A 72,089-nucleotide genomic window follows, 5' to 3' on the forward strand; every position below is an offset into this window, starting at 1 on the left:
TGCACCTGTCACTCTTGAGTGACAGAAAGTCAGTGGAATTGTAGGGCGGAGGTTTTCAAAGGAGTCTCTGGAGATTCCAGCGAAAGCAGTATGTGTGTGCATTTCTCCATACTAGCTCAATGTCGCTCTCTAGTGTCCGACCAACGCCATTACAATAAAGGCAGATTCCATGAACTCCCCTATCTTCAGGTTTTATTTAATAAACAGCTGGCTTCAATCCATTCATAATACTAATAATAAGAAAGTCGTTCCTTTCATCAGGACGCAAGCTGCTTTAAATGTGGGTGACAAAGAACAAAACAACGTGAAAGATTATATTTTGAAACAATCAAAACAATAAATAAACTAATAAATAAGAAAAGATCATGTTCCAAAGTCCAGGCCCAGTAAGTGGGTCTTCAGGCAGCTCTAAAAAACGTCTGAGGGACGGAGATTCCGGGAGGGGGAGTAGGGTCTGAGGAGCTGTGAGAGGAGCGGGGGCTAGAGGGACTGGGGAGGAGGAGGAGGAGGAGGAGGAGGAGGAGGAGGAGGAGGAGGAGGAGGAGGGGGAGCAGGAGGAGGAGGAGGAGGAGGAGGGGGAGCAGGAGCAGGAGGAGGAAGAGGAGGAGGAGGAGGTGCTACAGGACCTTAATGGGAGCCGGTGGAATACAACATGTTGTATTCAACGTGTTGAAGTATTAGTTGTATGTAATACGTGGTAGTTCAAGTAGTAGTTGTGTATGGTAGTTGAGGTAGAACTTGAATGTAATACGTGGTAGTTGAGGTAGTAGTTGTATGTAACACGTGGTAGTTGTACTTGTATGTTTAATAATGCTGAGGAATCTAATGCTGGCTCTTGGTTGAGGCCCCTGGTTAGAGCCAGCTCTGTGCTCAGCGCTCTGTGTCAGAGTCTCTTCCCCCTCAGCAGCTGCAGCAGGTTCCTGCTGTAACAGCTCAGTGTCTACGCAGTGTGACTGAGGGAGGTTTTTGTACGGCTCTCAATCACTGTGTGAACACATTGGGATTATGGTAACTCTGACAGTGATAAACTGCTGCATCTTCACGCTGGGCGCCAGTGATGGTCAGAGAGAAGTCAGTGCTTCTTCCACTGCCACTAAACCGAGCTGGTGTTGGGGATACAAGGGTACTTATATAGCGTATGATGAGCTTGGGGGCTTCTCCAGGTTTCTGTTGGTACCAGAATAAATAGGTATTGCTGTACACCGCTGGGTTTGTTTTACAGGTCAGAGTGACTGTGGATCCTGGATTAAAGGACACTACTGGTGTCTGAGTCACAGTCACCTGACTGCTGGTTCCTGTAGAAAACAAACAAACCAAACATTGAGTTATCCAATAGAAAACACAAGCAAACAGAGAAGGGTGGTCCACATTTAGACTGAGTGGAATGAACCAACCTGTTAAGGATCCACAGACCACTGTCCAGAAAAGGAGGGTGAGGTGATTCATGGTTGCCACGGTTTCTGGGGTGTTGAGTGACAGCTCAGAGTCCTGCAGTGTTGAACTCAGAGGACTTTAAACCCTCTCAGAACCACAGTTTCAGCTGAGCATGCAAAGCTTCCTCTGTATGGAAATGACCTGTTTCCACTCATCAGACGGGGGTGAGAGTGACTGCAGACGTTCTGGGAGGACCGCTGTATCTCTTCTACATTCACACTATTGGAATACAAATTCAGATTTACCGGAAACTATTGGAATTTATAACGTATAACATTTTATCTGGTTGAAGCCAATCCTGGTTTGTATGAAATCCTTTAACTTTCCATTTGTTTGAAAGAAATTGTCGTTACATTATTACCTGAACCCAGAATAATAGATGAAAACATATTGTTCTGTACATAATGAATGCATGAATATAACATTGGCTTGAAGGTTTTTTATGAAGTCAAATTAATAGACATGTTTTAAAACAATAAACCTTTTGTAAAAGAGCCTTTAAAAATGTTATGACAATAAATGAATGATGAATGTATTTCATCAAATTACTATACATTCATAAAATTACTATATATTAATTATAATATTTCCAATGAATCAAATATTGACTAATTCATCCATTTTAGTGAAAAGCCAGCGTTTGTGTGTCAGTGAGATGAGTCTTAGTGTGCAGGAGGTTTTTGTACAGCCTCTTAATGAGTTTGTATCACTGTGGTGGACTTTTGGTGGAGGCACCAAACTCATCGTTGACTGTAAGTACAAGGACACTTTTCTTTGCCTGGAATATTTAACTTTCTCTAAATATAATTAAGGGTGATAATCTTATGTTTTGGAATTTTCTATATTTTTAATTTCTTGTCGTTTTTTTAAAGATAAGCTGAGGACAAAGTGTAAATATATTGTGGTACAGAGTTCTGACTTTTAAAATACACTGCATACGTTAGATATGTTCTACAATATAATGTATTCCATGAAAGACCTCATTATTGCTGTGGCATTATTCATTTATTGAATTGGCAAATCAGTCACATTTAAGTTTGAAGAAATTCACACTTGTCGATTAATGTTAACCCAATAAAATGCTAAATTTTGAAGTTCAATCATTTTAAATATAAACAAGTTGTTACCGTTTTAATGAAGAGATTTTAAACACAATGGTTTCCTTTCTCTTTAATGTCACCAACTGCTGGTGAACAGGAAGCTGTCCCTTCCCTCTGTGCTCCTATGAGGCTGATGTTAACTGAGCCTGTTGTCCACTCCTCTCTCTCTCTCTTCCAGTGGGAGTGGTGCAGCCCACGCTGAGCGTCCTCCCTCCCTCCAGAGTGGAGCTGGAGCAGGGCAGTGCTACACTAGTGTGTGCGGCCAGTGGGGGCTTCCCCTCAGACTGGAAGCTTGGCTGGAAGGTGGGGGGCAGCAGCAGGTCTGGGGGGGTGTCAGATAGCCTGGGGGTCCTGGGGAAAGATGGCCACTACAGCTGGAGCAGCACCTTGACCCTCCCTGCAGACCAGTGGAGGAAGGCGGGCTCAGTGAGCTGTGAGGCCAGTAAGAATGGCCAGACGCAGCCTGTCACTCAAACCCTGAATCCTGGAGAGTGTTCAGAGTAGAGAGGCTCCAGCATGGAAGAACTGGAGGATACAGATCTCCTCTGACACGTCTGCTTTATGTCTCTCTGTCTGAGGTGACTCTGCAGCTTTTGATGATTTACATTAATGTAACTCGTGTTTGATTCATTGACATTATGCTCTCTGGTTTTTACCCCTTGCTTTCTCACATGTTGAATCAAATAAAAATGCAAAAAATACAATATTTCTTGTTATATTTTCCAATCATGTCAAATCTGTTTCTCTTTCTACCAATGAGCATATCAAACATATGTAATCTTAATTAGACAAGTTTCATCACCATTGTGAATGAAGGCTTAAAGCTATGGCGTGTATCTCTGAATGAGCAAAGTGTTGGTTGTGTGGATGTTGTTGTAAAGTGTGTTCAGTGTATTCAGTGGACCAGTGTCAGTCATAGAGCCACTGCTTCTGAAATGACCCATGTGTGTCAGACTGACTTTATGTCACTTCATATAATAGTAGTTCAGAGAGATGTCCAGGTTTCTGCAGATACAAACTCAGACACATGTAAAATTACGGCTCGAAAAACATTCAGTATCCCTCACCAAGACATAAGAACCCTATAATGCTGAGTGGGGGAAACAGTAACATATTCATAATGTCAGAGTCAAAGACCAAACCGACATGGCTAAAATATGTGTTTCTTTAAACGTATTCTGTGAGCAGTGAACCATAGCTATTCAAATGATGTCCAGTTTTAGCAGATGTGCACCTGTGTCTCTCGAGTGACAGAAAGTCAGTGGAAATGTAGGGCTGAAACTTTCAGAAGAGTCTCTGGAGATTCCAGGGAAAGCAGTATGTGTGCATGTCTCCATACCAGCTCAATGACGCCCTCTAGTGTCAAACCAACGCTATACAATAAGGACTGATTACATGAACTAAATTATGTCCAGGTTTTATGAAATATATAGCAGACTATATTCTATTCATAATAATACAAATAAAGTCGTTCCTTTCATCAGGACCCAAGCTGCTTTAAGTGTTGTGGACACAGAACAAGAAAATATGAAATATTATATTTTCAAACAATAAATAAATGAATCAATAAGAAAAGATCATGTTCCAAAGTCCAGGCCCAGTAAGTGGGTCTTCAGGCAGCTTGTGAAAACGCAGATGGATCCAGCGTTGAGGATCTCCCGGGGAGCGAGTTCCACAGAGTGGGGGCAGCCACCCTAAAGGCTCTGTCCATAGCTGAAGTCCCTAACCCGGGGTGGGGGGGTGGGGGGGGGTAAAGCAGTCCGTGGTCTGAGGGACGGAGATTCTGGGAGGGGGAGTAGGGTCTGAGGAGCAGTGAGAGGAGCGGGGGCTAGAGGGACTGAGGGGTGAGGAGGAGGAGGAAGAGGAAGAGGAAGAGGAAGAGGAGGAGGAGGAGGAGGAGGAGGGGGAGGGGGAGGAGGAGGAGGTGCTACAGGACCTTAATGGGACCCGGTGGAGGTGGATGAGGGGGGGGGGGATTGGTACACTGGAGCCGATCCAGGGCTCTGAGGGGACCCCCCAGTGAGGGACGGCCCCAGTCTGGACATGTTTCTGAGGGGGTCCAATGCCTATCTGTTGATGGACTCCATGTGGGGAACCAGTGATAGGGATGAGTCTGGGACCCCCCAGGTTGGGGACTGGAGAGAAGGGGCAGACGGAGCAGCCGTCCATGGAAGGACCAGATCCCCGACCTTCTGGGGCCTGGGGGGCCCCAACCAGGACTCTGTCTTCTTACTGCTGAGTTGGAGGAGGTTGGCAGACATGCAGAGTGGGGTGGGGGGGGGGGGGGGGGGGGGTCATGTAATATGTTGAAGTTGAGGTTGTAGTTGCATTCAATATGTTGACGTTTGAGTTGCAAAGTATTGCAGTTGAGGTAGTAGTTGCATGTATGATATTGTAGTTGAGGTAGTAGTTGTGTTACTTGGTAGTTGGGGTAGTCGTTGTATCTAATATATGGTAGTTGAGGTAGTAGTTGTGTGTTTAATAATGCTGAGGAATCTAATGCTGGCTCTTGGTTGAGGCCCCTGGTTAGAGCCAGCTCTGTGCTCAGCGCTCTGTGTCAGAGTCTCTTCCCCCTCAGCAGCTGCAGCAGGTTCCTGCTGTAACAGCTCAGTGTCTACGCAGTGTGACTGAGGGAGGTTTTTGTACGGCTCTCAATCACTGTGTGAACACACTGACACTGTTTAGTTCGTGGTAACTCTGACAGTGATAAACTGCTGCATCTTCACCCTGGGCGCAGTTGATGGTCAGAGAGAAGTCAGTGCTGCTTCCACTGCCACTAAACCGAGCTGGTGTTGGTGATACAAGTTGTCCTATATATTTTAGGATGAGCTTGGGGGCTTCTCCAGGTTTCTGTTGGTACCAGTGTAGACGATTGCCACCGTAAACCGCTGGGTTTGTTTTACAGGTCAGAGTGACTGTGGTTCCTGGATTAAAGGACACTACTGGTGTCTGAGTCACAGTCACCTGACTGCTGGTTCCTGTAGAAAACAAACGGACCAAACATTGAGTTATCCAATAGAAAACACAAGCAAACAGAGAAGGGTGGTCCACATCTTGACTGAGTGGAATGAACCAACCTGTTAAGGATCCACAGACCACTGTCCAGAAAAGGAGGGTGAGGTGATTCATGGTTGCCACGGTTTCTAGGGTGTTGAGTGACAGCTCTGAGTCCAGCAGTGTTGAACTCAGAGAACTTTAAACCCTCTCAGAACCTCAGTTTCAGCCGAGCATGCAAAGCTTCCTCAATATGGAAATGGCCTGTTTCCACTCATCAGACGGGGGTGAGAGTGACTGCAGACGTTCTGGGAGGACCGCTGTATCTCTTCTACATACACACCATTGGAATACAAATTCAGATTTAATGGAAACTATTGGAATTTAAAATGCATAACATTTTATCTGTTTGAAGCCAATCCTGGTTTGTATGAAATCCTTTAACTTTCTATTTGTTTGAAATAAATTGTCGTTTCATTATTACCTGAACCCAGAATAATAGATAAAAACATATTGTTCTGTACATAATAAATGCATGAATATAACATTGGCTTGAAGGTTTTTTATGAAGTCAAATTAATAGATATGTTTTAAAACAATAAACCTTTTGTAAAAGAGCCTTTAAAAATGTTATGACAATAAATGAATAAATGAATGATGAATGTATTTCATTAAATTACTATACATTCATAAAATTACTATATATTAATTATAATATTTCCAATGAATCAAATATTGACTAATTCATCCATTTTAGTGAAAAACCAGTGTTTGTGTGTCAGTGAGATGAGTCTTTAGTGTGCGGGAGGTTTTTGTACAGCCTCTTAATGAGTTTGTATCACTGTGGTACACTTTTGGTGGAGGCACCAAACTCATCGTTGACTGTAAGTACAAGGACACTTTTCTTTGCCTGGCATATTTAACTTTCTCTAAATATAATTAAGGGTGATAATCTTATGTTTTGGAATTTTCTCTATTTTTCATTTCTTGTCGTTTTTTTAAAGATAAGCTGAGGACAAAGTGTAAATATATTGTGGTACAGAGTTCTGACTTTTAAAATACACTGCATACGTTAGATATGTTCTACAATATGATGTATTTCATGAAAGACCTCATTATTGCTGTGGCATTATTCATTTATTGAATTGGCAAATCAGTCATATTTAAGTTTGAAGAAATTCACACTTGTCGATTAATGTTAACCCAATAAAATGCTAAATTTTGAAGTTCAATCATTTTAAATATAAACATGTTGTTACCGTTTTAATGAAGAGATTTTAAACACAATGGTTTCCTTCCTCTATAATGTCACCAACTGCTGGTGAACAGGAAGCTGTCCCTTCCCTCTGTGCTCCTATGAGGCTGATGTTAACTGAGCCTGTTGTCCACTCCTCTCTCTCTCTTCCAGTGGGAGTGGTGCAGCCCACGCTGAGGGTCCTCCCTCCCTCCAGAGTGGAGCTGGAGCAGGGCAGTGCTACACTAGTGTGTGTGGCCAGTGGGGGCTTCCCCTCAGACTGGAAGCTTGGCTGGAAGGTGGGGGGCAGCAGCAGGTCTGGGGGGGTGTCAGATAGCATGGGGGTCCAGGGGAAAGATGGCCACTACAGCTGGAGCAGCGCCTTGACCCTCCCTGCAGACCAGTGGAGGAAGGCGGGCTCAGTGAGCTGTGAGGCCAGTAAGAATGGCCAGACGCAGCCTCTCACTCAAACCCTGAATCCTGGAGAGTGTTCAGAGTAGAGAGGCTCCAGCATGGAGGTACTCGAGGATACAGATCTCCTCTGACACGTCTGCTCTATGTCTCTCTGTCTCAGGTGGCCCCGCAGCTTTTGATGATTTACATTAATATAACATGTCTGATTCATTAACGTTATGCCTTCAGATTTTTACCCGTTGCTTGTGTTGGTCACATGTTGAACATTGAATAAAGATATAAAGAATAAATTCTTCCTTGTCATCATTTACTATCGTTTATCTTCTGTATTTTCGAATTAATGTGGCTTCTAATGAGCATATAAAACCTCTGCCATCTTCATCAAACAAATTTCCCCACGGGGGGAGGCTATGATGTATATCTCTGAATGAGCAAAGTGTTGGTTGTGTGGATTTCCTTGTAAAGTGTGTACAGTGTATTCAGTGGAGCAGTGTCAGTCATAGAGCCACTGCTGCTGAAATTACCCACGTGTCAGACTGACTTTCTGTCACTTCATATAATAGTAGTTCAGAGAGATGTCCAGGTTTCTGCAGACACGATCTCAGAAAGATAGAAAATTACGCCTCAAAATAAATGCGGTATCCCTCACCAAGACATAGGAACCCTAGCATGCTGAGTGGGGGGAACAGTAACATATTCATAAATGTCTGTTTATGAGTCAAAGACCAAACCGACAAACGCTAAAATATGTGTTTCTTTAAACGTATTCTGTGAGCAGTGAGCTGTGGCTATTCAAATGATGTCCAGTTTATTTCAGCAGATGTGCACCTGTGTCTCTTTAGAGACAGAAAGTCAGGGTAAATGTAGTGCTGAGACTTTCAGAAGAGTCTCTGGAGATTCCACTGAAAGCGGTGTGTGTGCATGTCTCCATACCTGCCCAATGGCGCCATCTAGTGTCCAACCAACGCCATTGCAATAAAGACAGATTCAGATTCAGATTCTGTACTTTATTGCCCTACAACTCTGTACATGTGCTCAGATTTCTTTTTGTGAGCTCATGATAGTACATAACAAAGACCCACACACAATACCCTTAGATACAACATATAGGCAGATAAAAGAAAATGGGACATCCCCTCACATAAGACATATAGCTCTCTTACACCTGGCTGACAGGCCAGGGTAAGTGCTGTATGTTTGATTAAAGTGGCAGGTGCTTATAGGTGCAAGTGATGTGCAAATTGGCATGGATCAAGTCATGTGCAAATCTGCATAAGGTCCAATAAATAAGTACATAGTTAAGTAAACTCCCAGTATATAAAAACAGAGTAGTAATCTGTGCGTATTATACTATACAGGGCCACTGGGTGAGTCTGCATTCCTGATGTACTGGTGTAGGGATGGAGAGTTGTTAAGAGGTGTAATGGTTCTGCAGTATGTGCTGTTGAGGAAGAGGGAGGTTTCAGTGTGGACGGCCCTCAACCTCCTACCTGATGGGAGGGGATGGAAGAGGGAGTTAGCAGGTTGGACAGTACCTCTGCTGGACAGTAGAGTTGCCGTACCAGACTGTGACTGAGAACGTAAGGACGCTCTCAAAGGTGGCTCGGTAGAACTGCTGCATCCCCTTACAGGCCACCCCAAACTTGTTTCGTTGGCGGAGGAAAAAGAGCCTCTGGTGGGCTTTTTTAATAATAGCAGTTATGTTATCTTCCCATTTCAGAGAGGAGGAGATTATTGTGCCCAGAAATTTGAAGCTGTCTACCCGTTCCACCACCGCCGCATTGATGGACAGAGGTGGGGTCTACTTCCTCTTCCTTCGGAAGTCCACCACCAGCTCCTTCCTTTTTGCAGTATTTAGCTCTAGGTTGTGGTGGGAACAGCATTCAGTTAGGGAAAGGACCTCATTTCTGTAGGCACTGTCCTCATCCCCTGAAATCAGCCCTATCAAGGTTGTATCATCAGCAGATGGAAGCATTTTCACTGAGTCACTGTGTGATATGCACTCATTATGTACAGAGAATATAACAGAGGTGATGATACACACTCCTGGGGGGCACCAGTGCTAGTGTGTTTGGCCTGTGACAACTTGTTATTGATTTTGACAAGTTGTGTTATTTGCTGTACAGGAAATCTAAAATCAAGGGACATAAGGAGTTCTGGACACCCATGTTTTGGAGTTTATAGAAAAGTTTGCTGGGTAAAATCGTGTCTAAAGCAGAGCTGTAGTCTATAAAAAGTACCTTTGTGTAGTTGCTTGGGGACTCAAGATGTTGTAGAATAGAGTGGATACCAAGTGACACGGCATTCCTCAACAGACCTATTTGTCCGATATGCAAACTGAAAGGGGCCTAGACTAACAGCTTTGGACAGATGATCACATATGATTTTGACAGATGTAAGAGCTACCGGTCTATAATCATTTAAACCAGTGATGTTGGGCTTCTTGGGCACAGGAATAATAACAGCTGACTTAAAACATGTGGGGACTCTGCATTCCCTCAGAGACCAGGTAAAAATGTCTGTGAGTACTGGGGTCAGTTCATCAGCACAACGTTTGATGGTAGTGGAGGATACGAGGTCAGGGCCTGCAGCTTTCCTGCAATTCAACTTTTTTAGTAGTCGCCTAACCTCATCCTCCTGTATGACAAAAGGTGGTGCTAGGGTTTTGATGCCTGTTGGTTGTAGAAGGGCATCATCCTGATCTTTATCAAAGCGGCAATAAAATTCATTTAGACTGTCAGGCAGCCTAGGGTCGTCACTGACTACTAGCGCAGTGCTAGAGTAGTTCATGGAAACTCTGATTCCATGAACTCCACTCTGTTCACCTCTTTAACAATCATTAAAATATTCCCTTGACCTTATGACCCTTGGTTCATAGATAAATCACATCAACCCACTTTTAAATCTCCTTATTGAATGTGAGCTCTCTGACTGGACAGCATTTATTATTGTTGTACGTATGGTTTGGTAACCCCGGTCAGAGTCTGGTGACCTGTTGGGTATGCTAACCCGGTTTATTATTTATATATGAGTTCGTGTCTTGTGGGGGGAGTTGGCTTCGGCTGGGTATCCATCCCCCCCCCCCCCCTCCCTCTCTCTCTGGTGTTGGGGGGGGTGGAGTGTGTGTGGTCGATGGCTGGTTGAAGCAGCCTCACCTGGCCTGAGTCAGGCTGATTGGACTCTGGGGCTGAGTCAGGCTCACACCTGTGGAGAATCAGTAATCAAAGCACACAGGGTAAACCAGCCGTCCCACACACACACACACGCGCGCACGCGCACACGCACGCACACACACACGCCCACACACACCACAGTGGTAACTAAATCAATTTTCAACCGTTTATCTTCGTTCAAACTATTTAACAAATCTTCACACTTGTATCTTCCCTAATATCGAAACGGAGAGTCACAGTTTTAGTTTCATACCACTTCGTTTTCACCTGTTTTCATTGCCCATTCTGATACACCTACTTCTTAGGACATAAGAAGACACATACATACACACATGCACACCCTAGTTATTAATTCCCGCTTTGCACCTCCATGCCATGCAATACAAAATACAGTTCATATTGGATTCTGAGCATTTGACAATGTAGTGTCATTCATTTATTTCATATATATTTGTGTACCAAGCATGATTTACAAGGAAAGGACATATTTTAATTGCTTAACTGTATTCATCTGTATTCATATCCACATAAACTCATACTACAACATTTTAATGCAAACCAGTGTCGGGGAGCCTCTGTCCATCCTGGCCGTACCACCTGGTCAGGAGGGAGGGAGGAACGGACAGAGGGTCCCCCCACACCTCTTGGTATGACAGCCGCCCAAGGCCGCAAACCAAGCCTACGTCTGACTGCAGGACGACGGGCATCAAGCTACACTGCTGCCATGGTCTCTCCTGACTCCGGTGAACCTCACCACCACCACCACCACCAGCTACCAGATAGTTGCCTTGTTTTGTATTTCTCATTTGCTTGAGGGGAACATATTTAATTTAGCATTACTGTTTGGTGCCCCTTCACTGCTTAGACACAGGATCTTTATAACCAGCTCTGCATTACGAGGTGCCGAGGTGCATGTGGGTCACCTGCTTGCCGCTATACAGATACGCCAACACAAGACACTTGTTCACCAGAGTCAGGAAGAAATGATCCCCTGCTGTTTGGTGTGCTGTCCCAGGTACCACCCTCCCCATCGGACTGATCAGACACACCTGCAGCCCCTCAGCAATCACGTGGATTGCTATAAAGCTGCAGGGATGAAAGCAGACGCGGCCAGTAAGAAAAGTAAAAGGCACGGGGGACGCTAACAGCCCAGTGGGGACTAGTGCTCACCGGCGGCCGGGAAAAGGGGATGCAATGCGGATAGAGGAAAAACACTCACTCCTTGCTTTCATGGTAGATGTGGTGTGGGCAGCAAGAAACATAACCAAAAGGTCTGACGCTATTACAATTGCGGTGGAGGCGGCCGAAAGGTTTCTTGAGGAGGTAGAAATGGGCCCAGAGGAGTTGCATACATTCATGAGGCAGAAGCTTGAGGTGCAGGAGAGAGGGAGGGAGAGAGAAGGGAGGGAGAGAGAAGGGAGGGGCAAAGGCAGGAGTGAGGGAAATGGTAAAGGAGGGGAAATGGACATGACTGAATATGAGGACACTTAATCTATTGATGTTTTATTTAATGCAATGGAACGCAAGGAGCCTAATCGCAAATGGCCAAGAGTTTAAAGGCACCCAGTGCAACTTTCGAGGCTTAAAAATAAACATTCAATTTCTAGTCTTTTTTACACGCAGTAAGTTTCAATAACTCCATACCATTACATACCGACATTTAAGCAGCAAAGATGAGACGTCGTTGTGTGGTGAGAACTGATACAAAATCGATAACAACAACAATGCCGCCATTTTCTTTATTTTTTGTAACCTACAATAAATAAAGCAGGCTTCCAGTCAATGGAAAAATGGCTTCTCCCCACCGGCGATTGTTGTTGTTTACGATTTTCTATCAGTTCTCACCACACAACGACATCTCATCTTTGCTCCTTGAATGTCGATATGTAATGGTATGGAGTTATTGAAACTTACTACGTGTAAAAAAGACTAGAAATTGAATGTTTATTTTTCATTGAATGTTTACATAAAGTTGCACTGGGTGCCTTTTTAAAAGATTTGTGGATGTTTTTAATGGAGAGTATAAACCAGCTTTACTGTGTGTTCAGGAAACTTGGCTCAAACCTTGTTTGGACTTTGTCGTGCCAGGGTATGAAAGTATTAGACAGGACCGAAGTGGGAAAGCAGGAGGAGGGTGTGCAACGTTTGTAAGGTTTGATGTGAAGTACCAGAGGGGGCAAATTAAGTCTTCTCTAGAGTGTGTGGTGGTAAAGGTGTGGGAAAATAATAAGTGGGTAAATATACAGGGTGTCCGCGGAGGTCTTAAAAGTCTTAAAAAGTCTTAAATTCATTTTTCTAAATTTAAGGCCTTAAAAAGTCTTAAATTCGTCTAAAATGTCATATGCTGGTCTTAAATGTATAACTCGGAGGTCTTAAATTTGTCGGGGCAGGGTAATTACATTTTTATTTTTCTCGCGGGACTTTTCGGGAAGGAGATGTACGAGGGGCTACTTTCTTGCTAGCTGCATATATAAACGGATGTCTGCGCGCTTGCTAGCTAGTCTGCAACAATGGGTAAATGCAAATTCAACGTCAGTTGGCTGGAAGACGTCCGTTTCCGAGGTTGGCTATAGCGTCCGTTGCCAACCCAGAACAGGCCAGATGCATTCCGTGCAAAAGTAGCCTACATTCAAGCTCGGCACCATGGGGATTAAGGCTGTCGTCAGCCATATGCAGAGCCAAAAACATAAAACCTCTGCCAGGAACCACACACAGACCCCAGCCATTTCTACGTTTTGCATCTCTGCCCCGGCGCCACCGCCGCAGACGGTCCGCGCTGCTAGCACTGACCTGAGGGTAGCATTTGGTGCGACACCAACACTGAAAGCGGAGGTGTTGTGGATTCTAAACACAGTGGTCAAGCACCAGTCCTACAACTCGAATGAGGGGATAGGAGATCTCTTCGGTTTGATGTTCCCTGACTCTCAAATCGCGAGCACCTTTACTGCTGGAAGGGACAAAACGGCGTATATAACTCGCTTCGGACCAGCGCCTTTCATCCGAAACGAGCGAATCTGCAGCGTCAACAAGGCTGATTTTGTTTTGATATTTGAGACGTTGAACCACGCCACTAAAAGCAAGCAACTTGACGTGCACGTCCGATATTGGGTCGGAGATCGAGTGCATTCCCGGTACTTGGGCTCGCAATTCATGGGGCCCCACATATATATGGGGGTAAAAGGGATGATGATACATAATATTTTGTAGACAATATGCAGAATCTTTTCACTTACGAATTAACACGGTTGGCTATTTTTGCCAGCACGCCACCCTAGCCATATTATGGGCAACCGTGTTCCCCTTGGCTGTGATTTGAACTTTTAATTCCTCGTAGGAGTTCATAATAATACATTGCTCGCCTTTGATGAAATACAACGCTCTTGCGCGATTTATTTTGCATAAGGGTGATTCAAATGACGCGAGAAACGCCCCTTTTATGTGAACGCGCATTGAACCTAAAGCGGAAAACCTGGTTCAACTAATTGAATCTAAAGTGAGCGTCGTGGTACCATTTAACTGTGATTGCGAGTTGCGGCTCTGTCGAGCCAGGTTTTCCCAAGAAAGCCTGGGTATGTTCAACGAGGTTCGTGGTATACCCCCCAGGTCTTACTGAAGGCATTTATTTAATGGTGAAAATATTATTAATAAGTGGCGTAAATATCGACAGTGCAACCGGTGCAGCTGCCCGGGGGCCCAGACGCTGTCACCCCCCTCTCAACAACTTACAACTTGGGTGCACCATAAATACGTGCTGGTGCACCCAAATTAAAAATGTAGGCGCACCAGTGCACCCAAGGAAAAAGTTAGTCCGGAGCCCTGGAGTATCACTTTATGTTCAATAAACAGACAGAAAGTTAAATTGAATGAGTCTCATTGAGTGACACACATGCTATGCTTGGGTTGTAATACAGCGGGATCACCCCCGCCATCGCGAGTTTAAGGTCTTAAATTTCATTCAAGGTGGTATTAAAAAGGTCTTAAAAAGTCTTAAATTTGACTTGCTGAAACCTGCAGATACCCTGATATAGTTAACTTTTATAATCCCTGCTTGCCAGTCGACATAATCGATTTGGAGGAGATTATGGAACAGATAGGGGCACCGATTATTTGGCTAGGTGACTTTAATGCACATAATCCTTTGTGGGGAATGTTATGACTATGGTCATTTCTTGTGTTCGTTCTGCTGTGTGTTTGTGTGCCCTGTGCTTTTTTCTCTTTCTCCTGACATGCATAAACGAGTGTGCCAGGACGCGGAGATGATTGGTGGACGAGTTTCGAGCCCTGGCCTGTGGTTGGCTGCAGCCGGGAACCAACCACTACAAAGGAGCCAAGATGGCGGCCGTCTGAGGGCAGCCGGTTTTTCCCTCGTCCTCTTCCGCTTCCAACCGGCCACATTGTCGTTCTGTCTTGTGGGACATTACCTGATAGTTGAAAGTTAACGTGTGTGATCGTAAGGGTGGACTGCCAGTTTTGTTTACGGTGTTTTCTCTTGTTTTACTTAGATAGGGAGGTAAGATTTGTAGTTTGTTTTCTTAAAGCTAGTTTCTTACTTTCTAGATAGGTTTGTGTTATTTGTTATTTTGGCCTTGGTCCGCCCTGAAGTTTATCTTGTATATCTATAGATTTATTTTCCTTGCATAAATAAATCTTTCCTTCACACCACTGATGATTTGGGTTGTGGCTACTTGGGAGTTGAGGAAGACAAGGGCTCATTCATGTTAGGCCCTAGGCACCCCTAGACTGGGGCGTAACATGAATTGGGGGCTCGTCCATCTTCTTGTCGCGCCTCGTTTCCGGGAATTTTCGGTGAGTGTTTTTTCTGGTTAGTAGTTTTTTATTGGTGTGTGGGGGAATCGTGAATCATGGAGTTTTCATTAGATGAGTTTGTGGTCAGTCCGTCTTTTGCTAAACTTGAGAAATGCAGAAAAGCAGATCTTTTGATTGTGGCAAATTGTTATAATGTGCAGGTGCAATACAGTGCCAGGAAAGCAGAGCTCAAACAGTTGATATGTGCAGAGTTGGTGGAGCAGGGCGTCCTACCCAAAGCGGCTGATGCTGCTGCAGGTGACACGGCGAGTGACGCACCGATGGCAGAGGTGAAAGTGGCGGAAGCTGCGGGCATGTTTGCGGCTGGTGTGGAGCTTGGGCCGGTCACGGATCCTCTCATGGGTACCATGACCACAGAGGATCTCCGCATAACCCTCCAAATAAAGGAGGTAGAGACCAAAAATAGACAGCTAGAGGTGCAAGCCATGCATCTGCGTGTCAGGGCTCTCGAGCTTGAAAAAGGAGCCCATGTGGCCTCCACCCCGTTGTCACCTGTTGGCCGCAGCTCTGTTTCTGCTCCTGTTTTTGATATTAGTAGGCACATTGCTTTAGTTCCTCCATTTCGTGAGTCTGAGGTTGACTCGTATTTCAGCGCTTTCGAGCGGATAGCTGCCGCCCTGAGTTGGCCCAAAGAGTTCTGGTCCCTTCTCCTCCAGTGTAAACTGGTGGGGAAAGCTCAAGAGGTATGTGCCAGTCTGTCTATTGAGGATAGTCTGGATTATAAGGTCTTGAAAAAGACTGTGTTGCAGGCCTACGAGCTGGTCCCCGAAGCCTATAGACAAAAATTTAGAAATAGTGAGAAAACTGCTAACCAGACATATGTTGAGTTTGTGCGTGACAAGAGCGTTTTGTTTGGCAAATGGTGCCACGCGTGTAATGTTAACACTGTGGCGGAATTGAGAGAGCTCATTCTGCTCGAGGAATTTAAAAAGTGTTTGCCGGAACGAATTGTTGTCTATTTGAATGAACAAAAAGAGTCATCGGTGAAAAAAGCAGCTGTGCTGGCTGATGAATTCATTCTAACTCACAAAAGCGTTTTTTCTATGCCGGCACCTCGTGGTTCAGATATGCCTGAGCGTAGAAATGGATTGCCAAAGCTGATGCGTAAAAGCACCTCACCAGCTGCGGGTGGCAGCCGCGAGTGTTTTTATTGCCATGAGCCAGGCCATTTGATCGCTGTTTGTCCGGCTCTTAGGAAAAGAGGACAATACAGGCATCCTAAACCTCCCGCAGGTGTGGGTTTCATAAACGCCGCATCCCCGCCTCTAAAACCCACAGAGTTGTTACCTAAACCAGAGGTACACGTGAAGGTTGACCCTCGTTTCAAGCCGTTCGTTTCTCACGGGTTTGTTTCGGTAACCGGCGAGGAATCGGATAAAGTGCCGGTAACCATTCTCCGAGATACAGCCGCCTATCATTCATTCCTGCTGGCTAGTGTCCTACCACTCTCAAACGACACTTCGTGTTCTTCTGATCTGCTAGTGTGGGGTATTAAAATGAGTGCACTTAACGCCCCCCTTCACATGATCCATTTACATTCACCGCTCGTGTCGGGACATGTGAAAGTTGCCGTGCTTCCACGGTTTCCGATTGATGGCATCTCGTTTATCTTGGGTAACGATTTGGCCGGAGGAAAGGTGTTTCCTCTGCCCGAAGTAATTAATGGTCCCATTTCAGTTGCGTCTGTTTGCTGCCCCGCCTCTGCATCTTCTGCTGTGTCGGTGCCCAACTTGTTTCCAGTGTGCGCAGTTACGCGCGCACAGGCTCGTAAATTGAGTGAAAATGTGGACGTGGGTGAATCCTTTATGGCTACATTAGATGAGGGTGAGCCCTCTTCAGTGTTTTCCGCTACTGAGTGTGAAAAGGTAAACTGTGTCAATGAGTCTGATCTCTTTCCTGCTGACAAGGACCTGAGTTTAAATGTGACCCGAGAGATTTTGATTGATGCTCAGAGAAATGATCCGTCCCTAACTTCGTGTCTGTCCTCTGTTGTAGCCGCTGAGGAAGACAGCAAACCCTGTGTGTTTTTTCTGGACAACGGTGTCTTGATGAGACGGTGGAGTCCCGACTCCAGTGAGATACGCGTTGTTAATCAGGTGGTTGTGCCAACAGACTATCGAGCGCAAATTTTGAGTCTCGCACATGACTCCAGCTTAGCTGGCCACCTTGGTGTTAAGAAGACGTACCATCGTGTGTTGCGCAATTTCTTTTGGCCCGGGTTAAAAACCGACATAGTGAAGTATTGCCGCACCTGTCACACATGTCAAGTTGTGGGAAAGCCCAATCAACCGGTTCCTCCGGCCCCCCTGCACCCAATCCCGGTGCTTGGGGAGCCGTTTGAACGAGTGTTGGTGGATTGTGTGGGTCCGTTACCAAAAACGAAATCCGGACATCAATACATTTTGACGGTGATGTGCGCTGCAACGCGGTACCCTGAGGCCATCCCACTGCGCACCATCAGAGCCAAGCCAGTTGTGAAAGCTCTCACTAAATTCTTCACAACTTTTGGTTTGCCAAAAACTATACAGAGTGATCAGGGCACAAATTTTATGTCCAAACTGTTTTCACAGGTAATGAGAGAGCTACAAGTTAAACATGTTACATCCAGCCCATACCATCCAGAGTCCCAAGGCGCACTTGAGAGGTTCCACCAAACATTAAAGTCCATGATGCGCAAATACTGCCTCGAGTCCAACAGAGAGTGGGATGAGGGCCTCCCTCTTCTGTTGTTTGCCGTGCGTGAAACTCCGCAGGAGTCTTTAGGTTTCAGTCCTTGTGATTTAGTCTTCGGCCATACTGTGCGCGGTCCCCTTCGGCTCCTCAAAGAAAAATGGCTATCAGAGTCGCCAAAAACTGAGCATAACGTGCTGGATTATGTCAGTTCTTTTTGTGAGCGTCTCAACTATGTGTGTCAGTTAGCCCGCGATAACTTGGCACAAAGTCAGACTAAAATGAAACTTCGCTATGACAAAAAGTCTGTCCTCCGTGTTTTCCAACCAGGTGAAAAAGCTTTGGTGCTGCTTCCGTTACCTGGATCCAGTTTGCAGTCTCGATTTTCAGGTCCATACACTGTGGAGAGAAAAATAAGTGAGACAGACTATGTTGTTCAGACTCCAGATCGGAAAAGAAAATCCAGAGTATGCCATATTAACATGCTTAAGCGTTACTTTTCCAGAGTGAGTGATTCCCCGGCATCGCCTGTTGCGCCCGTGATGTCCGTGTCCGTTGCGCCTCCTCAGTACAATCTTGCCGATGATGGGTTGGCAGAGAAAAGTGGTTTGATGCCGACCGCTCGTTTGAGAAATTCAGAAATACTGAGTACCTTGGAGGGTTTTTTGTCCCATCTGTCTGCCTCAGCCCGTGCGGATATCATACATTTGATTGAGGATAACCTGTTGCTTTTCTCTGATCATCCCAGTCAAACGTCTGTCCTATATCATGACATTGACGTGGAGGGCCACAAACCCATAAAGCAACACGCATATAGAGTAAACCCGACTAAAAGGGCCATGATGCAGATTAGCTGTTCCCAGTGCTAGTGCGTGGAGCTCACCCTGTGTTTTGGTTCCAAAACCCGACAACACCCCTCGTTTCTGTAACGATTATAGAAAAGTAAATGCAGTTACTAAACCCGACTCTTTTCCGCTCCCCAGGATGGAGGATTGCATAGATCGTGTAGGCTCCGCCAAATTTGTGACAAAGCTGGACCTGTTAAAAGGTTACTGGCAAGTTCCTTTAACACCACGGGCCTCAGAAATATCAGCTTTCGTCACACCCGACACTTTCCTACAGTATACCGTTATGCCATTCGGGCTGCGAAATGCTCCCGCTACTTTCCAACGTTTAATGCATATCGTGTTATCTGGCGTCAAGAATTGCGAAGCTTATATAGATGATGTAGTTGCCTACTCCTCCACCTGGTCCGATCATCTCCACACACTGTCCCTCATTTTCAGCCGTCTCCGTGAGGCTTCCCTCACATTAAACCTCGCAAAATGTGAATTTGGCAAGGCCACTGTTACCTATTTGGGTAAACAGGTAGGTCAGGGGGAAGTGCGTCCGTTGGCAGAAAAAGTGCAGGCGATCATTGATTTTCCGGTCCCACAGTCCAAGAAAGCGCTGCGCCGTTTTCTTGGAATGTGTGGGTATTATCGTGGTTTCTGTCTTTTAAAAAACTTTTCTGATGTGGTGGCTCCTCTCACAGGTCTCGTAAGTCCTTTGAAAACGTTCGTTTGGTCCCCCGCTTGCCAGGCTGCCTTCGTGTCTGCCAAGGCGTTACTGTGTAGCGCACCTGTCCTCGCCGCGCCCCTCTTTACGCGATCGTTTAAATTAGAGGTTGACGCCAGTGCGTGTGGCGCAGGTGCTGTGCTCTTGCAGGAGGACGATCAGGCTATTGACCACTCGGTCTGTTACTTCTCAAGAAAGTTTAATAAACATCAGCTTCATTATAGCACTATCGAGAAGGAAGCTCTCGCCCTCCTGCTTGCCTTGCAATATTTTGAGGTTTATCTCGGATCTACTTCGCAGCCTGTCCAAGTGTACACAGATCACAATCCATTAGTATTTCTAGCACACATGCGCAATTCTAACCAGCGGCTTATGCGCTGGTCTCTTCTCCTGCAGGATTTTAATCTGCAAATTTTTCACAAGAAGGGTACAGAAAATGTAATAGCAGACGCTTTGTCTAGGTGTTCCTCAGATCAGGAAGCAAACATTTAGGGGTATGTTTGATTCTTGGGTGTGGGGGTGTTATGACTATGGTCATTTCTTGTGTTCGTTCTGCTGTGTGTTTGTGTGCCCTGTGCTTTTTTCTCTTTCTCCTGACATGCATAAACGAGTGTGCCAGGACGCGGAGATGATTGGTGGACGAGTTTCGAGCCCTGGCCTGTGGTTGGCTGCAGCCGGGAACCAACCACTACAAAGGAGCCAAGATGGCGGCCGTCTGAGGGCAGCCGGTTTTTCCCTCGTCCTCTTCCGCTTCCAACCGGCCACATTGTCGTTCTGTCTTGTGGGACATTACCTGATAGTTGAAAGTTAACGTGTGTGATCGTAAGGGTGGACTGCCAGTTTTGTTTACGGTGTTTTCTCTTGTTTTACTTAGATAGGGAGGTAAGATTTGTAGTTTGTTTTCTTAAAGCTAGTTTCTTACTTTCTAGATAGGTTTGTGTTATTTGTTATTTTGGCCTTGGTCCGCCCTGAAGTTTATCTTGTATATCTATAGATTTATTTTCCTTGCATAAATAAATCTTTCCTTCACACCACTGATGATTTGGGTTGTGGCTACTTGGGAGTTGAGGAAGACAAGGGCTCATTCATGTTAGGCCCTAGGCACCCCTAGACTGGGGCGTAACAGGAAGCAGAATGAAAGATACAAATGGGAGCACAGTGGAGGATTTTATGGACAAACATGGGTTAGTATGTATGAATGATGGCAGGCCAACTAGGTTTGAAATTAAGACAGGGGTAGGTTCATGCGTAGATTTAGCCCTAGCATCCAGTGAATACGCAAGAGTAGGAGAATGGGACAATATGGACAGGTGCTCAATGGGTAGTGATCACTTTCCAATACTTTTGAAGTTTGGGAAAACTTTGCTAACTGATGATCAGACTAGACCAACATATTTTAACTATGGAAAGGCAGACTGGGAGAAGTTCTCTAGTAAATGTGATAGTGGCCTTGATAGTGTGAATGGAGAGGGATCGATAGATGAGTGGAACAATAGTTTATGTGCAATGATATTAAGTAGTGCATATAAGTGCATCCCTTTAAAGAAAACCCCTAAAACTAGAGTAAGTGTGCCATGGTGGAATAGGGCTTGTGATAAAGCAGTTAGGGATAGAAACGGTGCATATAGACTATTGAGAAAGTGCCCAACAGAGAATAATGCAATAGAGTACAAAAGGCTGAGGGCTAAGGCAAGAAGAGTAATTAAGGTTACAAAAAAAGAGTGTTGGAGAGGTTATTGTGGAAAATTGGGCGTGGATACATCAGTTGGAGACATATGGGCAGCAGTTCATCGTATGTCAGGAGTGGTTAGGAAAAGGAGAATGCCAGTATTGGAGGAAAAGGGAGTCATAGCAAAGAGTGATTCAGAGAAAGCAGAAATGTGTGAGAGTAAGTTTAAGGATGTACATAGGGGAGCAAACATTGGGGAGGAAGGTATTAGAAAGAGGAATGAGACGCTAAGACGACATATTTTTAAACTCGGGGTGAATGACGATAATGCTGATTGTGTTAATTTGTACTTTTCAATTGAAGAGCTGCGCAGAGCCATAAATAAAGGGGGGGAAACAGCACCAGGGAAGGACGGCATAAGCTATGAGATATTTAAAAGAATAGGTGATCCGGTGGTGGAAGAAATGTTAGCACTTATGAATACTGTTTGGAAGGAAGGAAGGCTTCCATTAGCCTGGAAGCAGGCAGTGGTGGTCCCAATTTTAAAGCCAGGGAAGGAAGCAGAGCATCCTGGGTCATATAGACCCATTGCACTAACGGCAGTGATGTGTACAATAATGGATAGAATGGTGACGGATAGGTTTGTATACAAACTGGAGAAGGAGGGGTGGGTCACGCTGATGCAAAGCGGGTTTGGCAGAGGAAGAAGCACCGTGGATTCTGTGATCTCCCTGGATTCGGATGTAAAGAAAGCCATGGTTAATAAAGAGGAAGTAGTTGCAGTGTTTTGGGATATTGAAAAGGCTTATGACATGTTGTGGAAGGAGGGGCTCATCATTAAGCTGTACGACGCAGGGATTCGAGGGCGTATGCTGAACTGGGTACAGGACTTTTTAAAGAACAGGGTAACTCAGGTAAGGGTAGGGGAGGCGATGTCGAATGGGACACGCGTTGAGAACGGAACCCCACAAGGAAGTGTAATAAGTCTGGTTTTATTTAATGTAATGGTGAACGACATTTTTAAAGACATTGGATCAGGGTTTGGTTTGTCATTGTTTGCAGACGACGGAGCCGTGTGGAAAAGGGGCAGGAACATCAAACACATAACAGAGAAAATACAGGAGGCATTAAATAAAAATTTTGATTGAATGCTGCTGCTAAAGAGCATATAAAACCTCTGCTATCTTCATTAAACTAATTTCACCACCATTTTGAAAGAAGGGTTAAGGCTATGGTGTGTATCTCTGAAGGAGCAAAGTATTGTTTGTGGGGATTTCCTTGGAAGGTGTTTTCACTTTATCCAGTGGACCAGTGTCAGTCATAGAGCCACTGCTGCTGAAATGACCCATGTGTGTCAGACTGACTTTATGTCACTTCATATAATAGTAGTTCAGAGAGATGCTCCAGATTTCTGCAGATACAAACTCAGAAACGTGTAAAATTACGTCTCAAAAGACATTCAGTTTCTCCCACCAAGATATAAGAACCCTAGCATGCTGAGTGGTGGAAACAGGAACATATTCATAATGTCTGTATATGAGTCAAAGACTAAACCGACATCGAAAAAATATGTGTTTCATTAAACGTATTCTGTGAGCAGTGAATTGTAGCTATTCAAATTACATCAATTTTTAGCTGATGTGCACCTGTGTCTGTTGAGTGACAGAAAGTCAGTGGAATTTTTGGGCTGAGGTTTTCAAAGGAGTCTCTGGAGATTCCAGTGAAAGCAGTATGTGTGCATTTCTCCATACTAGCTCAATGTCGCTCTCTAGGGTCCGACCAACGCCATTACAATAAAGGCTGATTCCATGAACATAATCAATTCATAATACTAATAATAAGAAAGTCGTTCCTTTCATCAGGACGCAAGCTGCTTTAAATGTGGGTGACAAAGCAATGTCAAAAATTATATTTTGAAACAATCAAAACAATAAATAAACAAATAAATAAGAAAAGATCATGTTCCAAAGTCCAGGCCCAGTAAGTGGGTCTTCAGGCAGCTTGTGAAAACGCAGATGGATCCAGCGTTGAGGATCTCCCGGGGAGCGAGTTCCACAGAGTGGGGGCAGCCACCCTAAAGGCTCTGTCCATAGCTGAAGTCCCTAACCCGGGGTGGGGGGGTGGGGGGGGTAAAGCAGTAGTTGAGGTAGTAGTTCTATATAGTAGTTGAGGTAATTTGTATGTTATATATTGCAGTTGAGGTAGTAGTTGTTTGTAACGCGCGGTAGTTGAGGTAGTAGTAGTATGTAATATATTGTAGTTGATGTGGTACTTGTATGTAACACGTGGTAGTTGAGGTAGTACTTGTATGTTTAATAATGCTGAGGGATATAATGCTGGCTCTTGGTTGAGGCCCCTGGTTAGAGCCAGCTCTGTGCTCAGCGCTCTGTGTCAGAGTCTCTTCCCCCTCAGCAGCTGCAGCAGGTTCCTGCTGTAACAGCTCAGTGTCTACGCAGTGTGACTGAGGGAGGTTTTTGTACGGCTCTCAATCACTGTGTGAACACATTGGGATTATGGTAACTCTGACAGTGATAAACTGCTGCATCTTCACGCTGGGCGCCGTTGATGGTCAGAGAGAAGTCAGTGCTGCTTCCACTGCCACTGAACCGAGCTGGTGTTGGTGATACAAGTTTGTTTGCAAATTTTATGAAGAGCTTGGGGGCTTCTCCAGGTTTCTGTTGATACCAGAACATACCCTCATCTCCATCACTCCATCTGTAAACCGCTGGGTTTGTTTTACAGGTCAGAGTGACTGTGGTTCCTGGATTAAAGGACACTACTGGTGTCTGAGTCACAGTCACCTGACTGCTGGTTCCTGTAGAAAACAAACAGACCAAACATTGAGTTATCCAATAGAAAACACATCAAACAGAGAAGGGTGGTCCACATTTAGACTGAGTGGAATGAACCAACCTGTTAAGGATCCACAGACCACTGTCCAGAAAAGGAGGGTGAGGTGATTCATGGTTGCCACGGTTTCTGGGGTGTTGAGTGACAGCTCAGAGTCCTGCAGTGTTGAACTCAGAGGACTTTAAACCCTCTCAGAACCCCAGTTTCAGTTGAGCATGCAAAGCTTCCTCTATATGGAAATGACCTGTTTCCATTCATCAGACTGGGGGTGAGAGTGACTGCAGACGTTCTGGGAGGACCGCTGTATCTCTTCTACATTCACACCATTGGAATACAAATTCAGATTTAATGGAAACTATTGGAATTTAAAATGCATAACATTTTATCTTGTTGAAGCCAATCCTGGTTTGTATGAAATCCTTTAACTTTCTATTTGTTTGAAATAAATTTTCGTTACATTATTACCTGAACCCAGAATAATAGTTAAAAACATATTGTTCTGTACATAATAAATGCATGAATATAACATTGGCTTGAAGGTTTTTTATGAAGTCAAATTAATAGACATGTTTTAAAACAATAAACCTTTTGTAAAAGAGCCTTAAAATTGTATGACAATAAATTAATGATGAATGTATTTAATTAAATTACTATACATTCATAAAATTACTATATATTAATTATAATATTTCCAATTAATCAAATATCGACATATTCATCACTTTTAGTGTGTCAGTGAGATGAGTCTTTAGTGTGCGGGAGGTTTTTGTACAGCCTCTCGATGAGTTTGTATCACTGTGGTACACTTTTGGTGGAGGCACCAAACTCATCGTTGACTGTAAGTACAAGGACACTTTTCTTTGCCTGGCATATTTAACTTTCTCTAAATATAATTAAGGGTGATAATCTTATGTTTTGGAATTTTCTATATTTTTCATTTCTTGTCGTTTTTTTAAAGATAAGCTGAGGACAAAGTGTAAATATATTGTGGTACAGAGTTCTGACTCTTAAAATACACTGCATACGTTAGATACGTTCTACAATATGATGTATTTCATGAAAGACCTCATTATTGCTGTGGCATTATTCATTTATTGAATTGGCAAATCAGTCATATTTAAGTTTGAAGAAATTCACACTTGTCGATTAATGTTAACCCACTAAAATGCTAAATTTTGAAGTTCAATCATTTTAAATATAAACATGTTGTGACCGTTTTAATGAAGAGATTTTAAACACAATGGTTCCCTTCCTCTTTAATGTCACCAACTGCTGGTGAACAGGAAGCTGTCCCTTCCCTCTGTGCTCCTATGAGGCTGATGTTAACTGAGCCTGTTGTCCACTCCTCTCTCTCTCTTCCAGTGGGAGTGGTGCAGCCCACGCTGAGCGTCCTCCCTCCCTCCAGAGTGGAGCTGGAGCAGGGCAGTGCTACACTGCTGTGTGTGGCCAGTGGGGGCTTCCCCTCAGACTGGAAGCTTGGCTGGAAGGTGGGGTGCAGCAGCAGGTCTGTGGGGGTGTCCGATAGCCTGGTTGTCCAGGGGAAAGATGGCCACTACAGCTGGAGCAGCACCTTGACCCTCCCTGCAGACCAGTGGAGGAAGGCGGGCTCAGTGAGCTGTGAGGCCAGTAAGAATGGCCAGACGCAGCCTGTCACTCAAACCCTGAATCCTGACCAGTGTTCAGAGTAGAGAGGCTCCTGCATGGAAGAACTGGAGGACACAGATCTCTTCTGACACGTCTGCTCAATGACCCTCAGTCTCAGGTGGCACTGCAGCTTTTGATAATTGACATTAATATAACATGTCTTCTAATCAATAACATGATGCTTTCTGGATTTTACCCCTTGCTTGTGTTGGTCACATGTTGATCATTTAATAAAGATGTAAAGAATAAATCCTTTCTTGTCATCATTTGCTATCATTAATCTTTCGTATTTCCAAATTAATGTGGATTCCAATGAACATATAAAACCTCTGCCATCTTCATCAAACAAATTTCCCCACGGGGGAGGCTATGATGTATATCTCTGAATGAGCAAAGTGTTGGTTGTGTGCATTTCCTTGTAAAGTGTGTTCACTGTATTCAGTGGAGCAGTGTCAGTCATAGAGCCACTGCTGCTGAAATGACCCATGTGTCTGACTATCTTTCTGTCGCTTCATATAATAGTAGTTCAGAGAGATGTCCAGGTTTCTGAACTACTAAAATATGTTGTTCAGAAACGCTAAAATATGTGTTTCTATAAACGTATTCTGTGAGCAGTGAGCTGTGGCTATTCAAATGATGTCCAGTTTAGTTTAGCAGATGTGCACCTGTGTCTCTTTAGAGACAGAAAGTCAGAGTAAATGTAGGGCTGAGACTTTCAGAAGAGTCTCTGGAGATTCCAGTGAAAGCGGTGTGTGTGCATGTCTCCATACCTGCCCAATGGCGCCATCTAGTGTCCAACCAACGCCATTGCAATAAAAACTGATTCAGATTCAGATTCAATACTTTATTGCCCTACAACTCTGTACGAGATGCTAGGGATTTATTTTAGTGAGCTCATGACAGTACATAACAAAGACCCACACAAAATACCACATAACCATGATAACACATAGGCAGATAAAAGAAAATGGGACATCCCCTCACATAAGACATATAGCTCTCTTACACCTGGCTGACAGGCCAGGGTAATTGCTGTATGTTTGATTAAAGTGGCAGGTGTTTATAGGTGCAAGTGATGTGCAAATTGGCATGGATCAAGTGATGTGCAAATCTGCATAAGGTCCAATAAATAAGTATATAGTTAAGAAAACTCCCAGTATATAAAAACAGAGTAGTAATCTGTGCGTATTATACTATACAGGGCCACTGGGTGAGTCTGCATTCCTGATATACTGGTGTAGGGTTGTAGCCTGGCTTCGCCCGCCTAAGTACTTCCGCTCAATATGAATTTCCCTTCACTACTAGGTCTGGACCTGCTGTATGTAATTTGGTTTTCTGGGGCCGTCACAGCGGCGCCCAATCAGCGAACAGAGGGCGTGTCTGAGAACAATGACGATGGCGTGTTGTCAACGATTAGACCCAGCTTTGAAAGTTGACTGCATACATCATCTCTGGCCTTACTATTGTGGCAACCCCGATCGTCGGCGGCTGAGGTTTCCAGAGGAGATGGATCAAACAAGGCGTAGGTTAACGTTCGTTTATTTCGGTTAACCACTCATGCAAAAAAGGAACAAAGGAGTGAACTCAGGTTCTTCCTGGTCTGGGAATAAAGGACACCGCGCCGGGTCTGGTCCCGCTGCGGGGGGCGGGGTCTCGATCCCCTGCGTCTTCGGCGGCTTAGTCCTGGGGGGAAGCGTATTGGCATTAGCGGGGGTTCGGGTAATCTCCACCCACTGCGTCTTTCCCGTTCGGTCGCGTTCTCCTGACTGGTGTCCACGCGGCCGTTAAGTCCCCTCCGCTGTCTTGCTCCGCCGGGTGCTCTGCATCTCCGTGATTGCGCGGGTGCGCTCGATGCTCCCTCCCGCATCGCTGCGCCGAGCGGCACATATCTCCCCCTGACTACCTGCCCGCGGAGAGGGCGCTGGCGGGGCTCGAACTCCTCCGTGGGATCGGGGTTGCCACACTATAAAATATTGATTTACAATGTGCAATTTTTCCCTGATAAATTAAATTCGACGAACAAAACCTGCAGCTGTCGTTGACGGACATTCGTGCAGACACGCAAGGTGTTTGGTTTGTGTACAACCTGCGCGTGATTCCCAGCGCATGACATACGTCACAACCAAACGTTAGCGATTGGTTATGGCAGATCCAGAGTGGCACTGGGCAGATCCAATCATTTTAAACTTCAACAGACACCCGCCTTCAAGTGAGTTAACGTTTGTCAATTGATTAGGTCCAGACTCTCTGTACAAATGAAATGAAATTAAGTGAAGTACAAGAGTCTGGTAGAACCAGGCTAGTAGGGATGTAGAGTTGTTAAGAGATGTAATGGTTCTGCAGTATGTGCTGTTGAGGAAGCGGGTGGTTTCAGTGTGGATGGCCCTCAACCTCCTACCTGATGGGAGGGGATGGAAGAGGGAGTTAGCAGGTTGGACAGTACCTCTGCTGGACAGTAGAGTTGCCATACCAGACTGTGATTGAGAACGTAAGGACGCTCTCAAAGGTGGCTCGGTAGAACTGTTGCATCCCCTTACAGGCCACCCCAAACTTGTTTAGTTGGCGGAGGGAAAAGAGCCTCTGGTGGGCTTTTTTAATAATAGCAGTTATGTTATCTTCCCATTTCAGAGAGGAGGAGATTATTGTGCCCAGAAATTTGAAGCTGTTTACCCGTTCCACCACCGCCACATTGATGGACAGAGGCGGGGTCTACTTCCTCTTCCTTCGGAAGTCCACCACCAGCTCCTTCGTTTTTGCAGTATTTAGCTCTAGGTTGTGGTGGGAACAGCATTCAGTCAGGGAAAGGACCTCATTTCTGTAGGCACTGTCGTCATCCCCTGAAATCAGCCCTATCAAGGTTGTATCATCAGCAGATGTAATCATTTTCACTGAGTCACTGTGTGATATGCACTCATTAGTGCACAGAGAATATAACAGAGGTGATGATACACACTCCTGGGGGGCACCAGTGCTAGTGTGTTTGGCCTGTGACAACTTGTTATTGATTTTGACAACTTGTGTTCTTTGCTGTACAGGAAATCTAAAATCCAGTGACATAAGGAGTTCTGGACACCCATGTTTTGGAGTTTATAGAAAAGTTTGAGGGGTAAAATCGTGTTAAAAGCAGAGCTGTAGTCTATAAAAAGTACCGTTGCGTGGTTGCCTGGGGACTCAAGAGGTTGTAGAATAGAGTGGATACCAAGTGACACGGCATTCCTCAACAGACCTATTTGTCCGATATGCAAACTGAAAGGGGTCTAGACGGACAGCTTTGGACGGATGATCACATATGATTTTTTCAAAGATTTTCATTATGACAGATGTAAGAGCTACCGGTCTATAATCATTTAAACCAGTGATGCTGGGCTTCTTGGGCACAGGAATAATAACAGCTGACTTAAAACATGTGGGGACTCTGCATTCCCTCTGAGACCAGTTAAAAATGTCTGAGTGCTGGGGTCAGTTCAACAGCACAACGTTTGATGGTAGTGGAGGATACGAGGTCAGGGCCTTCAGCTTTCCTGCAATTCAGCTTTTTTCCATCTCTCCTCCCCCCCTCTCTCTCTGGTGTTGGGGGGGTGGAGTGTGTGTGGTCGATGGCTGGTTGAAGCAGCCTCACCTGGCCTGAGTCAGGCTGATTGGACTCTTGGGCTGAGACAGGCTCACACCTGTGGAGAATCAGTAATCAAAGCACACAGGGTAAACCAGCCGTCCCACACACACACACACACACACACACACACCCCACAGTTGTTAACCGTTTATCTTCGTTCAAACCATTTAACAAATCTACACACTTGAATCTTCCATAATATCTAAACGGAATTTCGATATCATTTAAACTTTCTTCAGAGTCACAGTTTTAGTTTCATACCGCTTCGTTTTCAGCTGTTTTTATTGAAGATGTCTTCCCATTCTGATACACCTACTTCATATGACATGAGAAGACACACACACACACAAACACGCATGCACACTTGCACATATAGTCATTAATTCCCGCTTTGCACCTCCATGCCTCGCAATACAAAATACAGTTCATATTGGATTCTGAGCATTTGACAATGTAGTGTCATTAATTTATTTCATATATATTTGTGTACCAAGCATGATTTACAAGGAAAGGACATATATTTTAATTTCTTCTGTATTCATCTGTATTCATATTCACATAAACTCATACTACAACATTTTAATGCAAACCAGTGTCGGGGAGCCTCTGTCCATCCTGGCCGTACCACCTGGTCAGGAGGGAGGGAGGAACGGACAGAGGGTCCCCCCACACCTCTTGGTATGACAGCTGCCCAAGGCCGCAAACCAAGCCTACGTCTGACTGCAGGACGACGGGCATCAAGCTACACTGCTGCCATGGTCTCTCCTGACTCCGGTGAACCTCACCACCACCACCACCACCAGCTACCAGATAGTTGCCTTGTTTTGTATTTCTCATTTGCTTGAGAGGAACATATTTAATCTAGCATTACTGTTTGGTGCCCCTTCACTGCTTAGACACAGGTTCTTTATAACCAGCTCTGCATTACGAGGTGCCGAGGTGCATGTGGGTCACCTGCTTGTCGCTATACAGATACGCCAACACAAGACACTTGTTCACCAGAGTCAGGAAGAAATGATCCCCTGCTGTTTGGTGTGCTGTCCCAGGTACCACCCTCCCCATCGGACTGATCAGACACACCTGCAGCCCCTCAGCAATCACGTGGATTGCTATAAAGCTGCAGGGATGAAAGCAGACGTGGCCAGTAAGAAAAGTAAAAGGCACGGGGGACGCTAACAGCCCAGTGGGGACCAGTGCTCACCGGCGGCCGGGAAAAGGGGATGCAATGCGGATAGAGGACAAACAGTCACTCCTTGCTATCATGGAAGATGTGGTGTGGGATGTTTTATTTAATGCAATGGAACGCAAGGAGCCTAATCGCAAATGGCCAAGAGTTTAAAAGATTTGTGGATGTTTTTAATGGAGAGTATAAACCAGCTTTACTGTGTGTTCAGGAAACTTGGCTCAAACCTTGTTTGGACTTTGTCGTGCCAGGGTATGAAAGTATTAGACAGGACCGAAGTGGGAAAGCAGGAGGAGGGTGTGCAACGTTTGTAAGGTTTGATGTGAAGTACCCGAGGGGGCAAATTAAGTCTTCTCTAGAGTGTGTGGTGGTAAAGGTGCAGGGAAATAATAAGTGGGTAAATATAGTTAACTTTTATAATCCCTGCTTGCCAGTCGACATAATCGATTTGGAGGAGATTATGGAACAGATGGGGGCACCGATTATTTGGCTAGGTGACTTTAATGCACATAACCCTTTGTGGGGAAGCAGAATGAAAGATACAAATGGGAGCACAGTGGAGGATTTTATGGACAAACATGGGTTAGTATGTATGAATGATGGCAGGCCAACTAGGTTTGAAATTAAGACAGGGGTAGGTTCATGCATAGATTTAGCACTAGCATCCAGTGAATACGCAAGAGTAGGAGAATGGGACAATATGGACAGGTGCTCAATGGGTAGTGATCACTTTCCAATACTTTTGAAGTTTGGGAAAACTTTGCTAACTGTTGATCAGACTAGACCAACTTATTTTAACTATGGAAAGGCAGACTGGGAGAAGTTCTCTAGTAAATGTGATAGTGGCCTTGATAGTGTGAATGGAGAGGGATCGATAGATGAGAGGAACAATAGTTTATGTGCAATGATATTAAGTAGTGCATATGAGTGCATCCCTTTAAAGAAAACCCCTAAAACTAGAGTAAGTGTGCCATGGTGGAATAGGGCTTGTGATAAAGCAGTTAGGGATAGAAACTGTGCATATAGACTATTGAGAAAGTGCCCAACAGAGAATAATGCAATGGAGTACAAAAGGCTGAGGGCTAAGGCGAGAAGAGTAATTAAGGTTACAAAAAAAGAGTGTTGGAGAGGTTATTGTGGAGAATTGGGCGTGGATACATCAGTTGGAGACATATGGGCAGCAGTTCATCGTATGTCAGGAGTGGTAAGGAAAAGGAGAATGCCAGTATTGGAGGAAAAGGGAGTTATAGCAAAGAGTGATATAGAGAAAGCAGAAATGTGTGAGAGTAAGTTTAAGGATGTACATAGGGGAGCAAACATTGGGGAGGAAGGTATTAGAAAGAGGAATGAGACGCTAAGACAACATATTTTTTAAACTCGGGGTGAATGACGATAATACTGATTGTGTTAATTTGTACTTTTCAATTGAAGAGCTGCGCAGAGCCATAAATAAAGGGGGGAAAACAGCACCAGGGAAGGACGGCATGAGCTATGAGATATTTAAAAGAATAGGTGATCTGGTGGTGGAAGAAATGTTAGCACTTATGAACACTGTTTGGAAGGAAGGAAGGCTTCCATTAGCCTGGAAACAGGCAGTGGTGGTCCCAATGTTAAAGCCAGGGAAGGAAGCAGAGCATCCATTGCACTAACAGCAGTGATGTGTAAAATAATGGAAAGAATGGTGAAGAAAGGTTAGTATACAAACTGGAGAAGGAGGGGCGGTTCACGCTACCTAAGGCAGGCACAGTCACGATTACACTGCTTCACTCAAGTCACTAAAAGAATGACAAATGGTTACATGATAACGGTTGCCATGTGAAAAATGTGCTTTTACGATATATGCCTCGTTATTAAAGAACAGCAGTACTAAACTGTGATAAAATGGGAACCCACACTTTGTTGATCAACTTAAATGGGATGATAGGTAGGTAGGACAAGTAAGGACAGATTACAATGGAGAGAAAAAGTCAAATAATAAAATACTTTTCTTTGACCAGCTCAACAAGAGTATTTGTTTTTTTCTTCAACCAACAGTAACATCTTAGTTGGGCAGTCATTGTTAAATTTTGAGTAAATGGAACATAGAAAATGAGTGACCAGGGTGTTAAGGTTGATGTGCTGGTGAGTGAGCTAGTCGCTGTCCGGTGGTGTGGCCAGGCGTCCAGTCATGATCACAGCAACTAAACCAAAGACGCAGTATGTGAGCAGTGAACTGTAGCGACTCAAATTATGTCCATTTTTAGCTGAGGTGCACCTGTGTCTCTTAAGTGGCAGAAACTCGGTGGAAATATAGGGCTGAGGTTTTCAAAGGAGTCTCTGGAGGTTCCAGTGAAAGCAGTACGTGTGCATTTCTCCATAATAGCTCAATGGCGTCATCTTGTGTCCAACCAACGCCATTGCAATAAAGACTGATTCCATGAACTCCACTATCTTCAGCTTTTATTAAATAAATAGCTGGCTTGACTTGATTCATAATAATAATAATAATAATAAGAAAGTCGTTCCTTTCATAAGGACGCAAGCTGCTTTAACTGTAGGTGACAAAGAACAAAACAACGTGAAAGATTATATTTTGAAACAATCAAAACAATAAATAAACGAATGATTATGAAAAGATCATGTTCCAAAGTGCAGGCCCAGTAAGTGGGTCTTCAGGCAGCTTGTGAAAACGCAGATGGATCCAGCGTTGAGGATCTCCTGGGGGGCGAGTTCCACAGAGTGGGGGCAGCCACCCTAAAGGCTCTGTCCATAGCTGAAGTCCCTAACCCGGGGTGGGGGGGTAAAGCAGTCCGTGGTCTGAGGGACGGAGATTCTGGGAGGGGGAGTAGGGTCTGAGGAGCTGTGAGAGGAGCGGGGGCTAGAGGGACTGGGGGGTGAGGAGGAGGAGGAGGAGGAGGAGGAGGAGGAGGAGGAGGAGGAGGTGGAGCTACAGGACCTGACTGGGAGCGGGGAGAGGTGGATGAGGGGGGGGGATTGGTACACTGGAGCCGATCCAGGGCTCTGTGGGGACCCCCCAGTGGGACTCCAAGACCCCCGTCCAGAGGGGAGGTGATGAAGGCGTGGATGAGGGTCTCTACCACGGGGGCAGTGAGGGACGGCCCCAGTCTGGACATGTTTCTGAGGGGGTCCAATGCCTATCTGTTGATGGACTCCATGTGGGGAACCAGTGATAGGGATGAGTCTGGGACCCCCCCAGGTTGGGGACTGGAGAGAAGGGGCAGACGGAGCAGCCGTCCATGGAAGGACCAGATCCCCGACCTTCTGAGGCCTGGGGGGCCTCAACTAGGGGGGGGGGGTTGCAGTTGAGGTTGTAGTTATATTCAATAGGTTGAAGTTTTAGTTGGATGTAAAACAATGTAGTTCATGTAGTACTTGCATGTTAAATCTTGTTGTTGAGGTAGAAGTTATATATTATATGCAGTAGTTGAGGTAGTTCTATATAGTAGTTGAGGTAATTTGTATGTTATATATTGCAGTTGAGGTAGTAGTTGTATGTAACGCGTGGTAGTTGAGGTAGTAGTAGTATGTAATATATTGTAGTTGATGTGGTACTTGTATGTAATACGTGCTAGTTGAGGTAGTACTTGTATGTTTAATAATGCTGAGGGATCTAATGCTGGCTCTTGGTTGAGGCCCCTGGTTAGAGCCTGCTCAGCGCTCTGTGTCAGAGTCTCTTCCCCCTCAGCAGCAGCAGCAGGTTCCTGCTGTAACAGCTCAGTGTCTACGCAGTGTGACTGAGGGAGGTTTTTGCACGGCTCTCAATCACTGTGTGAACATCCGAACGCTGCCAGGATAGTGGAAACTCTGACAGTGATAAACTGCTGCATCTTCACGCTGGGCGCCGGTGATGGTCAGAGAGAAGTCAGTGCTGCTTCCACTGCCACTAAACCGAGCTGGTGTTGGTGACACAAGGGTATTTATTTGTCTTATGATGAGCTTCGGGGCTTCGCCGGGTTTCTGTTGGTACCAGGATAGATAATTGGCGTACACCGCTGGGTTTGTTTTACAGGTCAGAGTGACTGTGGATCCTGGAGTAAAGGACACTACTGGTGTCTGAGTCACTGTCACCTGACTGCTGGTTCCTGTTGGAAACAAACAAACCAAACATTGAGTTATCCAATAGAAAACACATCAAACAGAGAAGGGTGGTCCACATCTTGACTGAGTGGAATGAACCAACCTGTTAAGGATCCACAGACCACTGTCCAGAAAAGGAGGGTGAGGTGATTCATGGTTGCCACGGTTTCTGGGGTGTTGAGTGACAGCTCAGAGTCCTGCAGTGTTGAACTCAGAGGACTTTAAACCCTCTCAGAACCCCAGTTTCAGCTGAGCATGCAAAGCTTCCTCTATATGGAAATGACCTGTTTCCACTCATCAGACTGGGGGTGAGAGTGACTGCAGACGTTCTGGGAGGACCGTTGAATCTCTTGTACATTCACACTATTGGAATACGAATTCAGATTTACTCTAAACTATTGGAATTTATAATGCATAACATTTTATCTGATTGAAGCCGATCTTGGTTTGTACGAAATCCTTTAACTTTCCATTTCTTTGAAGGAAATGGTCGTTACATTATTACCTGAACCAAGAATAATTGATAAAAACATATTGTTCTGTTTATAATAAATGCATGAATATAACATTGGCTTGAAGGTTTTTCCTTGAGTCAAATTAATAGACTTGTTTGTAAAACAATAAACTGTTTGTAAGTGAGCCTTTAAAAATGTTATGAAAATAAATGAATGATAAATATATTTCATTAAATTAATATACATTCATACAATTAATGTATATTAATTATAATATTTCCAATGAATCAAATATCGACTTATTCATCCATTTTAGTGAAAAGTCAGTGTTTGTGTGTCAGTAAGATGAGTCTTTAATGTGCGGGAGGTTTTTGTACAGCCTCTTAATGAGTTTGTATCACTGTGGTGGACTTTTGGTGGAGGCACCAAACTCATCGTTGACTGTAAGTACAAGGACACTTTTCTTTGCCTGGCATATTTAACTTTCTCTAAATATAATTAAGCGTGATAATCTTATCTTTTGGAACTTTCTATATTTTTAATTTCTTGTCGTTTTTTTAAAGATAAGCTGAGGACAAAGTGTAAATATATTGTGGTACAGAGTTCTGTCTTTTAAATTACACTGCATACGTTACATACGTTCTACAATATAATGTATTTCATGAAAGACCTCATTATTGCTGTGGCATTATTCATTTATTGAATTGGCAAATCAGTCACATTGAAGTTTGAAGAAATTCACATTTGTCGATTAATGTTAACCCAATAAATTGCTAAATTTTGAAGTTCAATCATTTTGAATATAAACATGTTACCGTTTTAATGAAGAGATTTTAAACACAATGGTTTCCTTCCTCTTTAATGTCACCAACTGCTGGTGAACAGGAAGCTGTCCCTTCCCTATGAGGCTGATGTTAACTGAGCCTGTTGTCCACTCCTCTCTCTCTCTCTTCCAGTGGGAGTGGTGCAGCCCACGCTGAGCGTCCTCCCTCCCTCCAGAGTGGAGCTGGAGCAGGGCAGTGCTACACTAGTGTGTGTGGCCAGTGGGGGCTTCCCCTCAGACTGGAAGCTTGGCTGGAAGGTGGGGGGCAGCAGCAGGTCTGGGGGGGTGTCTGATAGCCTGGGGGTCCTGGGGAAAGATGGCCACTACAGCTGGAGCAGCACCTTGACCCTCCCTGCAGACCAGTGGAGGAAGGCGGGCTCAGTGAGCTGCGAGGCCAGTAAGAATGGCCAGACGCAGCCTGTCACTCAAACCCTGAATCCTGGAGAGTGTTCAGAGTAGAGAGGCTCCAGCATGGAGGTACTGGAGGATACAGATCTCCTCTGACACGTCTGCTTTATGTCTCTCTGTCTCAGGTGGCACCGCAGCTTCTGTTGATTTACATTGATATAACACGTATTTGATTCATTAACATGATGCTCTTTAGATTTTACCCCTTGCTTGTGTTGGTCACATGTTGAACATTTAATAAAGATTTAAAGAAGAAATTCTTCATTGTCATCATTAAATATCATTTATCTTCTGTATTTGAAATTGAATGCTGCTTCTAATGAGCATATAAAACCTCTGCTATCTTCATTAAACAAATTTCACAACCATTATGAATGAAGGCTTAAAGCTATGGTGTGTATCTCTGAATGAGCAAAGTGTTGGTTGTGTGGATTTCCTTGTAAAGTGTGTTCAGTGTATCCAGTGGACCAGTGTCAGTCATAGAGCCCCTGCTGCTGAAATGACCCGTGTGTGTCAGACTGACTTTCTGTCGATTCATATGATAATAGTTCAGAGAGATGTCCAGGTTTCTGAAGATACCAACTTAGAAACTTGTAAAGGTACGTCTCAAAAGACATTAAGTTTCTTGTTTGGATGTTGTGAAGTGTGTTCAGTGTATCCAGTGGACCAGTGTCAGTCATAGAGCCACTGCTGCTGTAATGACCCATGTGTGTCAGACTGACTTTCTGTCACTTCATAGAATAGTAGTTCAGAGAGATGTCCAGGTTTCTGCAGATACAATCTCAGAAACATAGAAAATTACGTCCCAAAATAAATTCAGTATCCCTCACCAAGACGTGGGAACCCTAGCATGTTGAGTGGGGGAAACAGTAACACATTCATAATGTCTGTCTATGAGTCAAAAACCAAACCGACAATGCTAAAAGATGTGTTTCTTTAAACGTATTCTGTGAGCAGTGAGCTGTAGCTATTCAAATGATGTCCAGTTTTAGCAGATGTGCACCTGTGTCTCTTGAGTGACTGAAAGTCAGAGTAAATGTAGGGCTGAGACTTTCAGAAGAGTCTCTGGAGGATCCAGTGAAAGCAGTATGTGTGCATGTCGCCATACCTGCTCAATGGCGCGCTCTATTGTCATACCAACGTCATTACAATAAAGACGGATTCCATGAACTCCAATCTGTTCACCTCTTTAGCAATAATTTAAATATTCCTGAGTAGTTTGGTTTTGTGTCATCTGGATTGACCCAAGGTTCATAGATTAATCAGATCAATCCATTTTAAATCTCCTTATTTCATGTGCTCTCTGACTGGACAGCCAAAAGACACCGGGAGGTGTGGGGACAATGGGGTTTGGATCGTATTTATAAGCGTTCTACTCATGGTTTGGTAACTCTGTTAAGAGTCCGGTTTACTGTTGGGTATGCTAACCCTGGTCAGAGTCTGGTTTATTATTTATGTATTCGTTAGGCTTTGGCTCTGGACTCTGGATCATCCATCCCCCCCCCCTCTCCTCTCTATCTGGTGTTGGGGGGGTGGAGTGTGTGTGGTCGATGGCTGGTTGAGGCAGCCTCTCCTGGCCTGAGTCAGGCTGATTGGACTCTGGGGCTTGGAAAGGCTGCACACCTGTGGAGGATCAGTGATCAATAAACACAGGATAAACCAGACCTACACACACACACACACACACACACACACACACACACACACACACACACACACACACACACACACACACACACACACACACACACACACACTCTGGGCAGAGCTCTGTCACGTCTGCGTTCACCTCCTGCTCAGCTTTTATCGTCGTGACAACTCTCAAATGAAGGGCTTTACAACATCTAGCTGTGTGTTGGTGTCGGAGGAGACCAGCAAAGCAGTAGTTGTAAATAATATGTTGTAGTTGAGGTAGTAGTTGTATGTAATATGTGGTAGTTGAGGTAGTAGTTTTATCTAATATGTTTTAGTTAAGGTAGTAGTTGTATGTAGGCTACTATGTTGTAGTCAGGGTAGTAGTTGTACGTAATATGTGTGGTAGTTGAGGAATTCGTTTTTTCCAATATCTTGTAGTTGAGGTAGTTGTATGTAATACGTGGTAGTTGAGGTAGTAGTTGTATGTAATATCTTTTAGTTTAGTACTTGTATATTTACTAATGCTGAGGAATCTAATGCTGGCTCTTGGTTGAGGCCCCTGGTTAGAGCCAGCTCTGTGCTCAGCGCTCTGTGTCAGAGTCTCTTCCCCCTCAGCAGCTGCAGCAGGTTCCTGCTGTAACAGCTCAGTGTCTACGCAGTGTGACTGAGGGAGGTTTTTGTACGGCTCTCAATCACTGTGTGAACACATTGACACTGTTAGGATAGTGGAAACTCTGACAGTGATAAACTGCTGCATCTTCACGCTGGGCGCCGTTGATGGTCAGAGAGAAGTCAGTGCTGCTTCCACTGCCACTAAACCGAGCTGGTGTTGATGATTCACGTGTACTTATATAGCGTATGATGAGCTCGGGGGCTTCTCCAGGTTTCTGTTGGTACCAATATATACCCTGTTGTACATCACTCCATCTGTAAACCGCTGGGTTTGTTTTACAGGTCAGAGTGACTGTGGTTCCTGGATTAAAGGACACCACTGGTGTCTGAGTCACAGTCACCTGACTGCTGGTTCCTGTAGAAAACAAACAAACCAAACATTGAGTTATCCAATAGAAAACACAAGCAAACAGAGAAGGGTGGTCCACATTTAGACTGAGTGGAATGAACCAACCTGTTAAGGATCCACAGACCACTGTCCAGAAAAGGAGGGTGAGGTGATTCATGGTTGCCACGGTTTCTGGGGTGTTGAGTGACAGCTCTGAGTCCTGCAGTGTTGAACTCAGAGGACTTTAAACCCTCTCAGAACCCCAGTTTCAGCTGAGCATGCAAAGCTTCCTCTATATGGAAATGACCTGTTTCCACTCATCAGACTGGGGGTGAGAGTGACTGCAGACGTTCTGGGGGACCGCTGTATCTCTTCTATATTCACACTTTTGGAATACAAATTCAGATTTACTGGAAACTATTGGAATTTATAATGTATAACATTTTATCTGGTTGAGGTCGATCTTGGTTTGTATGAAATTCATTAATTTTCAAAATTGTGTGTAAAAAAGTTACTCAGCGGAACCTAAAATGTTATAATAAATAAAAACATATTATTCTTTGGAATCAAATGCATGTTTATTACCTCATTCTTTCATTTTGAAAGCTCTCACAAGTTCAATTTGTGGACTGGTTTGGCTCGTTTATTTGTTCAGTTTGATTGTGAGACACAAAAGATTGTTTTAAAATGTTATATATTTTTTTAATTCTACTAATTCGATCTAAAGTAGAAAAATCAATAGCTGTAGAGAGTAAAACATTGAATAATTAAAATATTTCTGTGAAAAGCAAGTGTTTGTGTCAGTGAGATGAGTCTTTAATGTGCGGGAGGTTTTTGTACAGCCTCTTAATGCGTTTGTATCACTGTGGTGGACTTTTGGTGGAGGCACCAAACTCATCGTTGACTGTAAGTACAAGGACACTTTTTGTGTGTCTGGCATTGTACTAACTATTGTCTATCTTTCCTGTAAAGATATATATAGATTTAATTTTTAACTAACTTTAATTGTAACTTTTTTCTTAAGAAAGGTTAATGACAGTGTAAACATTTTCTCTGGAGTTCAGTCATTAAATGTTATTGTTGATAGTGTTTTTCAAATGCTTTCTTTATTGTGAGAATTCATAATTCATTGAGAATATAATTGAGTTACTTTGAACTTCATTAATTTGACTAAACAGTTTCGTTCAGTTTCTGTTTCGAAATCTAAAAATGCAGTCATCATTTATTTAATATAATATGTAATCTGTATTGTATTGATGTGCTTAAAATATCCAGTTAATAGAATTTTCTTGCTAAATCCGAATTGAAATATTATAAAAAGGAAGTGAAAGAAAGAATTATTAAGAAAAGCAACCTGACAGTTCAAATGTGTCATGAATGAGGTTGTACATTTCCATGTTACAAGAAACAATATTTCTTGATGATTGCTAATGTTCCCTTCCCTCTGTGCTCCTATGAGGCTGATGTTAACTGAGCCTGTTGTCCACTCCTCTCTCTCTCTTCCAGTGGGAGTGGTGCAGCCCACGCTGAGCGTCCTCCCTCCCTCCAGAGTGGAGCTGGAGCAGGGCAGTGCTACACTAGTGTGTGTGGCCAATGGGGGCTTCCCCTCAGACTGGAAGCTTGGCTGGAAGGTGGGGGGCAGCAGCAGGTCTGGGGGGGTGTCTGATAGCCTGGGGGTCCTGGGGAAAGATGGCCACTACAGCTGGAGCAGCACCTTGACCCTCCCTGCAGACCAGTGGAGGAAGGCGGGCTCAGTGAGCTGCGAGGCCAGTAAGAATGGCCAGACGCAGCCTGTCACTCAAACCCTGAATCCTGGAGAGTGTTCAGAGTAGAGAGGCTCCAGCATGGAGGTACTGGACGATACAGATCTCCTCTCACATGTCTGCTTTATGTCCCTCTGTCTCAGGTGGCACCGCAGCTTTTGTTGATTTCCATTGATATAACACGTGTTTGATTCATTAACATGTTGCTCTCTGGATTTTACCCCTTGCTTGTGTTGGTCACATGTTGAACATTTAATAAAGATTTAAAAAATAAATTCTTCATTATCATCATTAATTATTATTTATCTTCTGTATTTTAAATTGAATGCTGCTTCTAATGAGCATATAAAACCTCTGCTATCTTCATTAAACAAATTTCAACACCATTATGAATGAAGGCTTAAAGCTATGGTGTGTATCTCTGAATGAGCAAAGTGTTGGTTGTGTGGATTTCCTTGTAAAGTTTGTTCAGTGTATTCAGTGGACCAGTGTCAGTCATAGAGCCACTGCTGCTGAAACGACCCACGTGTCAGACTGACTTTCTGTCGATTCATAAAATAGTTCAGAGAGATGTCCAGGTTTCTGCAGATACCAACTTAGAAACTTGTAAAGGTACGTCTCAAAAGACATTCAGTTTCTCCCACCAAGATATAAGAACCCTAGCATGCTGAGTGGTGGAAACAGTAACATATTTGTAATGTCTGGATATGAGTCAAAGAACAAACCGACGTCAAAAAGATGTGTTTCATGAAACATATTCTGTGAGCAGTGAACTGTAGGTATTCAAATGATATCCATTTTTAGCTGATGTGCACCTGTGTCTGTTGAGCGACAGAAAGTCAGTGGAATTGTAGGGCGGAGGTTTTCAAAGGAGTCTCAGGAGATTCCAGTGAAAGCAGTATGTGCGCATTTCGCCATACTAGCTCAATGTCGCTCTCTAGTGTCCGACCAACGCCATTACAATAAAGGCTGATTCCATGAACTCCCCTATCTTCAGGTATTATTTAATAAATAGCTGGCTTCAATCGATTCATAATATTAATAATAAGAAAGTCATTCCTTTCATCAGGACGCAAGATGCTTTATATGTGGGTGACAAAGAACAAAATAATGTCAAATATTATATTTTGAAACAATCAAAACAATAAATAAACAAATAAATAAGAAAAGATCATGTTCCAAAGTCCAGGCCCAGTAAGTGGGTCTTCAGTCAGCTTGTGAAAACGCAGATGGATCCAGCGTTGAGGATCTCCCGGGGAGCGAGTTCCACAGAGTGGGGGCAGACACCCTAAAGGCTCTGTCCATAGCTGAAGTCCCTAACCCGGGGTGGGGGGGGGGGGGGGGGGGGGTAAAGCAGTCCGTGGTCTGAGGAACGGAGATTCTGGGAGGGGGAGTAGGGTCTGAGGAGCTGTGAGAGGAGCGGGGGCTAGAGGGACTGGGGGGTGAGGAGGAGGAGGAGGAGGAGGAGGAGGAGGAGGAGGAGGAGGAGGAGGAGGAGGAGGAGGAGGAGGAGGAGGTGGTGCTACAGGACCTTGGGGGGGGGGGGGATTGGTACACTGGAGCCGATCCAGGGCTCTGTGGGGACCCCCCAGTGTGACTCCATGACCCCCGTCCATAGGGGAGGTGATGAAGGCGTTGATGAGGGTCTCTACCACGGGGGCAGTGAGGGACGGCCCCAGTCTGGACATGTTTCTGAGGGGGTCCAATGCCTATCTGTTGAAGGACTCCATGTGGGGAACCAGTGATAGGGATGAGTCTGGGACCCCCCCAGGGTGGGGACTGGAGAGAAGGGGCAGACGGAGCAGCCGTCCATGGAAGGACCAGATCCCCGACCTTCTGGGGCCTTGGGGGCCTCAACTAGGGGGGGGAGGGTTGCAGTTGAGGTTGTAGTTATATTCAATATGTTTAAGTTTTAGTTGGATGCAAAACAATGTAGTTCATGTAGTACTTGTATGTAAAATCTTGTTGTTGAGGTAGAAGTTATATATTATATGCAGTAGTTGAGGTAGTAGTTCTATATAGTAGTTGAGGTAATTTGTATGTTATATATTGCAGTTGAGGTAGTAGTTGTATGCAGGGCCGGCCCTGACCAATTTGGCGCCCTAGGCAAGATTTTTGCTGGTGCCCCCTACCCCGTTGGATCGCACAGTATATTCGACTACCAATGTTCATAAACTCAGAGAAGCTACAAAGCTTTGGTCTTTGAGACTCTTTGATTTTAGATAGAAAATTAAACACACGAAACGTATTACAAACCAAGTAACAAGCAATGAATCACTCATACAATAAGTATGCACAAAATACTGCAAATAAATGCATGATGTTTACTAAAGGCATTCATAAGCAAAATAATAGAGTTCAGATTCAAATTATTGTAAATACAATTAAATCTAGTATGGTTTATCTAATTTGGTTCTAACCAGAGATTAAACAAGCACTCAACTGAAGTGTAAAAAAAATACAAAATTAGGGCTGTGCAGAGGTAGACGGGACAGCAGCACCTGATGCTGTGTCACTGGGGGTGGTAGTGAAATATTTTAAAAGTGCATCTGACGGGAGAAGAGAAGTATATGTGACGACTGCATGTTACATTTTAATAAAAAAACAGATGCTTGGTGTGCTATACATGAGACTAATATAGACTAATGAAAATGTGATGAGATTCATTAAACTTTATTGTAAATGCAATTCAGTCTAACCACAGTGCAAAAAACAGTAAAGTGCAGTGAAATGAATGTATATATAGCCTATGAATGATATGTGAAAGCTAAGGTGTGAAATATTAACATTAATACACTTTAACTGCACACTCTTGACCCCGCCCCCCTCACAGAGGGCAGGTTCAGAGCAACGAGCCAGGCAGGCACCCAGAAAAAAGGCTTCTCCATTATTTAATAGCCTTTGCTATGACTTTATGTTGCTGTGGGCTTAAATAATATTTCGAAATAATAGTAGTAATGGCACTGAAAAAAAAAATGTAGTATTATATATATATAATTTTTATTTTTATTGCTTTTTTCTTTTTTCTCCCCCCGTTTTCGGCGCCCCCCGCGGATGACGGCGCCCCAAGCATTTGCCTATACTGGGGGCCGGCTCTGGTTGTATGTTATATATTGTAGTTGAGGTAGTAGTTGTATGTAACGCGTGGTAGTTGAGGTAGTAGTAGTAGTATGTAATATATTGTAGTTGATGTGGTACTTGTATGTAATACGTGGTAGTTGAGGTAGTACTTGTATGTTTAATAATGCTGAGGAATCTAATGCTGGCTCTTGGTTGAGGTCCCTGGTTAGAGCCAGCTCTGTGCTCAGCGCTCTGTGTCAGAGTCTCTTCCCCCTCAGCAGCTGCAGCAGGTTCCTGCTGTAACAGCTCAGTGTCTACGCAGTGTGACTGAGGGAGGTTTTTGTACGGCTCTCAATCACTGTGTGAACACATAGGGATTAATGTAACTCTGACAGTGATAAACTGCTGCATCTTCACGCTGGGCGGCGTTGATGGTCAGAGAGAAGTCAGTGCTGCTTCCACTGCCACTAAACCGAGCTGGTGTTGGTGATACAAGTTGGTTTACTAATTTCATGATGAGCGTGGGTTCTTCTCCGGGTTTCTGTTGGTACCAGTGTAGATACTGACCATTACTATTGCTGAACACCTCTGTGTTGGTTTTACAGGTCAGAGTGACTCTGAATCCTGGAGTAAAGGACACTACTGGTGTCTGAGTCACAGTCACCTGACTGCTGGTTCCTGTAGGAAACAAACAAACCAAACATTGAGTTATCCAATAGAAAACACAAGCAAACAGAGAAGGGTGGTCCACATTTAGACTGAGTGGAATGAACCAACCTGTTAAGGATCCACAGACCACTGTCCAGAAAAGGAGGGTGAGGTGATTCATGGTTGCCACGGTTTCTGGGGTGTTGAGTGACAGCTCAGAGTCCTGCAGTGTTGAACTCAGAGGACTTTAAACCCTCTCAGAACCCCAGTTTCAGCTGAGCATGCAAAGCTTCCTCTATATGGAAATGACCTGTTTCCACTCATCAGACTGGGGGTGAGAGTGACTGCAGACATTCTGGGAGGACCGCTGTATCTCTTCTACATTCACACCATTGGAATAAAATTTGATTTGGTGTAAACAATTGGAATTGGAATCTATAACATTTTTTCTTGTTAATTCGATCTTGGTTTGTATGAAATTCATTAATTTTCAAAATTGTGTACAAAAAAGTTACTCATTACAGCGGAACCTAAAATGTTATCATAAATAAAAACATATAATTTTTTGGAATTAAATGCATGTTTATTACATCCATTCTTTCATTTTGAAAGCTCTCACAAGTTCAATTTGTGGACTGGTTTGGCTCGTTTATTTGTTCTGTTTGATTGTGAGACTCCAAAGATTGTTTTAAAATGTTATCTATTTTTTTTATTCTACTAATTCGTTTGTATCACTGTGGTGGACTTTTGGTGGAGGCACCCAGCTCATCGTTGATTGTAAGTACCAGGACACTTTTCTTTGCTTGGAATATTTAACTTTCTTTCCATTTATTTAAGCTTGAAAATCTTTATATTTTTCACTTTGCTATGGTTTTAATTTCTTGTAGTTTTTTCGGAAAAAAAGCTGAGGACAAAGTGTGAATATATTGTGGTACAGAGATCTGTCTTTTAAATTACACTGAATATGTTGCATGTGTTCTGCAATATAATGCATTTCATGAGAGACTTAATTATTGCTGTGGCATTATTTAATTTTCACATTTAAGTTAGAAGAAATTTAAACTTGTGCAAAGTCGATAAATGTTAACCCAATAAATTGCTGAATTTTGAAGTTAAATAGGAACATGTAATTACTGGTTTAATGAAGAACTTTTAAGAAATATGGTTCCCTTCCTCTTTAATATCACCAACTGCTGGTGAACAGGAAGCTGTCCCTTCCCTCTGTGCTCCTATGAGGCTGATGTTAACTGAGCCTGTTGTCCACTCCTCTCCCTCTCTTCCAGTGGGAGTGGTGCAGCCCACGCTGAGTGTCCTCCCTCCCTCCAGAGTGGAGCTGGAGCAGGGCAGTGCTACACTAGTGTGTGTGGCCAGTGGGGGCTTCCCCTCAGATTGGAAGCTTGGCTGGAAGGTGGGGGGCAGCAGCAGGTCTGGGGGGGTGTCAGATAGCCTGGGGGTCCTGGGGAAAGATGGCCACTACAGCTGGAGCAGCACCTTGTCCCTCCCTGCAGACCAGTGGAGGAAGGCGGGCTCAGTGAGCTGTGAGGCCAGTAAGAATGGCCAGACGCAGCCTGTCACTCAAACCCTGAATCCTGGAGAGTGTTCAGAGTAGAGAGGCTCCAGCATGGAAGAACTGGAGGACACAGATCTCCTCTGACACGTCTGCTTTATTTCTCTTTTTCTGAGGTGACACTGCAGATTTTGATAAATTACATTAACATAACATGTCTTCTAATCATTAACATGATGCTCTCTGGATTTGACCCCTTGCTTGTGTTGGTCACATGTTGAACATTTAATAAAGATGTTAAAATTAAATCCTTTCTTGTCATCATTTGCTATCATTTATCTTTCGTATTTCCAAATTAATGTGGATTCTAATGAGCATATAAAACCTCTGCCATCTTTATCCAACATATTTCCCTACCATTTTGAAAGAAGGGTTAAGGCTATGGTGTGTATCTCTGAAGGAGCAAAGTATTGTTTGTGGGGATTTCCTTGGAAGGTGTGTTCACTGTATCCAGTGGACCAGTGTCAGTCATAGAGCCACTGCTGCTGAAATGACCCATGTGTCTCAGACTGACTTTATGTCACTTCATATAATAGTAGTTCAGAGAGATGCTCCAGATTTCTGCAGATACAAACTCAGAAACTTGTAAAATTACGTCTCAAAAGACATTCAGTATCTCTCAACAGGAAATAAGAACCCTAGCATGCTGAGTGGTGGAAACAGTTACATATTAATAATGTCTGTCTACGAGTTAAAGACCAAACCGACAACGCTAAAAAATGTGTTTCTTTAAACGTATTCTGTGAGCAGTGAGCTGTAGCTATTCAAATGATGTCCAGTTTTAGCTGATGTGCATCTGTGTCTCTTGAGTCACAGAAAGTCAGGGTAAATATAGGGCTGAGGTTTTCAGAACAGTCTCTTGAGACTCCAGTGAAAGAAGTATCTGTGCATGTCTCCATACCAGCTCAGTTGCGCCCTCTAGTGTGTAACCAACACCATTGCAATAAAGACTGATTCCATGACCTCCACTCTGTTCACCTCTTTAACAATAATTAAAATATTCCCGAGTAGCATGCTTTTGTTTCATCGGGATTGACCCTTAGTTCATAGATAAATCACGTCAATCCAACATTAAATCTCCTTATTTCATGTGTGCCCTCTGACTGGACAGCACAAAGACACTGGGGAGCTATGGGGACAATGGCGTTTGGATCGTATTTATTATTGTTCTACGTACGGTTTGGTGACCCTGGTCAGAGTCCAGTTTATTATTTAGTACATGTTTTTTCGTGTCTGGTGGGGGGGTGGACTTCGGCTGGGGATCCCCCCCCCCCCCCCCCTACCTGGTGTTGGGGGGCCGGAGTGTGTGTGGTCGATGGCTGGTTGAAGCAGCCTCACTGGGACAGGCTGCACACCTGTGGTGAATCAGTAATCAAGGCACAGGATAAACCAGTCGTACACACACACACACACACACACACACACACACACACACACACACACACACACACACACACACACACACACACACACACACACACACACACAGGACAGAGCTCTGTCACGTCTGTGTTCACCTCCTTGCGTTGTTTGTAATTTGTTGTTGTTGAGGCAGTAGGTTTATCCAATATGTTGCAGTTGCGGTAGTAGTTGTATGTAATACGTGGTGGTTGAGATAGTACTTGTATATTACAGGTGGTAGTTGAGGTAGTAGTTGTATGTAATATGTTGTAGTTGAGGTAGTAGTGGTATATTAAACGTGGTAGTTGTACTTGTATGTTTAATAATGCTGAGGAATCTAATGCTGGCTGTTGGTTGAGGCCCCTGGTTAGAGCCAGCTCTGTGCTCAGCGCTCTGTGTCAGAGTCTCTTCCCCCTCAGCAGCTGCAGCAGGTTCCTGCTGTAACAGCTCAGTGTCTACGCAGTGTGACTGAGGGAGGTTTTTGTACGGCTCTCAATCACTGTGTGAACGCATAGACACTGTTAGGATAGTGGAAACTCTGACAGTGATAAACTGCTGCATCTTCACGCTGGGCGCCGTTGATGGTCAGAGAGAAGGCAGTGCTGCTTCCACTGCCACTAAACCGAGTCGGTGTTGGTGATACAAGTTGGTTTATATATTTTATGATGAGCTTGGGGGCTTCTCCGGGTTTCTGTCGATACCAGTGTAGTTCATTACCATTGTAAACCGCTGAGTTTATTTTACAGGTCAGAGTGACTGTGGATCCTGGAGTAACGGACACTACTGGTGTCTGAGTCACAGTCACCTGACTGCTGGTTCCTGTAGAAAACAAACAAACCAAACATTGAGTTATCCAATAGAAAACACATCAAACAGAGAAGGGTGGTCCACATTTAGACTGAGTGGAATGAACCAACCTGTTAAGGATCCACAGACCACTGTCCAGAAAAGGAGGGTGCGGTGATTCATGGTTGCCACGGTTTCTGGGGTGTTGAGTGACGGCTCAGAGTCCGGCAGTGTTGAACTCAGAGGACTTTAAACCCTCTCAGAACCCCAGTTTCAGCTGAGCATGCAAAGCTTCCTCTATATGGAAATGACCTGTTTCCACTCATCAGTCTGGGGGTGAGAGTGACTGCAGACATTCTGGGAGGACCGCTGTATCTCTTCTACATTCACACTTTTGGAATACGTATTCAGATTTACTCTAAACTATTGGAATTTATAATGCATAACATTTTATCTGATTGAAGCCGATCTTGGGTTGTATGAAATCCTTTGACTTTCCATTTCTTTGAAGGAAATGGTTGTTACATTATTACCTGAACCCAGAATAATAGATAAAAACATATTGTTCTGTTTATAATAAATGCATGAATATAACATTGGCTTGAAGGTTTTTCCTTGAGTCAAATTAATAGACTTGTTTTAAAACAATAAACCGTTTGTAAGTGAGCCTTTAAAAATGTTATGAAAATAAATGAATGATAAATATATTTCATTAAATTAATATACATTCATACAATGAATGTATATTAATTATAATATTTCCAATGAATCAAATATCGACTAATTCATCCAGTTTAGTGAAAAGCCAGTGTTTGTGTGTCAGTAAGATGAGTCTTTAATGTGCGGGAGGTTTTTGTACAGCCTCTTAATGAGTTTGTATCACTGTGGTGGACTTTTGGTGGAGGCACCAAACTCATCGTTGACTGTAAGTACAAGGACACTTTTCTTTGCCTGGCATATTTAACTTTCTCTAAATATAATTAAGCGTGATCATTTTATCTTTTGGAACTTTCTATATTTTTTCCATTTCCATTTACATGTTAACTGAGCCTGTTGTCCACTCCTCTCTCTCTCTTCCAGTGGGAGTGGTGCAGCCCACGCTGAGCGTCCTCCCTCCCTCCAGAGTGGAGCTGGAGCAGGGCAGTGCTACACTAGTGTGTGTGGCCAGTGGGGGCTTCCCCTCAGACTGGAAGCTTGGCTGGAAGGTGGGGGGCAGCAGCAGGTCTGGGGGGGTGTCCGAAAGCCTGGGGGTCCTGGGGAAAGATGGCCACTACAGCTGGAGCAGCACCTTGACCCTCCCTGCAGACCAGTGGAGGAAGGCGGGCTCAGTGAGCTGTGAGGCCAGTAAGAATGGCCAGACGCAGCCTGTCACTCAAACCCTGAATCCTGACCAGTGTTCAGAGTAGAGAGGCTCCAGCATGGAGGTACTGGAGGATACAGATCTCCTCTGACACGTCTGCTCAATGACTCTGTCTCAGGTGGCCCTGAAGCTTTTGATAATTGACATTAATATAACATGTCTTCTAATCAATAACATGATGCTCTCTGGATTTTACCCCTTGCTTGTGTTGGTCACATGTTGACCATTTAATAAATATGTAAAGAATAAATCCTTTCTTGTCATCATTTGCTATCATTAATCTTTCGTATTTCCAAATTAATGTGGATTCCAATGAACATATAAAACCTCTGCCATCTTCATCAAACAAATTTCCCCACGGGGGGAGGCTATGATGTATATCTCTGAATGAGTAAAGTGTTGGTTGTGTGCATTTCCTTGTAAAGTGTGTTCACTGTATTCAGTGGAGCAGTGTCAGTCATAGAGCCACTGCTGCTGAAATGACCCACGTGTCTGACTATCTTTCTGTCACTTCAGATAATAGTAGTTCAGAGAGATGTCCAGGTTTCTGCAGATACAATCTCAGAAAGATAGAAAATGACGCCTCAAAATAAATTCAGTATCCCTCACCAAGACATAGGAACCCTAGCAGGCTGAGTGGGGAAAACAGTAACAGATTCTTAATGTCTGTCTTTGAGTCAAAGACCAAACCGACAAACGCTAAAATATGTGTTTCTTTAAACGTATTCTGTGAGCAGTGAGCTGTGGCTATTCAAATGATGTCCAGTTTAGTTCAGCAGATGTGCACCTGTGTCTCTTTAGAGACGGAAAGTCAGAGTAAATGTAGGGCTGAGACTTTCAGAAGAGTCTCTGGAGATTCCACTGAAAGCGGTGTGTGTGCATGTCTCCATACCTGCCCAATGGCGCCATCTAGTGTCCAACCAACGCCATTGTAATAAAGACTGATTCAGATTCAGATTCAATACTTTATTGCCCTACAACTCTGTACGAGATGCTCGGGATTTATTTTAGTGAGCTCATGACAGTACATAACAAAGACCCACACAAAATACCACATAACCATGATAACACATAGGCAGATAAAAGAAAATGGGACATCCCCTCACATAAGACATATAGCTCTCTTACACCTGGCTGACAGGCCAGGGTAATTGCTGTATGTTTGATTAAAGTGGCAGGTGCTTATAGGTGCAAGTGATGTGCAAATTGGCATGGATCAAGTCATGTGCAAATCTGCATAAGGTCCAATAAATAAGTACATAGTTAAGTAAACTCCCAGTATATAAAAACAGAGTAGTAATCTGTGCGTATTATACTATACAGGGCCACTGGGTGAGTCTGCATTCCTGATGTACTGGTGTAGGGATGGAGAGTTGTTAAGAGATGTAATGGTTCTGCAGTATGTGCTGTTGAGGAAGAGGGAGGTTTCAGTGTGGACGGCCCTCAACCTCCTACCTGATGGGAGGGGATGGAAGAGGGAGTTAGCAGGTTGGGCAGTACCTCTGCTGGACAGTAGAGTTGCCGTACCAGACTGTGACTGAGAACGTAAGGACGCTCTCAGAGGTGGCTCGGTAGAACTGCTGCATCCCCTTACAGGCCACCCCAAACTTGTTTCGTTGGCGGAGGGAAAAGAGCCTCTGGTGGGCTTTTTTAATAATAGCAGTTATGTTATCTTCCCATTTCAGAGAGGAGGAGATTATTGTGGCCAGAAATTTGAAGCTGTTTACCCGTTCCACCACCGCCGCATTGATGGACAGAGGCGGGGTCTACTTCCTCTTCCTTCGGAAGTCCACCACCAGCTCCTTCGTTTTTGCAGTATTTAGCTCTAGGTTGTGGTGGGAACAGCATTCAGTCAGGGAAAGGACCTCATTTCTGTAGGCACTGTCGTCATCCCCTGAAATCAGCCCTATCAAGGTTGTATCATCAGCAGATGTAATCATTTTCACTGAGTCACTGTGTGATATGCACTCATTAGTGCACAGAGAATATAACAGAGGTGATGATACACACTCCTGGGGGGCACCAGTGCTAGTGTGTTTGGCCTGTGACAACTTGTTATTGATTTTGACAACTTGTGTTCTTTGCTGTACAGGAAATCTAAAATCCAGTGACATAAGGAGTTCTGGACACCCATGTTTTGGAGTTTATAGAAAAGTTTGAGGGGTAAAATCGTGTTAAAAGCAGAGCTGTAGTCTATAAAAAGTACCGTTGCGTGGTTGCCTGGGGACTCAAGAGGTTGTAGAATAGAGTGGATACCAAGTGACACGGCATTCCTCAACAGACCTATTTGTCCGATATGCAAACTGAAAGGGGTCTAGACGGACAGCTTTGGACGGATGATCACATATGATTTTTTCAAAGATTTTCATTATGACAGATGTAAGAGCTACCGGTCTATAATCATTTAAACCAGTGATGCTGGGCTTCTTGGGCACAGGAATAATAACAGCTGACTTAAAACATGTGGGGACTCTGCATTCCCTCTGAGACCAGTTAAAAATGTCTGAGTGCTGGGGTCAGTTCAACAGCACAACGTTTGATGGTAGTGGAGGATACGAGGTCAGGGCCTTCAGCTTTCCTGCAATTCAGCTTTTTTCCATCCCCCCCCCCCCCCCCCCCCCCCCTCTCTCTCTGGTGTTGGGGGGGTGGAGTGTGTGTGGTCGATGGCTGGTTGAAGCAGCCTCACCTGGCCTGAGTCAGGCTGATTGGACTCTTGGGCAGGGACAGGCTCACACCTGTGGAGAATCAGTAATCAAAGCACACAGGGTAAACCAGCCGTCCCACACACACACACACACACACACACACCCCACAGTTGTTAACCGTTTATCTTCGTTCAAACCATTTAACAAATCTACACACTTGAATCTTCCATAATATCTAAACGGAATTTCGATATCATTTAAACTTTCTTCAGAGTCACAGTTTTAGTTTCATACCGCTTCGTTTTCAGCTGTTTTTATTGAAGATGTCTTCCCATTCTGATACACCTACTTCTTATGACATGAGAAGACACACACACACACAAACACGCATGCACACTTGCACATATAGTCATTAATTCCTGCTTTGCACCTCCATGCCACGCAATACAAAATACAGTTCATATTGGATTCTGAGCATTTGACAATGTAGTGTCATTTGTTTATTTCATATATATTTGTGTAGGCCTACCAAGCATGATTTACAAGGAAAGGACATATATTTTAATTTATTCTGTATTCATCTGTATTCATATTAACATAAACTCATACAACAACATTTTAATGCAAACCAGTGTCGGGGAGCCTCCGTCCATCCTGACCGTACTCCTCACTTCAATAACAAGATTCATTCCTGCACAAAGCTCCCTGCTGCTAAGCTACTGGCCAAGCCAAGTCTATCCAGAGGGGTAACTCACGAGCCACGTCTGCAGCTGCTTCACCAGCCGTATGGACACATGAACTGATAAAAGTGTATGCTGAGGTGGCTTCATCAAGAACACTTGGCTCTCATATCACTAAATCCTACTGGAGGGATAAAGGCAGATGCTGTATACTGTGAGGACAGTTGCTTGGTTAAGCAGAAGACTCCACTCATTGGTACACATGTAGACAAATCTAGGAAAATAAGAGTTATTCTATTTCCTCAATGCACATGGCAGCCTTTGCATCTATTTGGCAACCTGTAATAGGTGAGTATGGAAGGCTGGTTAGACAATGACGGGTAAGATCCCACCTTAAACATTGGGACAACCTAAGGCAGGCACAGTCACGATTACACTGCTTCACTCAAGTCACTTAAAGAATGACAAATGGTTACATGATAACGGTTGCCATGTGAAAAATATGTGCTTTTACGATATATGCCTTGTTATTAAAGAACAGCAGTACTAAACTGTGATAAAATGGGAACCCACACTTTGTTGATCAACTTAAATGGGATGATAGGTAGGTAGGACAAGTAAGGAGAGATTACAATGGGGAGAAAATGTCAAAAGAAGATACAATAAAATACTTTTCTTTGACCAGCTCAACAAGAGTATTTGTTTTTTTCTTTAACCAACAGTAGGAATATCTTAGTTGGGCAGTCATTGTTAGATTTTGAGTAAATGGAACATAGAAAATGAGTGACCAGGGTGTTAAGGTTGATGTGCTGGTGAGTGAGCTAGTCGCCGTCCGGTGGTGTGGCCAGGCGTCCAGTCATGATCACAGCAACTAAACCAAAGACGCAGTATGTGAGCAGTGAACTGTAGCGACTCAAATTATGTCAATTTTTAGCTGAGGTGCACCTGTGTCTCTTGAGTGGCAGAAAGTCAGTGGAAATATAGGGCTGAGGTTTTCAAAGGAGTCTCTGGAGGTTCCAGTGAAAGCAGTATGTGTGCATTTCTCCATAATAGCTCAATGGCGTCATCTTGTGTCCAACCAACGCCATTGCAATAAAGACTGATTCCATGAACTCTACTATCTTCAGCTTTTATTAAATAAATAGCTGGCTTGACATGATTCATAACAATAATAAGAAGAAAGTCGTTCCTTTCATTAGGACGCAAGCTGCTTTAACTGTAGGTGACAAAGAACAAAACAACGTGAAAGATTATATTTTGAAACAATCAAAACAATAAATAAACGAATAACTAAGAAAAGATCATGTTCCAAAGTCCAGGCCCAGTAAGTGGGTCTTCAGGCAGCTTGTGAAAACACAAGGGGGGTTTGTAGTTGAGGTTGTAGTTCTATTCAATATGTTGAAGTTCTGGTTGGATGCAAAGCAATGTAGTTCATGTTGTACTTGTATGTAAAATCTTGTAGTTGAGGTAGTAGTTGTATGTAATATATTGTAGTTGATGTTGTGCTTGTATGTAATACGTGGTAGTTGAGGTAGTACTTGTATGTTTAATAATGCTCAGGGATCTAATGCTGGCACTTGGTTGAGGCCCCTGGTTAGAGCCAGCTCTGTGCTCAGCGCTCTGTGTCAGAGTCTCTTCCCCCTCAGCAGCTGCAGCAGGTTCCTGCTGTAACAGCTCAGTGTCTACGCAGTGTGACTGAGGGAGGTTTTTGTACGGCTCTCAATCACTGTGTGAACACACCGCCACTATGGAGACTCTGACAGTGATAAACTGCTGCATCTTCACGCTGGGCGGCGTTGATGGTCAGAGAGAAGGCAGTGATGCTTCCACTGCCTCTAAACCGAGGTGTTGGTGATACAAGTTGGTTTACATATTTTATGATGAGCTTGGGGGCTCCTCCAGGTTTCTGTTGGTACCAGTGTAGATACTGACCATTACTATTGCTGAACACCTCTGTGTTGGTTTTACAGGTCAGAGTGACTCTGAATCCTGGAGTAAAGGACACTACTGGTGTCTGAGTCACAGTCACCTGACTGCTGGTTCCTGTAGAAAACAAACAAACCAAACATTGAGTTATCCAATAGAAAACACAAGCAAACAGAGAAGGGTGGTCCACATTTAGACTGAGTGGAATGAACCAACCTGTTAAGGATCCACAGACCACTGTCCAGAAAAGGAGGGTGAGGTGATTCATGGTTGCCACGGTTTCTGGGGTGTTGAGTGACAGCTCTGAGTCCTGCAGTGTTGAACTCAGAGGACTTTAAACCCTCTCAGAACCCCAGTTTCAGTTGAGCATGCAAAGCTTCCTCTATATGGAAATGACCTGTTTCCACTCATCAGACTGGGGGTGAGAGTGACTGCAGACATTCTGGGAGGAACGCTGTATCTCTTCTACATTCGAACCATTGGAATAAAATTTGATTTGGTGTAAACAATTGGAATTGGAATCTATAACATTTTTTCTTGTTAATTCGATCTTGGTTTGTATGAAATTCATTAATTTTCAAAATTGTGTACAAAAAAGTTATTCATTACAGCGGAACCTAAAATGTTATCATAAATAAAAACATATAATTTTTTGGAATTAAATGCATGTTTATTACATCCATTCTTTCATTTTGAAAGCTCTCACAAGTTCAATTTGTGGACTGGTTTGGCTCGTTTATTTGTTCTGTTTGATTGTGAGACTCCAAAGATTGTTTTAAAATGTTATATATTTTTTTAATTCTACTAATTCGTTTGTATCACTGTGGAGGCACCCAGCTCATCGTTGATTGTAAGTACCAGGACACTTTTCTTTGCTTGGAATATTTAACTTTCTTTCCATTTATTTAAGCTTGAAAATCTTTATATTTTTCACTTTGCTATGGTTTTAATTTCTTGTAGTTTTTTCGGAAAAAAAGCTGAGGACAAAGTGTGAATATATTGTGGTACGGAGTTCTGTCTTTTAAATTACACTGAATATGTTGCATGTGTTCTGCAATATAATGCATTTCATGAGAGACTTAATTATTGCTGTGGCATTATTTAATTTTCACATTTAAGTTAGAAGAAATTTAAACTTGTGCAAAGTCGATAAATGTTAACCCAATAAATTGCTGAATTTTGAAGTTAAATAGGAACATGTAATTACTGGTTTAATGAAGAACTTTTAAGAAATATGGTTCCCTTCCTCTTTAATATCACCAACTGCTGGTGAACAGGAAGCTGTCCCTTCCCTCTGTGCTCCTATGAGGCTGATGTTAACTGAGCCTGTTGTCCACTCCTCTCTCTCTCTTCCAGTGGGAGTGGTGCAGCCCACGCTGAGCGTCCTCCCTCCCTCCAGAGTGGAGCTGGAGCAGGGCAGTGCTACACTGCTGTGTGTGGCCAGTGGGGGCTTCCCCTCAGACTGGAAGCTTGGCTGGAAGGTGGGGGGCAGCAGCAGGTCTGGGGGGGTGTCAGATAGCCTGGGGGTCCTGGGGAAAGATGGCCACTACAGCTGGAGCAGCACCTTGTCCCTCCCTGCAGACCAGTGGAGGAAGGCGGGCTCAGTGAGCTGTGAGGCCAGTAAGAATGGCCAGACGCAGCCTGTCACTCAAACCCTGAATCCTGGAGAGTGTTCAGAGTAGAGAGGCTCCAGCATGGAAGAACTGGAGGACACAGATCTCCTCTGACACGTCTGCTTTATTTCTCTTTTTCTGAGGTGACACTGCAGATTTTGATAAATTACATTAATATAACATGTCTTCTAATCAATAACATGATGCTCTCTGGATTTGACCCCTTGCTTGTGTTGGTCACATGTTGAACATTTAATAAAGATGTTAAGATTAAATCCTTTCTTGTCATCATTTGCTATCATTTATCTTTCGTATTTCCAAATTAATGTGGATTCTAATGAGCATATAAAACCTCTGCCATCTTTATCCAACATATTTCCCTACCATTTTGAAAGAAGGGTTAAGGCTATGGTGTGTATCTCTGAAGGAGCAAAGTATTGTTTGTGGGGATTTCCTTGGAAGGTGTGTTCACTGTATCCAGTGGACCAGTGTCAGTCATAGAGCCACTTCTGCTGAAATGACCCATGTGTCTCAGACTGACTTTATGTCACTTCATATAATAGTAGTTCAGAGAGATGCTCCAGATTTCTGCAGATACAAACTCAGAAACTTGTAAAATTACGTCTCAAAAGACATTCAGTATCTCTCAACAGGAAATAAGAACCCTAGCATGCTGAGTGGTGGAAACAGTAACATATTAATAATGTCTGTCTACGAGTTAAAGACCAAACCGACAACGATAAAAAATGTGTTTCTTTAAACGTATTCTGTGAGCAGTGAGCTGTAGCTATTCAAATGATGTCCAGTTTTAGCTTATGTGCATCTGTGTCTCTTGAGTCACAGAAAGTCAGGGTAAATATAGGCCTGAAGTTTTCAGAACAGTCTCTTGAGACTCCAGTGAAAGAAGTATCTGTGCATGTCTCCATACCAGCTCAGTTGCGCCCTCTAGTGTGTAACCAACACCATTGCAATAAAGACTGATTCCATGACCTCCACTCTGTTCACCTCTTTAACAATAATTAAAATATTCCCGAGTAGCATGCTTTTGTTTCATCGGGATTGACCCTTAGTTCATAGATAAATCACGTCAATCCAACATTAAATCTCCTTATTTCATGTGTGCCCTCTGACTGGACAGCACAAAGACACTGGGGAGCTATGGGGACAATGGCGTTTGGATAGTATTTATTATTGTTCTACGTACGGTTTGGTGACCCTGGTCAGAGTCCAGTTTATTATTTAGTACATGTTTTTTCGTGTCTGGTGGGGGGGTGGACTTCGGCTGGGGATCCCCCCCCCCGCTCCCTACCTGGTGTTGGGGGGGTGGAGTGTGTGTGGTCGATGGCTGGTTGAAGCAGCCTCACTGGGACAGGCTGCACACCTGTGGTGAATCAGTAATCAAGGCACAGGATAAACCAGTCACACACACACACACACACACACACACACACACACACACACACACACACACACACACACACACACACACACACACACACACACACACACACACACACACACACACACACACACACACACACACACACACACACACACAGGACAGAGCTCTGTCACGTCTGTGGTCACCTCCTTGCGTTGTTTGTAATTTGTTGTTGTTGAGGCAGTAGGTTTATCCAATATGTTGCAGTTGCGGTAGTAGTTGTATGTAATACGTGGTGGTTGAGGTAGTAGTTGTAAGTAATATGAGGAGGTTGAGGTAGTAGTTGTATATAATACGTGGTGGTTGAGGTAGTACTTGTATATTACAGGTGGTAGTTGAGGTAGTAGTTGTATGTAATACATGGTGGTTGAGGTAGTACTTGTATATTATAGGTGGTGGTTGAGGTAGTAGTTGTAAGTAATATGAGGAGGTTGAGGTAGTAGTTGTATGTAATATGTTGTAGTTGAGGTAGTAGTGGTATATTAAACGTGGTAGTTGTACTTGTATGTTTAATAATGCTGAGGAATCTAATGCTGGCTCTTGGTTGAGGCCCCTGGTTAGAGCCAGCTCTGTGCTCAGCGCTCTGTGTCAGAGTCTCTTCCCCCTCAGCAGCTGCAGCAGGTTCCTGCTGTAACAGCTCAGTGTCTACGCAGTGTGACTGAGGGAGGTTTTTGTACGGCTCTCAATCACTGTGTGAACACACTGACACTGTTTAGGTAGTGGTAACTCTGACAGTGATAAACTGCTGCATCTTCACGCTGGGCGTCGTTGATGGTCAGAGAGAAGTCAGTGCTGCCTCCACTGCCTCTAAACCGAGCTGGTGTTGGTGATACAAGCTGGTTTACTAATTTCATGATGAGCTTGGGGGCTTCTCCAGGTTTCTGTTGGTACCAGAATAAATAGGTATTGCGAAGAACCGCTGGGCTTGTTTTACAGGTCAGAGTGACCGTGGATCCTGGAGCAACGGACACTACTGGTGTCTGAGTCACAGTCACCTGACTGCTGGTTCCTGTAGAAAACAAACAAACCAAACATTGAGTTATCCAATAGAAAACACAAGCAAACAGAGAAGGGTGGTCCACATTTAGACTGAGTGGAATGAACCAACCTGTTAAGGATTCACAGACCACTGTCCAGAAAAGGAGGGTGAGGTGATTCATGGTTGCCACGGTTTCTGGGGTGTTGAGTGACAGCTCAGAGTCCTGCAGTGTTGAACTAAGAGGACTTTAAACCCTCTCAGAACCCCAGTTTCAGCTGAGCATGCAAAGCTTCCACTATATGGAAATGACCTGTTTCCACTCATCAGACTGGGGGTGAGAGTGACTGCAGACGTTCTGGGAGGACCGCTGTATCTCTTCTACATTCACACTTTTGGAATACAAATTCAGATTTACTGGAAACGATCGGAATTTATAATGTATATATATTTCTTTGGTGTATTCGATCTTGGTTTGTATGAAATCCTTTAACTTTCTAATTCTTTTGATTTTTTTTTTTATAGATTATTATTACCTAAAACCTGAATAATAGATAAAAACACACTATTCTTTTTATAATAAATGCATGATTATAAAATCGGATTGAAGGTTTCTTATTAAGTCAAATGATTAGAATTTTTTAAAAAAATAAACCGTTTGTAAGAGTTCCTTTAAAAAAATTATGAAAATAAACATATGATGAATGTACTTCATTAAATCAATTCAAACAATTAATACATATTAATAATAATATTTCCAGGGAATGAAAAATGTATTCATTCATAAATGTCTGTGTTAGTGCGTCAGTGAGATGGGCTGGAGGTTTTTGTACAGCCTCTTAATGAGTTTGTATCACTGTGGTTGACTTTTGGTGGAGGCACCAAACTCATCGTTGATTGTAAGTACAAGGACACTTTTCTTTGCTTGGAATATTTAACTTTCTTTCCATTTATTTAAGCTTGATAATCTTTGTATTCTTTACTTTGCTATGGTTATCATTTCTTGTAGTTTTTTCAGAAAAAAAGCTGAGGACAAAGTGTGAATATATTGTGGTACAGAGTTCTGTCTTTTAAATTACACTAAATATGTTGCATGTGTTCTACAATATAATGCATTTCATGAAAGACTTGATTATTGATGTGGCATTATTTAATTGTCACATTTAAGTTAGAAGAAATTCAAACTCGTGCAAAGTCGATAAATGTTAACCAATAAATTGCTGAATTTTGAAGTTAAATAGGAACATGCAATTACTGGTTTAATGAAGAACTTTTAAGAAAAATGGTTCCCTTCCTCTTTAATATCACCAACTGCTGGTGAACAGGAAGCTGTCCCTTCCCTCTGTGCTCCTATGAGGCTGATGTTAACTGAGCCTGTTGTCCACTCCTCTCTCTCTCTTCCAGTGGGAGTGGTGCAGCCCACGCTGAGCGTCCTCCCTCCCTCCAGAGTGGAGCTGGAGCAGGGCAGTGCTACACTAGTGTGTGTGGCCAGTGGGGGCTTCCCCTCAGACTGGAAGCTTGGCTGGAAGGTGGGGTGCAGCAGCAGGTCTGGGGGGGTGTCAGATAGCCTGGGGGTCCAGGGGAAAGATGGCCACTACAGCTGGAGCAGCACCTTGACCCTCCCTGCAGACCAGTGGAGGAAGGCGGGCTCAGTGAGCTGTGAGGCCAGTAAGAATGGCCAGACGCAGCCTGTCACTCAAACCCTGAATCCTGGAGAGTGTTCAGAGTAGAGAGGCTCCAGCATGGAGGTACTGGAGAATACAGATCTCCTATGACACGTCTGCTTTATGTCTCTCTGTCTCAGGTGGCACGCAGCTTTTGTTGATTTACATTAATATAACATGTCTTTTGTTCATTAACATGATGCTTTATGGATTTTACCCCTTGCTTGTGTTGGTCACATGTAGAACATTTAATAAAGATGTGATGAATAAATTCTTTCTTGTATTTATTTACTATCGTCTATCTTCTGTGTTTTCAAATGATTGTGGCTTCTATTGAGTATATATATAGCACCTGTTATCTTTATTAAACAAATTTCACCACCATTTTGAATGAAGGGTTAAAGCTATGGTGTGTATCTCTGAATGAGCAAAGTGTTGGTTGTGTGAATGTCCTTGGATAGTGTGTTCAATGTATTCAGTGGACCAGTGTCAGTAATAGAACCACTGCTGCTGAAATGACTATGTGTCAGGCTGACAGTCACTTCATAAAATAGTAGTTCAGAAAAAATTCCCAATAGTTTTTGCAGATACAACTTAGAAGCATGTTAAAGTATGTCTCAAGAGACATTCAGTATCCCTCACCAAGATACAGGAACCCTAGTATGATGAGTGGTGGAGTATGATGAGTGGTGGAAAAAGTTAGATATTCATAATATCTGTCTATGAGTCAAAGACCAAACCGACAACGCTAAAAGATGTGTTTCTTTAAACGTATTCTGTGTGCAGTGAACTGTACATATTCAAATGATGTCCAGTTTAGTTTAGCAGATGTGCCCCTGTGTCCTTTGAGTGACAGAAAGTCAGAGTAAATGTAGGGCTGAGGTTTTCAGTAGAGTCTCTGGAGACTCCAGTGAAAGCGGTATGGGTGCACGTCTGAGAACCAGCTCGATGGCGCCCAGCTCAATGGACTCATTGCCTTTGCATCCTTTCCTTCTGCCCTTGTAGTCCAAGACGTGCTGCGCTCAAGCTTTCAAAGTACAATGCTGCAACTGGTGGATTTGTATCAATTCACATAATTATCCCTCACTGCTATTTCGTAGTTCCCCTAAACACCCTGAAACAACTTGAGTCTCACATGCTTATGCCACCATACGCAACAGTGCAAGCAGGCCATTGGCAACCAAGCACGCAGTCCTTCCCCCCTCACTTTATAAACCACCAGCCGCCACTGAGCGAATGGAAATACATTTACCATGAGATCATGTTCTCACTTGCTGTGTGTGTTTGTGTATCTGTTTCCGTGTCTCTGTTCTAGTGCTACCAATTTGTACAGCTGACAACAGCTAACAATAAATAATATAATTTTTAAGAATAAATGTGCCTCCTGCATGAGATGTGCGTAGCTGAATAGGGCCGCAGGTCTACGCTACTGTATGTTGTTATATTTTATAACATCTGTCATAATGCTGGTACTTGGGGAGACAAATATTTTCTGTGGTGGTACGCGGTATAAAAAGTTTGACATCCACTGATCTTATATGTTGCAGTTGAGTAAGTAGTTGTATGTAACACGTGGTAGTTGAGGTAGTACTTGTACGTTTACTAATGCTGAGGGATCTAATGCTGGCTCTTGGTTGAGGCCCCTGGTTAGAGCCAGCTCTGTGCTCAGCGCTCTGTGTCAGAGTCTCTTCCCCCTCAGCAGCTGCAGCAGGTTCCTGCTGTAACAGCTCAGTGTCTACGCAGTGTGACTGAGGGAGGTTTTTGTACGGCTCTCAATCACTGTGTGAACACATCAACACTGTTAGGATAGTGGAAACTCTGACAGTGATAAACTGCTGCATCTTCACGCTGGGCGCCGTTGATGGTCAGAGAGAAGTCAGTGCTGCTTCCACTGCCACTAAACCGAGCTGGTGTTGGTGATACAAGTTGGGTTGTATATTTTATGAAGAGCTTGGGGGCTTCTCCAGGTTTCTGTTGGTACCAGAATAAATAGGTATTGCCATGAACCGCTGAGTTTGTTTTACAGGTCAGAGTGACTGTGGATCCTGGAGTAAAGGACACTACTGGTGTCTGAGTCACAGTCACCTGACTGCTGGTTCCTGTAGAAAACAAACAAACCAAACATTGAGTTATCCAATAGAAAACACAAGCAAACAGAGAAGGGTGGTCCACATTTAGACTGAGTGGAATGAACCAACCTGTTAAGGATCCACAGACCACTGTCCAGAAAAGGAGGGTGAGGTGATTCATGGTTGCCACGGTTTCTGGGGTGTTGAGTGACAGCTCTGAGTCCGGCAGTGTTGAACTCAGAGGACTTTAAACCCTCTCAGAACCCCAGTTTCAGCTGAGCATGCAAAGCTTCCTCTGTATGGAAATGACCTGTTTCCACTCATCAGACGGGGGGTGAGAGTGACTGCAGACATTCTGGGGGACCGCTGTATCTCTTCTACATTCACACCATTGGAATACGTATTCAGATTTACTCTAAACTATTGGAATTTATAATGCATAACATTTTATCTGATTGAAGCCGATCTTGGGTTGTATGAAATCCTTTGACTTTCCATTTCTTTGAAGGAAATGGTTGTTACATTATTACCTGAACCCAGAATAATAGATAAAAACATATTGTTCTGTTTATAATAAATGCATGAATATAACATTGGCTTGAAGGTTTTTCCTTGAGTCAAATTAATAGACTTGTTTTAAAACAATAAACCGTTTGTAAGTGAGCCTTTAAAAATGTTATGAAAATAAATGAATGATAAATATATTTCATTAAATTAATATACATTCATACAATGAATGTATATTAATTATAATATTTCCAATGAATCAAATATCGACTAATTCATCCAGTTTAGTGAAAAGCCAGTGTTTGCGTGTCAGTAAGATGAGTCTTTAATGTGCGGGAGGTTTTTGTACAGCCTCTTAATGAGTTTGTATCACTGTGGTGGACTTTTGGTGGAGGCACCAAACTCATCGTTGACTGTAAGTACAAGGACACTTTTCTTTGCCTGGCATATTTAACTTTCTCTAAATATAATTAAGCGTGATCATTTTATCTTTTGGAACTTTCTATATTTTTCCATTTACATTCACATGTTAACTGAGCCTGTTGTCCACTCCTCTCTCTCTCTTCCAGTGGGAGTGGTGCAGCCCACGCTGAGCGTCCTCCCTCCCTCCAGAGTGGAGCTGGAGCAGGGCAGTGCTACACTAGTGTGTGTGGCCAGTGGGGGCTTCCCCTCAGACTGGAAGCTTGGCTGGAAGGTGGGGGGCAGCAGCAGGTCTGGGGGGGTGTCAGATAGCCTGGGGGTCCTGGGGAAAGATGGCCACTACAGATGGAGCAGCACATTGACCCTCCCTGCAGACCAGTGGAGGAAGGCGGGCTCAGTGAGCTGTGAGGCCAGTAAGAATGGCCAGACGCAGCCTGTCACTCAAACCCTGAATCCTGACCAGTGTTCAGAGTAGAGAGGCTCCAGCATGGAGGTACTGGAGGATACAGATCTCCTCTGACACGTCTGCTTCATGTCTCTCTGTCTCAGGTGGCACCACAGCTTAAGATGATTTACATTAATATAACATGTCTTTGACTCAATAACATGATGCTTTCTGGTTTTACCACAGGTTGAACATTTAATAAAGATGAAAAGAATACATTCTTTCTTGTCATCATTTACTATAGTTTATCTTCTGTGTTTTCCAATTAATGTGGCTTCTATTGAGCATATAAAACCGCTGCCATCTTTATCAAACACATTTCCCCACCATTTTGAAAGAAGGGTTAAGGCTATGGTGTGCATCTCTGAAGGAGCAAAGTGCTGGTTGTGGGGATTTCCTTGGAAAGTATGTTTACTGTATCCAGTTGACCAGTGTCAGTCATAGAGCCACTGCTGCTGAAATGACCCATGTGTGTCAGACTGACTTTATGTCACTTCATATAATAGTAGTTCAGAGAGATGTCCAGGTTTCTGCAGATACAAACTCAGAAACATGTAATTTACGCCTCAAAAGACATTCAGTATCCCTCACCAAGACATAAGAACCCTAGCATGCTGAGTGTTTGAAACAGAAACATATTAATATTGTCTGTCTATGAGTCGAAGACCAAACCAACACGATAAAAGATCTGTTTCTTTAAACGTATTCTGTCAGCAGTGAGCTGTAGCTATTCAAATGATGTAAAGTTTATTTTAGCAGATGTGCACCTGTGTCTCTTGAGTCACAGAAAGTCAGAGTAAATGTAGGGCTGAGGTTTTCAAAACAGTCTCTGGAGACTCCAGTGAAAGCAGCAAGTGTGCATGTCGCCATACCTGCTCAATGGCGCCCCCTAATGTCTAACCAACGCCATTGCAATAAAGACTGATTCCATGAACTCCACTCTGTTCACCTCTTTAACAATAATTAAAATACCCCTGGGTAGTATACTTTTGTTTCATCAGGATTTACCCTTGGTTCATAGAAAATAAATCCAATTTTAAATCTCCTTATTTAATGTGTGCTCTCTGACTGGACAGCAAAATGACACTGGGAAGCTATGGGGACAAAGGGGTTTGGACCGTATTTATAATGGTTCTACGTATGGTTTGTAACCCAGGTCAGAGTCCGGTTTACTGTTGGGTATGCTAACCCTGGTCAGAGTCCGGTTTACTGTTGGGTATGCTAACCCTGGTCAGAGTCTGGTTTACTGTTGGGTATGCTAACCCTGGTCAGAGTCTGGTTTACTGTTGGGTATGCTAACCCTGGTCGGAGTCTGGTTTACTGTTGGGTATGCTAACCCTGGTCAGAGTCTGGTTTACTGTTGGGTATGCTAACCCTGGTCAGAGTCTGGTTTACTGTTGGGTATGCTAACCCTGGTCGGAGTCTGGTTTACTGTTGGGTATGCTAACCCTGGTCAGAGTCTGGTTTACTGTTGGGTATGCTAACCCTGGTCGGAGTCAGGTTTATTATTCAAACATTGGTTCATGTCTTGTGGGGGGAGTAGGCTTCAGCTCGGGATCCTCCCTCCCCCTCCCCCCTCTCTCTGGTGTTGGGGGGGGGGGGGGGGGGGGGGGGTGTAATGTGTGGTAGTTGAGATTGTAGTTGCATTCAATATGTTGACGTTTTTGTTGCATGTATAATGTGGTTGTTCAATTATAAGTTTCATGTAATATCTTGAAGTTGAGGCAGTAGCTGTATGTATAACGTGGTAGTTGAGATAGCGGTTGTATTTAGTAGTTGATGTAGTAGTTGTATATAATATGTGGTATTTTAGGTAGTAGTTGTACGTAATACGTGGTAGTTAAGGTAGTGCTTTTTATGTAATATATTGTCGTCGAGGTAGTAGTTGTTTAATAATGCTGAGGGATCTAATGCTGGCTCTTGGTTGAGGCCCCTGGTTAGAGCCAGCTCTGTGCTCAGCGCTCTGTGTCAGAGTCTCTTCCCCCTCAGCAGCTGCAGCAGGTTCCTGCTGTAACAGCTCAGTGTCTACGCAGTGTGACTGAGGGAGGTTTTTGTACGGCTCTCAATCACTGTGTGAACACAAAGACACTGTTAGGTAAGTGGAAACTCTGACAGTGATAAACTGCTGCATCTTCACGCTGGGCGCCGGTGATGGTCAGAGAGAAGTCAGTGCTGCTTCCACTGCCACTAAACCGAGCCGGTGTTGGTGATACAAGGGTACTTATATAGCTTATGATGAGCTTGGGGGCTTCTCCAGGTTTCTGTTGGTACCAAAATATACCCTCTACTCCAGCACTCCATCTGTACACCGCTGGGTTTATTTTACAGGTCAGAGTGACTGTGGATTCTGGAGTAACGGACACTACTGGTGTCTGAGTCACAGTCACCTGACTGCTGGTTCCTGTAGAAAACAAACAAACCAAACATTGAGTTATCCAATAGAAAACACAAGCAAACAGAGAAGAGTGGTCCACATTTAGACTGAGTGGAATGAACCAACCTGTTAAGGATCCACAGACCACTGTCCAGAAAAGGAGGGTGAGGTGATTCATGGTTGCCACGGTTTCTGGGGTTTTGAGTGACAGCTCTGAGTCCTGCAGTGTTGAACTCAGAGGACTTTAAACCCTCTCAGAACCCCAGTTTCAGCTGAGCATGCAAAGCTTCCTCTATATGGAAATGACCTGTTTCCACTCATCAGACTGGGGGTGAGAGTGACTGCAGACGTTCTGGGAGGACCGTTGTATCTCTTCTACATTCACACCATTGGAATACAAATTCAGATTTAATGGAAACTATTGGAATTTAAAATGCATAACATTTTATCTTGTTGAAGCCAATCCTGGTTTGTATGAAATCCTTTAACTTTCTATTTGTTTGAAATAAATTTTCGTTACATTATTACCTGAACCCAGAATAATAGTTATAAACATCTTGTTCTGTACATAATAAATGCATGAATATAACGTTGGCTTGAAGGTTTTTTATGAAGTCAAATTAATAGACATGTTTTAAAACAATAAACCTTTTGTAAAAGAGCCTTAACATTTTATGACAATAAATTAATGATGAATGTATTTAATTAAATTACTATACATTCATAAAATTACTATATATTAATTATAATATTTCCAATTAATCAAATATCGACATATTCATCACTTTTAGTGTGTCAGTGAGATGAGTCTTTAGTGTGCGGGAGGTTTTTGTACAGCCTCTTAATGAGTTTGTATCACTGTGGTGGACTTTTGGTGGAGGCACCAAACTCATCGTTGACTGTAAGTACAAGGACACTTTTCTTTGCCTGCCATATTTAACTTTCTCTAAATATAATTAAGGGTGATAATCTTATGTTTTGGAATTTTCTATATTTTTAATTTCTTGTCGTTTTTTTAAAGATAAGCGGAGGACAAAGTGTAAATATATTGTGGTATAGAGTTCTGACTTTTAAAATACACTGCATATGTTAAATTATGTTCTCCAATATAATGTATTTCATGAAAGACTTCATTATTGCTGTGGCCTTATTCATTTATTGAATTGGCAAATAAGTCATATTTAAGTTTGAAGAAATTCACACTTGTCGATTAATGTTAACCCAATAAAATGCTACATTTTGAAGTTCAATCATTTTAAATATAAACATGTTGTTACCGTTTTAATGAAGAGATTTTAAACACAATGGTTTCCTTCCTCTTTAATGTCACCAACTGCTGGTGAACAGGAAGCTGTCCCTTCCCTCTGTGCTCCTATGAGGCTGATGTTAACTGAGCCTGTTGTCCACTCCTCTCTCTCTCTTCCAGTGGGAGTGGTGCAGCCCACGCTGAGCGTCCTCCCTCCCTCCAGAGTGGAGCTGGAGCAGGGCAGTGCTACACTAGTGTGTGTGGCCAGTGGGGGCTTCCCCTCAGACTGGAAGCTTGGCTGGAAGGTGGGGTGCAGCAGCAGGTCTGGGGGGGTGTCAGATAGCCTGGGGGTCCAGGGGAAAGACGGCCACTACAGCTGGAGCAGCACCTTGACCCTCCCTGCAGACCAGTGGAGGAAGGCGGGCTCAGTGAGCTGTGAGGCCAGGAAGAATGGCCAGACGCAGCCTGTCACTCAAACCCTGAATCCTGGAGTGTTCAGAGTAGAGAGGCTCCAGCATGGAGGAACTGGAGGATACAGATCTCCTCTGACATGTCTGCTTTATGTCTCTCTGTCTCAGGTGGCACTGCAGCTTTAGATGATTTACATTAATATAACATGTCTTTGATTCATTAACATTTCAGATTTTTACCCGTTGCTTGTGTTGGTCACATGTTGAACATTTAATAAAGATATAAAGAATAAATTCTTTCTTGTCATCATTTACTATCGTTTATCTTCTGTAGTTTCGAATTAATGTGGCTTCTAATGAGCATATAAAACCTCTGCCATCTTCAAACAAATTTCCCCACGAGGGAATGCTATGATGTATATCTCTGAATGAGCAAAGTGTTGGTTGTTTGGATGTTGTAAAGTGTGTTCAGCGTATCCAGTGGACCAGTGTCAGTCATAGAGCCACTGCTGCTGTAATGACCCATGTGTGTCAGACTGACTTTCTGTCACTTCATATAATAGTAGTTCAGAGAGATGTCCAGGTTTCTGCAGATACAATCTCAGAAACATAGAAAATTACGTCCCAAAATAAATTCAGTATCCCTCACCAAGACGTAGGAACCCTAGCATGCTGAGTGGGGGAAACAGTAACATATTCATAATGTCTGTCTATGAGTCAAAGACCAAACCGACAATGCTAAAAGATGTGTCTCTTTAAACATATTCTGTGAGCAGTGAGCTGTAGCTATTCAAATGATGTCCAGTTTTAGCAGATGTGCACCTGTGTCTCTTGAGTGACTGAAAGTCAGAGTCAATGTAGGGCTGAGACTTTCAGAAGAGTCTCTGGGGAATCCAGTGAAAGCAGTATGTGTGCATGTCGCCATACCTGCTCAATGGCGCCCTCTAATGTCATACCAACGTCATAACAATAAAGACGGATTCCATGAACTCCAATCTGTTCACCTCTTTACCAATAATTTAAATATTCCTGAGTAGTTTGGTTTTGTGTCATCTGGATTGACCCATGGTTCATAGATTAATCAGATCAATCCATTTTAAATCTCCTAATTTCATGTGCTCTCTGACTGGACAGCCAAAAGACACCGGGGAGGTGTGGGGACAATGGGGTGTGGGGACAATGGGGTGCGGGGACAATGGGGTGTGGGGACAATGGGGTTTGGACCGTATTTATAAGCGTTCTCCTCATGGTTTGGTAACTCTGTTAAGAGTCCGGTTTACTGTTGGGTATGCTAACCCTGGTCAGAGTCTGGTTTATTATTTATGCATTTGTTAGGCTTTGGCTCTGGACTCTGGATCATCCATCCCCCCCCCCCTCTCCTCTCTATCTGGTGTTGGGGGGGTGGAGTGTGTGTGGTCGATGGCTGGTTGAGGCAGCCTCTCCTGGCCTGAGTCAGGCTGATTGGACTCTGGGGTTTGGAAAGGCTGCACACGAATCAGTAATCAATAAACCCAGGATAAACCAGACCCACACACACACACACACACACACACACACACACACACACACACACACACACACACACACACACACACACACACACACACACACACACACACACACACTCTGGGCAGAGCTCTGTCACGCCTGCGTTCACCTCCTGCTCAGCTTTTATCGTCGTGACAACTCTCAAATGAAGGGCTTTACAACATCTAGCTGTGTGTTGGTGTCGGAGGAGACCAGCAAAGCAGTAGTTGTATGTAATATGTTCTAGTTAAGGTAGTAGTTGTACGTAATATGTGGTAGTTGAGATAGTAGTTTTATCTAATATGTTTTAGTCAAGGTAGTAGTTGTATGTAGGCTACTATGTTGTAGTCAGGGTAGTAGTTGTACGTAATATGTGGTAGTTGAGGAAGTAGTTTTTTCCAATATCTTGTAGTTGAGGTAGTTGTATGTAATACGTGGTAGTTGAGGTAGTAGTTGTATGTAATATCTTGTAGTTTAGTACTTGTATGTTTAATAATGCTGCGGAATCTAATGCTGGCTCTTGGTTGAGGCCCCTGGTTAGAGCCAGCTCTGTGCTCAGCGCTCTGTGTCAGAGTCTCTTCCCCCTCAGCAGCTGCAGCAGGTTCCTGCTGTAACAGCTCAGTGTCTACGCAGTGTGACTGAGGGAGGTATTTGTACGGCTCTCAATCACTGTGTGAACACATAGACACTGTTAAGATAGTGGAGACTCTGACAGTGATAAACTGCTGCATCTTCACGCTGGGCGCCGGTGATGGTCAGAGAGAAGTCAGTGCTGCTTCCACTGCCACTAAACCGAGCCGGTGTTGGTGATACAAGTTGGTTTACTAATTTCATGATGAGCTTGTGTTCTTCTCCAGGTTTCTGTTGGTACCAGAATAAATAGGTATTGCCATGAACCGCTGTGTTGGTTTTACAGGTCAGAGTGACTCTGGATCCTGGAGTAAAGGACACTACTGGTGTCTGAGTCACAGTCACCTGACTGCTGGTTCCTGTAGAAAACAAACAAACCAAACATTGAGTTATCCAATAGAAAACACAAGCAAACAGAGAAGGGTGGCCCACATCTTGACTGAGTGGAATGAACCAACCTGTTAAGGATCCACAGACCACTGTCCAGAAAAGGAGGGTGAGGTGATTCATGGTTGCCACGGTTTCTGGGGTGTTGAGTGACAGCTCGGAGTCCTGCAGTGTTGAACTCAGAGGACTTTAAACCCTCTCAGAACCCCAGTTTCAGCTGAGCATGCAAAGCTTCCTCTATATGGAAATGACCTGTTTCCACTCATCAGACTGGGGGTGAGAGTGACTGCAGACATTCTGAGAGGACTGCTGTATCTCTTCTACATTCACACTTTTGGAATATGTATTCAGATTTACTCTAAACTATTGGAATTTATAATGCACAACATTTTATCTGGTTGAAGCCGATGTTGGTTTGTATGAAATCCTTTAACTTTCTATTTGTTTGAAAGAAATTGTCGTTACATTATTACCTGAACCCAGAATAATAGATAAAAACATATTGTTCTGTATATGATAAATGCATGGATATAACATTGACTTGAACGTTTTTTATTGAGTCAAATTAATAGACATGTTTTAAAACAATAAACCGTTTGTAAGTGAGCCTTTAAAAATGTTATGAAAATAAATGAATGATAAATATATTTCATTAAATTAATATACATTCATACAATTAATGTATATTAATTATAATATTTCCAATGAATCAAATATTGACTAATTCATCAATTTTAGTGAAAAGCCAGTGTTTGCGTGAGATGAGTAAGATGAGTCTTTAATGTGCGGGAGGTTTTTGTACAGCCTCTTAATGAGTTTGTATCACTGTGGGTCACTTTTGGTGGAGGCACCAAACTCATCGTTGACTGTAAGTACAAGGACACTTTTCTTTGCCTGGCATATTTAACTTTCTCTAAATATAATTAAGGGTGATAATCTTATCTTTTGGAACTTTCTATATTTTTAATTTCTTGTCGTTTTTTTAAAGATAAGCTGAGGACAAAGCGTAAATATATTGTGGTACAGAGTCCTGTCTTTTAAATTACACTGCATACGTTACATACGTTCTACAATATAATGTATTTCATGAAAGACGTCATTATTGCTGTGGCATTATTCATTTATTGAATTGGCAAATAAGTCATATTTAAGTTTGAAGAAATTCACACTTGCCGATTGATGTTAACCCAATAAAATGCTACTTTTTGAAGTTCAATCATTTTAAATATAAACATGTTGTTACCGTTTTAATGAAGAGATTTTAAACACAATGGTTTCCTTCCTCTTTAATGTCACCAACTGCTGGTGAGCAGGAAGCTGTCCCTTCCCTCTGTGCTCCTATGAGGCTGATGTTAACTGAGCCTGTTGTCCACTCCTCTCTCTCTCTTCCAGTGGGAGTGGTGCAGCCCACGTTGAGCGTCCTCCCTCCCTCCAGAGTGGAGCTGGAGCAGGGCAGTGCTACACTCGTGTGTGTGGCCAGTGGGGGCTTCCCCTCAGACTGGAAGCTTGGCTGGAAGGTGGGGGGCAGCAGCAGGTATGGGGGGGTGTCAGATAGCCTGGGGGTCCTGGGGAAAGATGGCCACTACAGCTGGAGCAGCACCTTGACCCTCCCTGCAGACCAGTGGAGGAAGGCGGGCTCAGTGAGCTGTGAGGCCAGTAAGAATGGCCAGACGCAGCCTGTCACTCAAACCCTGAGTCCTGGAGAGTGTTCAGAGTAGAGAGGCTCCAGTATGGAAGTACCGGAGGATACAGATCTCCTCTGACACGTCTGCTTTATGTCTCTC

At 43.6% G+C, this 72,089-nt stretch overlaps 7 gene segments (V, D, J or C); all 7 read left to right on the plus strand.

Moving 5' to 3' along the window:
• The first annotated feature begins 33,537 nt into the window (after positions 1–33,537).
• On the plus strand, positions 33,538–36,494 carry LOC132458203 (immunoglobulin kappa constant-like). The segment is given in 3 exon segments: positions 33,538–33,558; positions 35,274–35,337; positions 35,851–36,494. Coding segments are annotated over 3 exon segments (411 nt in total).
• Positions 36,495–39,635: 3,141 nt separating this feature from the next.
• Positions 39,636–40,926, plus strand: LOC132457431 (immunoglobulin kappa constant-like; the record flags this gene model as incomplete). The annotated part of the segment is given in 2 exon segments: positions 39,636–39,666; positions 40,267–40,926. Coding segments are annotated over 2 exon segments (357 nt in total), but the record flags the coding sequence as incomplete, so codon positions are not given.
• Positions 40,927–44,977: 4,051 nt separating this feature from the next.
• LOC132458204 (immunoglobulin kappa constant-like) lies at positions 44,978–45,980 on the plus strand (the record flags this gene model as incomplete). The annotated part of the segment is given in 2 exon segments: positions 44,978–45,008; positions 45,515–45,980. Coding segments are annotated over 2 exon segments (357 nt in total), but the record flags the coding sequence as incomplete, so codon positions are not given.
• Positions 45,981–48,106: 2,126 nt separating this feature from the next.
• LOC132458205 (immunoglobulin kappa constant-like) lies at positions 48,107–49,595 on the plus strand. The segment is given in 3 exon segments: positions 48,107–48,154; positions 48,847–48,910; positions 49,066–49,595. Coding segments are annotated over 3 exon segments (438 nt in total).
• Positions 49,596–54,417: 4,822 nt separating this feature from the next.
• LOC132458206 (immunoglobulin kappa constant-like) lies at positions 54,418–56,484 on the plus strand. The segment is given in 3 exon segments: positions 54,418–54,472; positions 55,426–55,446; positions 55,953–56,484. Coding segments are annotated over 3 exon segments (402 nt in total).
• Positions 56,485–60,368: 3,884 nt separating this feature from the next.
• On the plus strand, positions 60,369–63,900 carry LOC132458207 (immunoglobulin kappa constant-like). The segment is given in 3 exon segments: positions 60,369–60,374; positions 63,218–63,281; positions 63,436–63,900. Coding segments are annotated over 3 exon segments (396 nt in total).
• Positions 63,901–68,940: 5,040 nt separating this feature from the next.
• The window catches only part of LOC132458209 (immunoglobulin kappa constant-like), a 3,283-nt gene continuing 134 nt past the window's right edge, over positions 68,941–72,089 (plus strand). Inside the window, 4 exon segments of the C gene segment in view lie at positions 68,941–68,961; positions 69,878–69,935; positions 71,081–71,173; positions 71,698–72,089. The exon segment at positions 71,698–72,089 is cut by the window's right edge and continues 134 nt beyond it. Of these exon segments, the coding sequence occupies positions 68,941–68,961; positions 69,878–69,935; positions 71,081–71,173; positions 71,698–72,023 (498 nt within the window).

Source organism: Gadus macrocephalus, chromosome 5, assembly GCF_031168955.1.
Source record: "Gadus macrocephalus chromosome 5, ASM3116895v1".
NCBI classification, from domain to species: Eukaryota; Metazoa; Chordata; class Actinopteri; order Gadiformes; family Gadidae; genus Gadus; species Gadus macrocephalus.